We start from the raw sequence: 69,216 nt of genomic DNA, 5'->3' as shown, positions 1-69,216 counted from the left end.
GCGTTTTCTGAGGCCCGCATTTTAAGTCTTCTCCCATTGCACCGAGGGCTATATTTAGGCTTGCGGTAGAAGAGTGAACCCGGAGGGTCCAGTTGCATGTGGGGCTGCATAAAGGCTACCCGGGGAGTTCAGTTGTAGCAAAAGCCTTTTTTTCCAGGCACTTTTGGATGGGCGAATGTGGCTTGTAACGCGTTTTCTGGGGCCCGATTTTTCAGTCGTCTGCCCTGCGGGCCTGGGTTTATTTAGGTTTGCTGTGAACGAGCGAATACGGAGGGTCCAGTTGCATGTGGGGCTGCGTAAAGACTCCCATGGGGAGTTCAGTTGTACCCAAAGCCTTCCTTTGGGGGCACTTCTGGATGGGCGAATAGGGCTTGAAACGCTTTTTCTGTGGCCCGAGTTTTCAGTCTTCTCCCATGCCGGCTAGGCCTATCTTTAGTGTTGCTCGGAAAGAGCGAACCCGGAGGGTCCAGTTGCATGTGGGGCTGCATAAAGGCTCCCCTGGGGAGTTCACTTGTACCCAAAGCCTTCCTCTGGGGGCACTTTTGAATGGGCGAAAAGGGCTCGGAATGCGTTTTCTGAGGCCCGAGTTTTCAGTCGTCTCCAATGCCAGCTAGGGCTATATTTAGTGTTACTTGGAAACAGCAAACCCGGAGGGTCCAGTTGCATGTGGGGCTGCATAAAGGCTCCCCTGGGGAGTTCACTTGTACTCAAAGCCTTCCTCTGGGGCACTTTTGGATGGGCGAAAGGGGCTCGGAATGCGTTTTCGGGGGCCCAAGTTTTCAGTCGTCTCCCATGCCGGCTAGGGTTATATTTAGTGTTGCTCGGAAAGAGCGAACCCGGAGGGTCCAGTTGCATGTGGGGCTGCATAAAGGCTCCCCTGGGGAGTTCCCTTGTACCTAAAGCCTTCATTTGGGGGCACTTCTGGATGGGCTAATGGGAATTATAACGCGTTTCCTGGGGCCCTATTTTTCACTCGTCTGCCATGCGGGCCAGGGTTTTATTTAGGGTTGCTGTGAAAGAGCGAATACGGAGGGTCCAGTTTCATGTGGGGCTGCATAAAGGCTCCCCTGGGGAGTTCAGTTGTACCCAAAGCCTTCCTCTGGGGGCACTTTTGGATGGTCGAAGGGGAATCGCAATGCGTTTTCTCAGGCCCGATTTTTCAGTCTTCTCCCTTTGCGCCGAGTGCAATATTTAGTGTAGCGGTGAAAGAGGAAAAAAGGAGGGTCCAGTTGCATGTGGCGCTGCATAAAGGCTCCCCTGGGGAGTTCAGATGTACCCCAAGCCTTCCTTTGGGGGCACGTTTGTATGGGCGATAGGGGGTCGGAATGCGTTTTCTGAGGCCCGAGTTTTCAGTCGTCTCCAATGCCAGCTAGGGTTATATTTAGTGTTGCTCGGAAACAGCGAACCAGGAGGGTCCAGTTGCATGTGGGGCTGCGTAAAGGCACTCCTGGGGAGTTCGCTTGTACCCAAAGCCTTCCTTTGGCGGCACTTCTGGATGGGCAAAAGGCGCTTGGATGAGTTTTCTGGGGCCCGAGTTTTCAGTCTTCTCCCATGCCGGCTACGTTTATGTTTAGTGTTGCTCGTAAAGAGCGAACCCGGAGGGTCCAGTTGAATGTGGGGCTGCGTAAAGTCTTTCCTGGAGAGTTCAGTTGTACCCAAAGCCTTCCTTTGGGGGCACTTTTGGATGGGCAAAAGTGGCTCGGAAAGCGTCTTCTGGGGCCCGAGTTTTCAGTCTTCTCCCATGCCGGCTAGACATATCTTTAGTGTTGCTCGGAAAGAGCGAACCCGGAGGGTCCAGTTGCATGTGGGGCTGCATAAAGGCTCCCCTGGGGTGTTCAGTTGTACCCAAAGCCTTCCTCTGGGGGCACTTTTGGATAGTCCAAGGGGAATCGCAATGCGTTTTCTGAGGCCCGAATTTTAAGTCTTCTCCCATTGCACAAAGGGATATATTAAGGCTTGCGGTGAAAGAGTGAACCCGGAGGGTCCAGTTGCATGTGGGGCTGCCTAAAGGCTCCCCTGGGGAGTTCAGTTGTACCAAAAGCCTTTTTTTCCAGGCACTTTTGGATGGGCGAATGGGGCTTGTAACGCGTTTTCTGGGGCCCGATTATTCAGTCCACTGCTATGCGGGCCTGGGTTTATTTAGGGTTGCTGTGAAAGAGTGAACACAGAGGGTCCAGTTGCATGTGGGGCTGCATAACGGCTCCCCTGGGGAGTTCAGTTATACCCAAAGCCTTCCCTTGGGGGCACTTCTGGATGGGTGAATGGCGTTTGAAACGCATTTTCGGGGGCCCCATTTTTTAGTCGTCTGCCATGCGGGCCAGGGTTATATTTAGGGTTGCTGTGAAAGAGTGAATACAGAGGGTCCAGTTGCATGTGGGGCTGCATAAATGCTCCCCTGGGGAGTTCACTTGTACCCAAAGCCTTCCTTTGGGGGCACTTTTGGATGGCTGAATGGGGCTTGAAACGCTTTATCTGTGGCCTGAGTTTTCAGTCTTCTGCCATACTAGCTAGGGTTATATTTAAAGTTGCGCGTAAAGAACGAACACGGAGGGTCCAGTTGCATGTTTGGCTGCGTCAAGGCTCCCCTGGGGAGTTCACTTGTACCCAAAGCCTTCCTTTGGGGGCACTTTTGGATGGTCCAAGGGGAATCGCAATGAGTTTTCTGAGGCTTACTTTTTCAGTCTTCTCCCATTGCGCCGAGGGTTATATTTAGTCTTGCAATGAAAGAGTGAACCCGGAGGGTCCAGTTGCATGTGGCGCTGCATAAAGGCTCCCCTGGGGAGTTCACTTGTACTCAAAGCCTTCCTTTGGGGGCACTTCTGGATGGGTGAATGGCGCTTAAAACGCTTTCTCTGTGGCATGAGTTTTCAGTCTTCTCCCATGCCGGCTAGGGTTATGTTTAGTGTTGCTCGGAAAGAGCGAACCCGGAGGGTCCAGTTGCATGTGGGGCTGCATAAAGTCTTTCCTGGAGAGTTCAGTTGTACCCAAAGCCTTCCTTTGGGGGCACTTTTGGATGGGCAAAAGTGGCTCGGAAAGCGTTTTCTGGGGCCCGAGTTTTCAGTCGTCTCCCATTCCGGCTAGGCTTATCTTTAGTGTTGCTCGGAAAGAGCAAACCCGGAGGGTCCAGTTGCATGTGGGGCTGCATAAAGGCTCCCCTGGGGAGTTCAGTTGTACCCAAAGCCTTCCTCTGGGGGCACTTTTGGATGGTCCAAGGGGAATCGCAATGCGTTTTCTGAGGCCCGCATTTTACGTCTTCTCTCATTGCACCGAGGGCTATATTTCGGCTTGCGGTGAAAGAGTGAACCCGGAGGGTCCAGTTGCATGTGGGGCTGCATAAAGGCTCCCCTGGGGTGTTCAGTTGTACCCAAAGCCTTTTTTTTCAGGCACTTTTGGATGGGCGAATGGGGCTTGTAACGCGTTTTCTGGGGCCCGATTTTTCAGTCGTATGCCATGCGGGCCAGGGTCATATTTAGTGTTGCTGGGAAGGACTGAATACGGAGGGTCCAGTTGCATGTGGGGCTGCATAAAGGCTCCCCTGGGGAGTCCAGTTGTACCCAAAGCCTTCCTTTGGGGGCACTTTTGGATGGTCCAAGGGGAATCGCAATGCGTTTTCTGAGGCGCGCTTTTTCAGTCTTCTCCCATTTGCCGAGGGTTATATTTAGGCTTGCGGTGAAAGAGTGAACCCGGAGGGTCCAGTTGCATGTGGGTCTGCGTCAAGGCTCCCCTGGGGTGTTCAGTTGTACCCAAAGCCTTCCTCTGGGGGCACTTCTGGATGGGCGAATGGCGCTTGTAACACGTTTCCTGAGGCCTGATTTTTCAGTCGTCTGCCATGCGGGCCAGGTTTATATTTAGGGTTGCTGTGAAAGAGCGAATACGGAGGGTCCAGTTGCATGTGGGGTTGCGTAAAGGCTCCCCTGGGGAGTTCACTTGTACCCAAAGCCTTCCTTTGGGGGCACTTCTGGATGGGTGAAAGGGGCTTGAAACGCTTTTTCTGTGGCCCGAGTTTTTAGTCGTCTCCCATGCCGGCTAGGGTTATATTTAGTGTTGCTCGGAAAGAGCGAACCCGGAGGGTCCAGTTGCATGTGGGGCTGCATAAAGTCTCCCTTGGCGAGTTCAGTTGTACCCAAAGCCTTCCTTTGGGGGCACTTCTGGATGGGTGAATGGGGCTTGAAACGCTTTTTCTGTGGCCCGAGTTTTCAGTCTTCTGCCATGCTGGCTATAGTTATATTTAGTGTTGCTCGGAAACAACGAACCAGGAGGGTCCAGTTGCATGTGGGGCTGCATAAAGGCACCCCTGGGGAGTTCAATTGTACTCAAAGCCGTCCTCTGGGGGCACTTTTGGATGGGCGAGAGGGGCTCGGACACGCGTTTTCTGGGGCCCAAATTTTCAGTCGTCTCCCATGCCGGCTAGGGCTATATTTAGTGTTGCTTGGAAAGAGCGAACCCGGAGGGTCCAGTTGCATGTGGGGTTGCATAAAGGCTCCCCTGGGGAGTTCACTTGTACCCAAAGCCTTCCTGTGGGGGCACTTTTGGATGGTCCAAGGGGAATCGAAATGCGTTTTCTGAGGCCCGCTTTTTCAGGCTTCTCCCATTGTGCCGAGGGCTATATTTATTCTTGCGGTGAAAGAGTGAACCCGGAGAGTCCAGTTGCATGTGGGGCTGCATAAAGGCTCCCCTGGGGAGTTCAGTTGTACTCAAAGCCTTCCTCTGGGGGCACTTTTGGATGGGCGAAAGGGGCTTGGAAAGCCTTTTCTGGGGCCCGAGTTTTCAGTCTCCCATGACGGCTAGGGTTATATTTAGTGTTGCTCGGAAAGAGCGAAACCGGAGGGTCCAGTTGCATGTGGGGCTGCATAAAGGCTCCCCTGGGGAGTTCACTTGTACCCGAAGCCTTCCTTTGGGGGCATTTTGGATGAGAGAATGGGGCTTGTAACGAGTTTTCGGGGCCCCATTTTTCAGTCGTCTGCCATGCGGGCCAGGGATATATTTAGGGTTGCCCTGAAAGAGTGAATACGCAGGGTCCAGTTGCATGTGGGGCTGCATAAAGGCTCCCCTGGGGAGTTCAGTTGTACCCAAAGCCTTCCTCTGGGGGCACTTTTGGATGGATAAAAGTGGCTTGGAATGCTTTTTCTGGGGACCTAGTTTCCAGTCGTCTCCCATGCCAGCTTGGGCTATATTTAGTGTTGCTCGGAAACAGCGAACCTGGAGGGTCCAATTGCATGTGGGGCTGCATAAAGGCTCTCCTGGGGAATTCAGATATACCCAAAGCCTTCCTTTGGGGGCACTTTTGGATGGTCCAAGGGGAATCGCAATGCGTTTTCAGAGGCTCAATTTTTCAGTCTTCTCCCATTGCGCCGAGGGGTATATTTAGTCTTGCGGTGAAAGAGTGAACACGGAGGGTCCAGTTCCATGTGGGGCTGCATAAATGCTCCCCTTGGGAGTTCACTTGTACCCAAAGCCTTTTTTTCCAGGCACTTTTGGATGGGCGAATGGGGCTTGTAACGCGTTTTCTGGGGCCCGATTTTTCAGTCGTCTGCCATGCGGGCCAGGGTTATATTTAGGGTTGCTATGAAAGAGCGAATACGGAGGGTCCAGTTGCATGTGGGGCTGCATAAATGCTCCCCTGGGGAGTTCACTTGTACCCAAAGCCTTCCTCTGGGGGCACTTTTGGATGGTCCAAGGGGAATAGCAATGCGTTTTCTGAGGCCCGCATTTTAAGTCTTCTCCCATTGCGCCGAGGGCTATATTTACGCTTGCGGTGAAAGAGTGAACCCGGAGGGTCCAGTTGCATGTGGGGCTGCATAAAGGCTCCCCTGGGGAGTTCACTTGTACCCAAAGCCTTCCTTTGGGGGCACTTCTGGATGGGCGAATGGGGCTTTTAACGCATTTCCTTGGGCCCGATTTTTCAGTCGTCTGCCTATCTGGCCAGGGTTATATTTAGGGTTGCTGTGAAAGAGCGAATACGGAGGGTCCAGTTGCATGTGGGGCTGCATAAAGGCTCCCCTGGGGACTTCAGTTGTGCCCAAAGCCTTCCCTTGGGGACTATTTTGGATGGGCGACATGGTCTTGTAAACCTTTTCTGTAGCCCGAGTTTTCAGTCTTCTGCCATGCTGGCTAGGGTTATATTTAGGGTTGCTCGTAAACAGCGAACACGGAGGGTCCAGTTGCATGTGGGGCTGCATAAAGGCTCCCCTGGGGAGTTCAGTTGTACCCAAAGCCTTCCTTTGGGGGCACTTCTGGATGGGCGAAAGGGGCTCAGAAAGCTTTTTCTGGCGCCCGAGTTTTCTGTCGTCTCCCATGCCTGCTAGGGATATGTTTAGTGTTGCTCGGAAAGAGCGAACCCGGAGGGTCCAGTTGCATGTGGGGCTGCATAAAGGCTCCCCTGGGGAGTTCACTTGTACCCAAAGCCTTCCTCTGGGGGCACTTTTGGATGGTCGAATGGGGCTTGTAGCACGTTTTCTGTGGCCCGATTTTTCAGTCGTCTTCCATGCGGGCCAGGGTTATATTTAGGGTTGCTGTGAAAGAGAGAAAAAGAAGGGTCCAGTTGCATGTGGGGCTGCGTAAAGGCTCCCCTGGGGAGTTCACTTGTACCCAAAGCCTTCCTTTGGGGGCACTTCTGGATGGGCGAAAGGGGCTTGAAACGCATTTTCTGGAGCCCGAGTTTTCAGTCTTCTGCCATGGTGGCTAGGGGTATATTTAGGGTTGCTCGTAAACAGTGAACAAGGAGGGTCCAGTTGCATGTGGGGCTGCGTAAAGACTCCCCTGGGGAGGTCATTTGTACCGAAAGCCTTCCTCTGGGGGCACTTTTGGATGGTCGAATTAGGCTTTTAACGCATTTTCTGTGGCCCGAGTTTTAAGTTGACTGCCAGGCTGGCCAGGGCTATATTTAGGGTCGCGGTGAAAGAGTGAACCCGGAGGGTCCAGTTGCATGTGGGGCTGCGTTAAGGCTCCCCTGGGGACTTCAGATGTACCCAAAGACTTCCTTTGGGGACACTTTTGGATGGTCGAATGGGGTTGGAACACATTTTCTGTGGCCCGAGCTTTCAGTCGACTGCCAGGCGTGCTAGGGCTATATTTAGGCTTGCGGTGAAAGAGTGAACCCGGAGGGTCCAGTTGCATGTGGGGCTGCATAAAGGCTCCCCTGGGGAGTTCACTTGTACCCAAAGCCTTCCTTTGGGGGCACTTCTGGATGGGTGAATGGGGCTTGAAACGCATTTTCTGGAGCCCGAGTTTTCAGTCTTCTGCCATGGTGGCTAGGGGTATATTTAGGGTTGCTCATAAACAGTGAACAAGGAGGGTCCAGTTGCATGTGGGGCTGCGTAAAGACTCCCCTGGGGAGTTCAGATATACCCAAAGCCTTCCTTTGGGGGCACTTCTGGATGGGTGAATTAGGCTTTTAAAAGTTTTTCTGTGGCCCGAGTTTTCAGTTTTCTGCCATGATGGCTAGTGTTATATTTAGGGTTGCTTGTAAACAGCGAACACGGGTGTCCAGTTGCGTATGAGTCTGCATAAAGGCTCCCTTGGGGACTTCAGATGTACCCAAAGCCTTCCTTTGGGGGCAATTCTGGATGGGCGAATGGGGCTTGTAGCACGTTTTCTGTGGCCCGAGTTTTCAGCCTTCTGCCATGCTGGCTAGGGTTATATTTAGGGTTGCTGTAAAGAGCGAACACGGAGGGTCCAGTTGCATGTGGGTCTGCGTAAAGGCTTCCCTGGGGAGTTCACTTGTACCCAAAGCCTTCCTCTAGGGGCACTTTTGGATGGTCGAATGGGGCTTGTAGCACGTTTTCTGTGGCCCGATTTTTCAGTCGTCTTCCATACGGGCCAGTGTTATATTTAGGGTTGCTGTGAAATAGAGAAAAAGAAGGGTCCAGTTGCATGTGGGGCTGCGTAAAGGCTACCCTGGGGAGTTCACTTGTACCCAAAGCCTTCCTTTGGGGGCACTTCTGGATGGGTGAATGGGGCGTGAAACGCATTTTCTGGAGCCCGAGTTTTCAGTCTTCTGCCATGGTGGCTAGGGGTATATTTAGGGTTGCTCGTAAACAGTGAACAAGGAGGGTCCAGTTGCATGTGGGGCTGCGTTAAGGCTCCCCTGGGGAGGTCATTTGTACCAAAAGCCTTCCTCTGGTGGTACTTTTGGATGGTCGAATTAGGCTTTTAACGCATTTTCTGTGGCCCGAGTTTTCAGTCGACTTCCAGGCGGGCCAGGGCTATATTTAGGGTCGCGGTGAAAGAGCGAACCCGGAGGGTCCAGTTGCATGTGGGGCTGCGTTAAGGCTCCCCTGGGGACTTCAGATGTACCCAAAGCCTTCCTTTGGGGGCACTTTTGGATGGGCGAATGGGGCTCGTAACACATTTTCTGTGGCCCGACCTTTCAGTCGACTGCCAGGCGGGCCAGGGCTATATTTAGGGTTGCTGTGAAAGAGCGAATACGGAGGGTCCAGTTGCATGTGGGGCTGCGTTAAGGCTCCCCTGGGGAGTTCAGTTGTACCCAAAGCCTTCCTCTGGGGGCACTTTTGGATGGGCGAATTAGGCTTTTAACACATTTTCTGTGGCCCGAGCTTTCAGTCGACTGCCAGGCGTGCTAGGGCTATATTTAGGGTTGCTGTGAAAGAGTGAACCCGGAGGGTCCAGTTGCATGAGGGGCTGCATAAAGGCTCCCCTGGGGAGTTCACTTGTACCCAAAGCCTTCCTTTGGGGGCACTTCTGGATGGGCGAAAGGGGCTTGAAACGCATTTTCTGGAGCCCGAGTTTTCAGTATTCTGCCAAGGTGGCTAGGGGTATATTTAGGGTTGCTCGTAAACAGTGAACAAGGAGGGTCCACTTGCATGTGGGGCTGCGTAAAGGCTCCCCTGGGGAGTTCACTTCTACCCAAAGCCTTCCTCTGGGGGCATTTTTGGATGGGCGAATTAGGCTTTTAACGCATTTTCTGGAGCCCGAGTTTTCAGTCGACTGCCAGGCGGGCCAGGGCTATATTTAGGGTTGCTGTGAAAGAGTGAACCCGGAGGGTCCAGTTGCATGTGGGGCTGCATAAAGGCTCCCCTGGGGAGTTCACTTGTACCCAAAGCCTTCCTTTGGGGGCACTTCTGGATGGTCGAATGGGGCTTGTAGCACGTTTTCTGTGGCCCGAGTTTTCAGCCTTCTTCCATGCTGGCTAGGGTTATATTTAGGGTTGCTGTAAAGAGCGAACACGGAGGGTCCAGTTGCATGTGGGGCTGCGTAAAGGCTTCCCTGGGGAGTTCAGATGTACCCAAACCCTTCCTTTGGAGGCACTTTTGGATGGGCGAATGGGGCTCGTAACACATTTTCTGTGGCCCGAACTTTCACTCGACTGCCAGGCGTGCTAGGGCTACATTTAGGCTTGCGGTGAAAGAGTGAACCCGGAGGGTCCAGTTGCATGTGGGGCTGAATAAAGGCTCCCCTGGGGAGTTCACTTGTACCCAAAGCCTTCCTCTAGGGGCACTTCTGGATGGGTGAATGGGGATTGAAACGCTTTTTCTGTGGCCCGAGTTTTTAGTCTTCTGCCATGGTGGCTAGGGGTATATTTAGGGTTGCTCGTAAACAGTGAACAAGGAGGGTCCAGTTGCATGTGGGGCTGCGTAAAGGCTCCCCTGGGGAGTTCACATGTACCCAAAGCCTTCCTCTGGGGGCACTTTTGGATGGGCGAATTAGGCTTTTAAGGCATTTTCTGGGGCCCGAGTTTTCAGTCGACTGCCAGGCGGACCAGGGCTATATTTAGGGTTGCTGTGAAAGAGCGAATACGGAGGGTCCAGTTGCATGTGGGGCTGCGTTAAGGCTCCTCTAGGGAGTTCACTTGTACCCAAAGCCTTCATCTGGGGGCACTTTTGGATGGGCGAATTAGGCTTTTAACGCATTTTCTGGGGCCCGAGTTTTCAGTCGACTGCCAGGCGGGCCAGGGCTATATTTAGGGTTGCTGTGAAAGAGTGAACCCGGAGGGTCCAGTTGCATGTGGGGCTGCATAAAGGCTCCCCTGGGGAGTTCACTTGTACCCAAAGCCTTCCTTTGGGGGCACTTCTGGATGGGTGAATGGGGCTTGAAACGCTTTTTCTGTGGCCAGAGTTTTCAGTTTTCTACCATGCTGGCTGGGGTTATATTTAGGGTTGTTTGTAAAGAGCGAACACGGGGGGTCCAGTTGCGTATGGGCCTGCATAAAGGCTCCCCTGGGGAGTTCACTTGTACCCAAAGCCTTCCTTTGGGGGCACTTCTGGATGGGTGAATGGGGCGTGAAACGCATTTTCTGGAGCCCGAGTTTTCAGTCTTCTGCCATGGTGGCAAGGGGTATATTTAGGGTTGCTCGTAAACAGTGAACAAGGAGGGTCTAGTTGCATGTGGGGCTGCGTAAAGACTCCCCTGGGGAGTTCAGATGTACCCAAAGCCTTCCTTTGGGGGCACTTTTGGATGGGCGAATGGGGCTCGTAACACATTTTCTGTGGCCTGACCTTTCAGTTTTCTGCCATGATGGCTAGTATTATATTTAGGGTTACTTGTAAACAGCGAACATGGGGGGTCCAGTTGCATGTGGGGCTGCGTAAAGGCTCCCCTGGGGAGTTCAGATGTACCCAAAGCCTTCCTTTGGGGGCACTTTTAGATGGGCGAATGGGGCTCGTAACACATTTTCTGTGGCCCGAGCTTTCAGTCGACGGCCAGGCGTGCTAGGGCTATATTTAGGCTTGCGGTGAAAGAGTGAACCCGGAGGGTCCAGTTGCATGTGGGGCTGCATAAAGGCTCCCCTGGGGAGTTCAGTTGTACCCAAAGCCTTCCTTTGGGGGCACTTCTGGATTGGTGAATGGGGCGTGAAACGCATTTTCTGGATCCCGAATTTTCAGTCTTCTGCCATGGTGGCTAAGGGTATATTTAGGGTTGCTCGTAAACAGTGAACAAGGAGGGTCCAGTTGCATGTGGGGCTGCGTAAAGACTCCCCTGGGGAGCTCACTTGTACCCAAAGCCTTCCTCTGGGGGCACTTTTGGATGGGCGAATTAGGCTTTTAACGCATTTTCTGGGGCCCGAGTTTTCAGTCGACTTCCAGGCGGGCCAGGGCTATATTTAGGGTCGCGGTGAAAGAGTGAACCCGGAGGGTCCAGTTGCATGTGGGGCTGCGTTAAGGCTCCCCTGGGGAGGTCAGTTGTACCCAAAGCCTTCCTCTTGTGGTACTTTTGGATGGGCGAACTAGGCTTTTAACACATTTTCTGGGGCCCGATTTTTCAGTCGACTGCCAGGCGGGCCAGGGTTATATTTAGGGTTGCTGTGAAAGAGCGAATACGAAGGGTCCAGTTGCATGTGGGGCTGCGTAAAGGCTCCCCTGGGGAGTTCAGTTGTACCCAAAGCCTTCCTCTGGGGGCACTTTTGGATGGGCGAATTAGGCTTTTAACGCATTTTCTGTGGCCCGAGTTTTCAGTCGACTGCCAGGCGGGCCAGGGTTATATATAGGGTTGCTGTGAAAGAGCGAATACGGAGGGTCCAGTTGCATGTGGGGCTGCGTTAAGGCTCCCCTGGGGAGTTCAGTTGTACCCAAAGCCTTTGTTTGGGGGCACTTTTGGATGGTCGAATTGGGCTTGTTGCACGTTTTCTGTGGCCCGATTTTTCAGTCGTCTTCCATGCGGGCCAGGGTTATATTTAGGGTTGCTGTGAAAGAGCGAATACGAAGGGTCCAGTTGCATGTGGGGCTGCGTAAAGGCTCCCCTGGGGAGTTCACTTGTACCCAAAGCCTTCCTTTGGGGGCACTTCTGGATGGGTGAATGGGGCGTGAAACGCATTTTCTGGAGCCCGAGTTTTCAGTCTTCTGCCATGGTGGCTAGGGGTATATTTAGGGTTGCTCGTAAACAGTGAACAAGGAGGGTCCAGTTGCATGTGGGGCTGCGTAAAGACTCCCCTGGGGAGTTCAGATGTACCCAAAGCCTTCCTTTGGGGGCACTTTTGGATGGGCGAATGGGGCTCGTAACACATTTTCTGTTGCCCGAGCTTTCAGTCGACTGCCAGGCGTGCTAGGGCTATATTTAGGCTTGCAGTGAAAGAGTGAACCCGGAGGGTCCAGTTGCATGTGGGGCTGCATAAAGGCTCCCCTGGGGAGTTCACTTGTACCCAAAGCCTTCCTTTGGGGGCACTTCTGGATGGGTGAATGGGGCTTGAAACGCATTTTCTGGAGCCCGAGTTTTCAGTCTTCTGCCATGGTGGCTAGGGGTATATTTAGGGTTGCTCGTAAACAGTGAACAAGGAGGGTCCAGTTGCATGTGGGGCTGCGAAAAGACTCCCCTGGGGAGTTCAGATGTACCCAAAGCCTTCCTCTGGGGGCACTTTTGGATGGGTGAATTAGGCTTTTAACGCATTTTCTGGGGCCCGAGTTTTCAGTGGACCGCCAGGCGGGCCAGGGCTATATTTAGGGTTGCTGTGAAAGAGTGAACCCAGAGGGTCCAGTTGCATGTGGGGCTGCATAAAGGCTCCCCTGGGGAGTTCACTTGTACCCAAAGCCTTCCTCTGGGGGCACTTTTGGATGGGCGAATGGGGCTTGTAGCACGTTTTCTTTGGCCCGATTTTTCAGTCGTCTTCTATGCGGGCCAGGGTTATATTTAGGGTTGCTGTGAAAGAGCGAATACGGAGGGTCCAGTTGCATGTGGGGCTGTGTAAAGGCTCCCCTGGGGAGTTCACTTGTACCCAAAGCCTTCCTTTGGGGGCACTTCTGGATGGGTGAATGGGGCGTGAAACGCATTTTCTGGAGCCCGAGTTTTCAGTCTTCTGCCATGGGGGCTAGGGGTATATTTAGGGTTGCTCGTAAACAGTGAACAAGGAGGGGCCAGTTGCATGTGGGGCTGCATAAAGACTCCCCTGGGGAGTTCAGATGTACCCAAAGCCTTCCTTTGGGGGCACTTTTGGATGGGCGAATTAGGCTTTTAACATATTTTCTGGGGCCCGAGTTTTCAGTCGACTTCCAGGCGGGCCAGGGCTATATTTAGGGTTGCTGTGAAAGAGAGAAAAAGAAGGGTCCAGTTGCATGTGGGGCTGCGTTAAGGCTCCCCTGGGGAGTTCAGTTGTACCCAAAGCCTTCCTCTGGGTGCACTTTTGGATGGGAGAATTAGGCTTTTAACACATTTTCTGTGGCCCGAGCTTTCAGTCGACTACCAGGCGTGCTAGGGCTATATTTAGGATTGCGGTGAAAGAGTGAACCCGGAGGGTCCAGTTGTATGTGGGGCTGCATAAAGGCTCCCCTGGGGAGTTCACTTGTACCCAAAGCCTTCCTTTGGGGGCACTTCTGGATGGGCGAAAGGGGCTTGAAACGCATTTTCTGGAGCCCGAGTTTTCAGTCTTCTGCCATGGTGGCTAGGGGTATATTTAGGGTTGCTCGTAAACAGTGAACAAGGAGGGTCCAGTTGCATGTGGGGCTGCGTAAAAGCTCCCCTGGGGAGTTCACTTGTACCCAAAGCCTTCCTCTGGGGGAACTTTTGGATGGGCGAATTAGGCTTTTAACAGTTTTTCTGGGGTCGGAGTTTTCAGTCGACTGCCAGGCGGGCGAGGGATATATTTAGGGTTGCTGTGAAAGAGCGAATACGGAGGGTCCAGTTGCATGTGGGGCTGCGTAAAGGCTCCCCTGGCGAGTTCAGTTGTACCCAAAGCCTTCCTTTGGGGGCACTTCTGGATGGGTGAATGGGGCGTGAAACGCATTTTCTGGAGCCCGAGTTTTCAGTCGACTTCCAGGCGGGCCAGGGCTATATTTAGGGTCGCGGTGAAAGAGTGAACCCGGAGGGTCCAGTTGCATGTGGGGCTGCGTTAAGGCTCCCCTGGGGAGGTCAGTTGTACCCAAAGCCTTCCTCCTGTGGTACTTTTGGATGGGCGAACTAGGCTTTTAACGCATTTTCTGGGGCCCGAGTTTTCAGTCGACTGCCAGGCGGTCCAGGGATATATTTAGGGTTGCTGTGAAAGAGCGAATACGGAGGGTCCAGTTGTATGTGGGGCTGCATAAAGGCTCCCCTGGGGAGTTCACTTGTACCCAAAGCCTTCCTTAGGGGGCACTTTTGGATGGTCGAATTGGGCTTGTAGCACGTTTTCTGTGGCCCGATTTTTCAGTCGACTGCCAGGCGGGCCAGGGTTATATTTAGGGTTGCTGTGAAAGAGCGAATACGAAGGGTCCAGTTGCATGTGGGGCTGCGTAAAGGCTCCCCTGGGGAGTTCAGTTGTACCCAAAGCCTTCCTTTGGGGGCACTTCTGGATGGGTGAATGGGGCGTGAAACGCATTTTCTGGAGCCCGAGTTTTCAGTCTTCTGCCATGGTGGCTAGGGGTATATTTAGGGTTGCTCGTAAACAGTGAACAAGGAGGGTCCAGTTGCATGTGGGGCTGCGTAAAGACTCCCCTGGGGAGCTCACTTGTACCCAAAGCCTTCCTCTGGGGGCACTTTTGGATGGGCGAATTAGGCTTTTAACGCATTTTCTGGGGCCCGAGTTTTCAGTCGACTTCCAGGCGGGCCAGGGCTATATTTAGGGTCGCGGTGAAAGAGTGAACCCGGAGGGTCCAGTTGCATGTGGGGCTGCGTTAAGGCTCCCCTGGGGAGGTCAGTTGTACCCAAAGCCTTCCTCTGGGGGCACTTTTGGATGGGCGAATTAGGCTTTTAACACATTTTCTGTGGCCCGAGCTTTCAGTCGACTACCAGGCGTGCTAGGGCTATATTTAGGATTGCGGTGAAAGAGTGAACCCGGAGGGTCCAGTTGCATGTGGGGCTGCATAAAGGCTCCCCTGGGGAGTTCACTTGTACCCAAAGCCTTCCTTTGGGGGCACTTCTGGATGGGCGAAAGGGGCTTGAAACGCATTTTCTGGAGCCCGAGTTTTCAGTCTTCTGCCATGGTGGCTAGGGGTATATTTAGGGTTGCTCGTAAACAGTGAACAAGGAGGGTCCAGTTGCATGTGGGGCTGCGTAAAGGCTCCCCTGGGGAGTTCAGATGTACCCAAAGCCTTCCTCTGGGGGCACTTTTGGATGGGCGAATTAGGCTTTTAACAGTTTTTCTGGGGTCGGAGTTTTCAGTCGACTGCCAGGCGGGAAAGGGATATATTTAGGGTTGCTGTGAAAGAGCGAATACGGAGGGTCCAGTTGCATGTGGGGCTGCGTAAAGGCTCCCCTGGCGAGTTCAGTTGTACCCAAAGCCTTCCTTTGGGGGCACTTCTGGATGGGTGAATGGGGCGTGAAACGCATTTTCTGGAGCCCGAGTTTTCAGTCTTCTGCCATGGTGGCTAGGGGTATATTTAGGGTTGCTTGTAAACAGTGAACAAGGAGGGTCCAGTTGCATGTGGGGCTGCGTAAAGACTCCCCTGGGGAGTTCAGATGTACCCAAAGCCTTCCTTTGGGGGCACTTTTGGATGGGCGAATGGGGCTCGTAACACATTTTCTGTGGCCCGAGCTTTCAGTCGACTGCCAGGCGTGCTAGGGCTATATTTAGGCTTGCGGTGAAAGAGTGAACCCGGAGGGTCCAGTTGCATGTGGGGCTGCATAAAGGCTCCCCTGGGGAGTTCACTTGTACCCAAAGCCTTCATTTGGGGGCACTTCTGGATGGGTGAATGGGGCTTGAAACGCATTTTCTGGAGCCCGAGTTTTCAGTCTTCTGCCATGGTGCCTAGGGGTATATTTAGGGTTGCTCGTAAACAGTGAACAAGGAGGGTCCAGTGACATGTGGGGCTGCATAAAGGCTCCCCTGGGGAGTTCACTTGTACCCAAAGCCTTCCTCTGGGTGCACTTTTGGATGGGCGAAAATAGGCTTTTAACATTTTTTCTGTGTCCCGTGTTTTCAGTTTTCTGCCATGATGGCTAGTGTAATATTTAGGGTTACTTGTAAACAGCGAACACGGGGGGTACAGTTCCGTATGGGCCTGCATAAAGGCTCCCCTGGGGAGTTCAGTTGTACCCAAAGCCTTCCTTTGTGGGCACTTTTGGATGGTCGAATTGGGCTTGTAGCACGTTTTCTGTGGCCCGAGTTTTCAGTCGACTGCCAGGCGGGCCAGGGCTATATTTAGGGTTGCTGTGAAAGAGTGAACCCGGAGGGTCCAGTTGCATGTGGGGCTGCATAAAGGCTCCCCTGGGGAGTTCACTTGTACCCAAAGCCTTCCTTTGGGGGCACTTTTGGATAGGCGAAAGGGGCTTGAAACGGTTTTTCTGTGGCCTGAGTTTTCAGTCTTCTGCCATGCTGGCTAGGGTTATATTTAGTGTTGCTGTAAAGAGCGAACACGGAGGGTCCAGTTGCATGTGGGGCTGCGTAAAGGCTCCCCTGGGGAGTTCAGATGTACCCAAAGCCTTCCTTTGGGGGCACTTTTGGATGGGCGAATGGGGCTCGTAACACATTTTCTGTGGCCCGAGCTTTCAGTCGACTGCCAGGCGTGCTAGGGCTATATTTAGGCTTGCGGTGAAAGAGTGAACCCGGAGGGTCCAGTTGCATGTGGGGCTGCATAAAGGCTCCCCTGGGGAGTTCAGTTGTACCCAAAGCCTTCCTTTGGGGACACTTCTGGATGGGTGAATGGTGCGTGAAACGCATTTTCTGAAGCCCGAGTTTTCAGTCTTCTGCCATGGTGCCTAGGGGTATATTTAGGGTTGCTCGTAAACAGTGAACAAGGAGGGTCCAGTTGCATGTGGGGCTGCGTAAAGACTCCCCTGGGGAGTTCAGATGTACCCAAAGCCTTCCTTTGGGGGCACTTTTGGATGGGCGAATGGGGCTCGTAACACATTTTCTGTGTCCCGAGCTTTCAGTCAACTGCCAGGCGTGCTAGGGCTATATTTAGGCTTGCGGTGAAAGAGTGAACCCGGAGGGTCCAGTTGCATGTGGGGCTACATAAAGGCTCCCCTGGGGAGTTCAGTTGTACCCAAAGCCTTCCTTTGGGGGCACTTCTGGATGGGTGAATGGGGCTTGAAACGCATTTTCTGGAGCCCGAGTTTTCAGTCTTCTGCCATGGTGGCTAGGGCTATATTTAGGGTTGCTCGTAAACAGTGAACAAGGAGGGTCCAGTTGCATGTGGGGCTGCGTAAAGGCTCCCCTGGGGAGTTCAGTTGTACCCAAAGCCTTCCTCTGGGGGCACTTTTGGATGGGCGAATTAGGCTTTTAACGCATTTTCTGGGGCCCGAGTTTTCAGTCGACTGCCAGGCGTGCTAGGGCTATATTTAGGGTTGCTGTGAAAGAGCGAATACGGAGGGTCCAGTTGCATGTGGGGCTGCGTAAAGGCTTCCCTGGGGAGTTCAGTTGTACCCAAAGCCTTCCTCTGGGGGCATTTTTGGATGGGCGAATTAGGCTTTTAACGCCTTTTATGTGGCCCGAGTTTTCAGTCGACTGCCAGGCGGGCCAGGGCTATATTTAGGGTTGCTGTGAAAGAGTGAACCCGGAGGGTCCAGTTCCATGTGGGGCTGCATAAAGGCTCCCCTGGGGAGTTCAGTTGTACCCAAAGCCTTCCTTTGGGGGCACTTCTGGATGGGTGAATGGGGCTTGAAACTCTTTTTCTGTGGCCCGAGTTTTCAGTTTTCTGCCAAGCTGGCTATGGTTATATTTAGGGTTGCTTGTAAACAGCGAACACGGGGGGTCCAGTTGCGTATGGGCCTGCATAAAGGCTCCCCTGGGGAGTTCAGTTGTACCCAAAGCCTTCCTTTGGGGGCACTTTTGGATGGTCGAATTGGGCTTGTAGCACGTTTTCTGTGGCCCGATTTTTCAGTCGTCTTCCATGCGGGCCAGGGTTATATTTAGGGTTGCTGTGAAAGAGCGAATACGGAGGGTCCAGTTGCATGTGGGGCTGCGTAAAGGCTCCCCTGGGGAGTTCAGTTGTACCCAAAGCCTTCCTTTGGGGGCACTTCTGGATGGGCGAATGGGGCTTGAAACGCATTTTCTGGAGCCCGAGTTTTCAGTCTTCTGCCATGGTGGCTAGGGGTATATTTAGGGTTGCTCGTAAACAGTGAACAAGGAGGGTCAAGTTGCATGTGGGGCTGCGTAAAGACTCCCCTGGGGAGTTCAGATGTACCCAAAGCCTTCCTCTGGGGGCACTTTTGGATGGGCGAATGGGGCTCGTAACACATTTTCTGTGGCCCGAGCTTTCAGTCGACTGCCAGGCGTGCTAGGGCTATATTTAGGGTTGCTGTGAAAGAGTGAACCCGGAGGGTCCAGTTGCATGTGGGGCTGCATAAAGGCTCCCCTGGGGAGTTCAGTTGTACCCAAAGCCTTCCTTTGGGGGCACTTCTGGATGGGTGAATGGGGCTTGAAACGCATTTTCTGGAGCCCGAGTTTTCAGTCTTCTGCCATGGTGGCTAGGGGTATATTTAGGGTTGCTCGTAAACAGTGAACAAGGAGGGTCCAGTTGCATGTGGGGCTGCGTAAAGGCTCCCCTGGGGAGTTCAGTTGTACCCAAAGCCTTCCTCTGGGGGCACTTTTGGATGGGCGAATTAGGCTTTTAACGCATTTTCTTGGGCCCGAGTTTTAAATCGACTGCCAGGCGGGCCAGGGCTATATTTAGGGTTGCTGTGAAAGAGCGAATACGGAGGGTCCAGTTGCATGTGGGGCTGCGTTAAGGCTCCCCTGGGGAGTTCACTTGTACCCAAAGCCTTCCTCTGGGGGCACTTTTGGATGGGCGAATTAGGCTTTTAACGCATTTTCTGGGGCCCGAGTTTTCAGTCGACTGCCAGGCGGGCCAGGGCTATATTTAGGGTTCCTGTGAAAGAGCGAATACGGAGGGTCCAGTTGCATGTGGGGCTGCGTAAAGGCTCCCCTGGGGAGTTCAGTTGTACCCAAAGCCTTCCTTTGGGGGCACTTTTGGATGGGCGAATTAGGCTTTTAACGCATTTTATGTGGCCCGAGTTTTCAGTCGACTGCCAGGCGGGCCAGTTCTATATTTAGGGTTACTGTGAAAGAGTGAACCCGGAGGGTCCAGTTGCATGTGGGGCTGCATAAAGGCTCCCCTGGGGAGTTCACTTGTACCCAAAGCCTTCCTTTGGGGGCACTTCTGGATGGGTGAATGGGGCTTGAAACGCTTTTTCTGTGGCCAGAGTTTTCAGTTTTCTGCCATGCTGGCTAGGGTTATATTTAGGGTTGCTTGTAAACAGCGAACATGGGGGGTCCAGTTGCGTATGGGCCTGCATAAAGGCTCCCCTGGGGAGTTCACTTGTACCCAAAGCCTTCCTCTGGGGGCACTTTTGGATGGTCGAATTGGGCTTGTAGCACGTTTTCTGTAGCCCGATTTTTCAGTCGTCTTCCATGCGGGCCAGGGTTACATTTAGGGTTGCTGTGAAAGAGCGAATACGGAGGGTCCAGTTCCATGTGGGGCTGCATAAAGGCTCCCCTGGCGAGTTCAGTTGTACCCAAAGCCTTCCTTTGGGGGCACTTCTGGATATGCGAATGGGGCTTGAAACGCATTTTCTGGAGCCCGAGTTTTCAGTCTTCTGCCATGGTGGCTAGGGGTATATTTAGGGTTGCTCGTAAACAGTGAACAAGGAGGGTCCAGTTGCATGTGGGGCTGCGTAAAGACTCCCCTGGGGAGTTCAGATGTACCCAAAGCCTTCCTTTGGGGGCACTTTTGGATGGGCGAATGGGGCTCGTAACACATTTTCTGTGGCCCGAGTTTTCAGTCGACTGCCAGGCGTGCTAGGGCTATATTTAGGCTTGCGGTGAAAGAGTGAACCCGGAGGGTCCAGTTGCATGTGGGGCTGCATAAAGGCTCCCCTGGGGAGTTCACTTGTACCCAAAGCCTTCCTTTGGGGGCACTTCTGGATGGGTGAATGGGGCTTGAAACGCATTTTCTGGAGCCCGAGTTTTCAGTCTTCTGCCATGGTGGCTAGGGGTATATTTAGGGTTGCTCGTAAACAGTGAACAAGGAGGGTCCAGTTGCATGTGGGGCTGCGTAAAGGCTCCCCTGGGGAGTTCACTTGTACCCAAAGCCTTCCTCTGGGGGCACTTTTGGATGGGCGAATTAGGCTTTTAACGCATTTTCTGGGGCCCGAGTTTTCAGTCGACTGCCAGGCGGGCCAGGGCTATATTTAGGGTTGCTGTGAAAGAGCGAATACGGAGGGTCCAGTTGCATGTGGGGCTGCGTTAAGGCTCCCCTGGGGAGTTCAGTTGTACCCAAAGCCTTCCTCTGGGGGCACTTTTGGATGGGCGAATTAGGCTTTTAATGCATTTTCTGGGGCCCGAGTTTTCAGTCGACTGCCAGGCGGGCCAGGGCTATATATAGGGTTGCTGTGAAAGAGTGAACCCGGAGGGTCCAGTTGCATGTGGGGCTGCATAAAGGCTCCCCTGGGGAGTTCACTTGTACCCAAAGCCTTCCTTTGGGGGTTTTCTGGATGGGTGAATGGGGCTTGAAACGCTTTTTCTGTGTCCCGAGTTTACAGTTTTCTGCCATTTTGGCTAGGGGTATATTTAGGATTGCTCGTAAACAGTGAACAAGGAGGGTCCAGTTGCATGTGGGGCTGCGTAAAGGCTCCCCTGGGGAGTTCAGTTGTACCCAAAGCCTTCCTTAGGGGGCACTTTTGGATGGTCGAATTGGGCTTGTAGCACGTTTTCTGTAGCCCGATTTTTCAGTCGTTTTCCATGCGGACCATGGTTATATTTAGGGTTGCAGTGAAAGAGCGAATACTAAGGGTTCATTTGCATGTGGGGCTGCGTAAAGGCTCCCCTGGGGAGTTCACTTGTACCCAAAGCCTTCCTTTGGGGGCACTTCTGGATGGGTGAATGGGGCGTGAAACGCATTTTCTGGAGCCCGAGTTTTCAGTCTTCTGCCATGGTGGCTAGGGGTATATTTAGGGTTGCTCGTAAACAGTGAACAAGGAGGGTCCAGTTGCATGTGGGGCTGCGTAAAGGCTCCCCTGGGGAGTTCAGTTGTACCCAAAGCCTTCCTCTGGGGGCACTTTTGGATGGGCGAATTACGCTTTTAACGCATTTTCTGTGGCCCGATTTTTCAGTCGTCTTCCATGCGGGCCAGGGTTACATTTAGGGTTGCTGTGAAAGAGCGAATACGGAGGGTCCAGTTCCATGTGGGGCTGCATAAAGGCTCCCCTGGCGAGTTCAGTTGTACCCAAAGCCTTCCTTTGGGGGCACTTCTGGATGGGCGAATGGGGCTTGAAACGCATTTTCTGGAGCCCGAGTTTTCAGTCTTCTGCCATGGTGGCTAGGGGTATATTTAGGGTTGCTCGTAAACAGTGAACAAGGAGGGTCCAGTTGCATGTGGGGCTGCGTAAAGACTCCCCTGGGGAGTTCAGATGTACCCAAAGCCTTCCTTTGGGGGCACTTTTGGATGGGCGAATGGGGCTCGTAACACATTTTCTGTGGCCCGAGTTTTCAGTCGACTGCCAGGCGTGCTAGGGCTATATTTAGGCTTGCGGTGAAAGAGTGAACCCGGAGGGTCCAGTTGCATGTGGGGCTGCATAAAGGCTCCCCTGGGGAGTTCAGTTGTACCCAAAGCCTTCCTTTGGGGGCACTTCTGGATGGGTGAATGGGGCTTGAAACGCATTTTCTGGAGCCCGAGTTTTCAGTCTTCTGCCATGGTGGCTAGGGGTATATTTAGGGTTGCTCGTAAACAGTGAACAAGGAGGGTCCAGTTGCATGTGGGGCTGCGTAAAGGCTCCCCTGGGGAGTTCACTTGTACCCAAAGCCTTCCTCTGGGGGCACTTTTGGATGGGCGAATTAGGCTTTTAACGCATTTTCTGGGGCCCGAGTTTTCAGTCGACTGCCAGGCGGGCCATGGTTATATTTAGAGTTGCAGTGAAAGAGCGAATACTAAGGGTTCATTTGCATGTGGGGCTGCGTAAAGGCTCCCCTGGGGAGTTCACTTGTACCCAAAGCCTTCCTTTGGGGGCACTTCTGGATGGGTGAATGGGGCGTGAAACGCATTTTCTGGAGCCCGAGTTTTCAGTCTTCTGCCATGGTGGCTAGGGGTATATTTAGGGTTGCTCGTAAACAGTGAACAAGGAGGGTCCAGTTGCATGTGGGGCTGCGTAAAGGCTCCCCTGGGGAGTTCAGTTGTACCCAAAGCCTTCCTCTGGGGGCACTTTTGGATGGGCGAATTACGCTTTTAACGCATTTTCTGGGGCCCGAGTTTTCAGTCGACTGCCAGGCGGGCCAGGGCTATATTTAGGGTTGCTGTGAAAGAGCGAATACGGAGGGTCCAGTTGCATGTGGGGCTGCGTAAAGGCTTCCCTGGGGAGTTCAGTTGTACCCAAAGCCTTCCTCTGGGGGATTTTTGGATGGGCGAATTAGGCTTTTAATACCTTTTATGTGGCCCGAATTTTCAGTCGACTGCCAGGCGGGCCAGGGCTATATTTAGGGTTGCTGTGAAAGAGTGAACCCGGAGGGTCCAGTTGCATGTTGGGCTGCATAAAGGCTCCCCTGGGGAGTTCAGTTGTACCCAAAGCCTTCCTTTGGGGGCACTTCTGGATGGGTGAATGGGGCTTGAAACTCTTTTTCTGTGGCCCGAGTTTTCAGTTTTCTGCCAGGCTGGCTAGGGTTATATTTAGGGTTGCTTGTAAACAGCGAACACGGCGGGTCCAGTTGCGTATGGGCCTGCATAAAGGCTCCCCTGGGGAGTTCAGTTGTACCCAAAGCCTTCCTTTGGGGGCACTTTTGGATGGTCGAATTGGGCTTGTAGCACGTTTTCTGTGGCCCGATTTTTCAGTCGTCTTCCATGCGGGCCAGGGTTATATTTAGGGTTGCTGTGAAAGAGCGAATACGGAGGGTCCAGTTGCATGTGGGGCTGCGTAAAGGCTCCCCTGGCGAGTTCAGTTGTACCCAAAGCCTTCCTTTGGGGGCACTTCTGGATGGGTGAATGGGGCGTGAAACGCATTTTCTGGAGCCCGAGTTTTCAGTCTTCTGCCATGGTGGCTAGGGGTATATTTAGGGTTGCTCGTAAACAGTGAACAAGGAGGGTCCAGTTGCATGTGGGGCTGCGTAAAGACTCCCCTGGGGAGTTCAGATGTACCCAAAGCCTTCCTTTGGGGGCACTTTTGGATGGGCGAATGGGGCTCGTAACACATTTTCTGTGGCCCGAGCTTTCAGTCGACTGCCAGGCGTGCTAGGGCTATATTTAGGGTTGCTGTGAAAGAGTGAACCCGGAGGGTCCAGTTGCATGTGGGGCTGCATAAAGGCTCCCCTGGGGAGTTCAGTTGTACCCAAAGCCTTCCTTTGGGGGCACTTCTGGATGGGTGAATGGGGCTTGAAACGCATTATCTGGAGCCCGAGTTTTCAGTCTTCTGCCATGGTGGCTAGGGGTATATTTAGGGTTGCTCGTAAACAGTGAACAAGGAGGGTCCAGTTGCATGTGGGGCTGCGTTAAGGCTCCCCTGGGGAGTTCACTTGTACCCAAAGCCTTCCTCTGGGGGCACTTTTGGATGGGCGAATTAGGCTTTTAACGCATTTTCTGGGGCCCGAGTTTTCAGTCGACTGCCAGGCGGGCCAGGGCTATATTTAGGGTTGCTGTGAAAGAGCGAATACGGAGGGTCCAGTTGCATGTGGGGCTGCGTAAAGACTCCCCTGGGGAGTTCAGTTGTACCCAAAGCCTTCCTCTGGGGGCATATTTGGATGGGCGAATTAGGCTTTTAACGCATTTTCTGGGGCCCGAGTTTTCAGTCGACTGCCAGGCGGGCCAGGGTTATATTTAGGGTTGCTGTGAAAGAGTGAACCCGGAGGGTCCAGTTGCATGTGGGGCTGCATAAAGGCTCCCCTGGGGAGTTCACTTGTACCCAAAGCCTTCCTTTGGGGTTTTTCTGGATGGGTGAATGGGGCTTGAAACGCTTTTTCTGTGTCCCGAGTTTACAGTTTTCTGCCATTTTGGCTAGGGGTATATTTAGGGTTGCTCGTAAACAGTGAACAAGGAGGGTCCAGTTGCATGTGGGGCTGCGTAAAGGCTCCCCTGGGGAGTTCACTTGTACCCAAAGCCTTCGTTTGGGGGCACTTTTGGATGGTCGAATTGGGCTTGTAGCACGTTTTCTGTGGCCCGATTTTTCAGTCGTCTTCCATGCGGGCCATGGTTATATTTAGGGTTGCTGTGAAAGAGCGAATACGGAGGGTCCAGTTGCATGTGGGGCTGCGTAAAGGCTCCCCTGGGGAGTTCAGTTGTACCCAAAGCCTTCCTTTGGGGGCACTTCTGGATGGGTGAATGGGGCGTGAAACGCATTTTCTGGAGCCCGAGTTTTCAGTCTTCTGCCATGGTGGCTAGGGGTATATTTAGGGTTGCTCGTAAACAGTGAACAAGGAGGGTCCAGTTGCATGTGGGGCTGCGTAAAGACTCCCCTGGGGAGTTCAGTTGTACCCAAAGCCTTCCTCTGGGGGCATATTTGGATGGGCGAATGGGGCTCGTAACACATTTTCTGTGGCCCGAGCTTTCAGTCGACTGCCAGGCGTGCTAGGGCTATATTTAGGCTTGCGGTGAAAGAGTGAACCCGGAGGGTCCAGTTGCATGTGGGGCTGCATAAAGGCTCCCCTGGGGAGTTCAGTTGTACCCAAAGCCTTCCTTTGGGGGCACTTCTGGATGGGTGAATGGGGCTTGAAACGCATTTTCTGGAGCCCGAGTTTTCAGTCTTCTGCCATGGTGGCTAGGGGTATATTTAGGGTTGCTCGTAAACAGTGAACAAGGAGGGTCCAGTTGCATGTGGGGCTGCGTAAAGGCTCCCCTGGGGAGTTCAGTTGTACCCAAAGCCTTCCTCTGGGGGCACTTTTGGATGGGCGAATTAGGCTTTTAACGCATTTTCTGTGGCCCGAGTTTTCAGTCGACTGCCAGGCGGGCCAGGGTTATATATAGGGTTGCTGTGAAAGAGCGAATACGGAGGGTCCAGTTGCATGTGGGGCTGCGTTAAGGCTCCCCTGGGGAGTTCAGTTGTACCCAAAGCCTTTGTTTGGGGGCACTTTTGGATGGTCGAATTGGGCTTGTTGCACGTTTTCTGTGGCCCGATTTTTCAGTCGTCTTCCATGCGGGCCAGGGTTATATTTAGGGTTGCTGTGAAAGAGCGAATACGAAGGGTCCAGTTGCATGTGGGGCTGCGTAAAGGCTCCCCTGGGGAGTTCACTTGTACCCAAAGCCTTCCTTTGGGGGCACTTCTGGATGGGTGAATGGGGCGTGAAACGCATTTTCTGGAGCCCGAGTTTTCAGTCTTCTGCCATGGTGGCTAGGGGTATATTTAGGGTTGCTCGTAAACAGTGAACAAGGAGGGTCCAGTTGCATGTGGGGCTGCGTAAAGACTCCCCTGGGGAGTTCAGATGTACCCAAAGCCTTCCTTTGGGGGCACTTTTGGATGGGCGAATGGGGCTCGTAACACATTTTCTGTGGCCCGAGCTTTCAGTCGACTGCCAGGCGTGCTAGGGCTATATTTAGGCTTGCGGTGAAAGAGTGAACCCGGAGGGTCCAGTTGCATGTGGGGCTGCATAAAGGCTCCCCTGGGGAGTTCAGTTGTACCCAAAGACTTCCTCTGGGGGCACTTTTGGATGGGCGAATTAGGCTTTTAACGCATTTTCTGGGGCCCGAGTTTTCAGTCAACTTCCAGGCGGGCGAGTGTTATATTTAGGGTTGCTGTGAAAGAGTGAACCCGGAGGGTCCAGTTGCATGTGGGGCTGCATAAAGGCTCCCCTGGGGAGTTCAGTTGTACCCAAAGCCTTCCTCTGGGGGCATATTTGGATGGGCGAATTAGGCTTTTAACGCATTTTATGTGGCCCGAGTTTTCAGTCGACTGCCAGGCGGGCCAGGGCTATATTTAGGGTTGCTGTGAAAGAGTGAACCCGGAGGGTCCAGTTGCATGTGGGGCTGCATAAAGGCTCCCCTGGGGAGTTCACTTGTACCCAAAGCCTTCCTTTGGGGGTTTTCTGGATGGGTGAATGGGGCTTGAAACGCTTTTTCTGTGTCCCGAGTTTACAGTTTTCTGCCATTTTGGCTAGGGGTATATTTAGGGTTGCTCGTAAACAGTGAACAAGGAGGGTCGAGTTCCATGTGGGGCTGCGTAAAGTCTCCCCTGGGGAGTTCAGTTGTACCCAAAGCCTTCCTTTGGGGGCACTTCTGGATGGGTGAATGGGGCTTGAAACGCTTTTTCTGTGGCCAGAGTTTTCAGTTTTCTGCCATGCTGGCTAGGGTTATATTTAGGGTTGCTTGTAAACAGCGAACATGGGGGGTCCAGTTGCGTATGGGCCTGCATAAAGGCTCCCCTGGGGAGTTCACTTGTACCCAAAGCCTTCCTCTGGGGGCACTTTTGGATGGTCGAATTGGGCTTGTAGCACGTTTTCTGTGGCCCGATTTTTCAGTCGTCTTCCATGCGGGCCAGGGTTACATTTAGGGTTGCTGTGAAAGAGCGAATACGGAGGGTCCAGTTCCATGTGGGGCTGCATAAAGGCTCCCCTGGCGAGTTCAGTTGTACCCAAAGCCTTCCTTTGGGGGCACTTCTGGATGGGCGAATGGGGCTTGAAACGCATTTTCTGGAGCCCGAGTTTTCAGTCTTCTGCCATGGTGGCTAGGGGTATATTTAGGGTTGCTCGTAAACAGTGAACAAGGAGGGTCCAGTTGCATGTGGGGCTGCGTAAAGACTCCCCTGGGGAGTTCAGATGTACCCAAAGCCTTCCTTTGGGGGCACTTTTGGATGGGCGAATGGGGCTCGTAACACATTTTCTGTGGCCCGAGTTTTCAGTCGACTGCCAGGCGTGCTAGGGCTATATTTAGGCTTGCGGTGAAAGAGTGAACCCGGAGGGTCCAGTTGCATGTGGGGCTGCATAAAGGCTCCCCTGGGGAGTTCACTTGTACCCAAAGCCTTCCTTTGGGGGCACTTCTGGATGGGTGAATGGGGCTTGAAACGCATTTTCTGGAGCCCGAGTTTTCAGTCTTCTGCCATGGTGGCTAGGGGTATATTTAGGGTTGCTCGTAAACAGTGAACAAGGAGGGTCCAGTTGCATGTGGGGCTGCGTAAAGGCTCCCCTGGGGAGTTCACTTGTACCCAAAGCCTTCCTCTGGGGGCACTTTTGGATGGGCGAATTAGGCTTTTAACGCATTTTCTGGGGCCCGAGTTTTCAGTCGACTGCCAGGCGGGCCAGGGCTATATTTAGGGTTGCTGTGAAAGAGCGAATACGGAGGGTCCAGTTGCATGTGGGGCTGCGTTAAGGCTCCCCTGGGGAGTTCAGTTGTACCCAAAGCCTTCCTCTGGGGGCACTTTTGGATGGGCGAATTAGGCTTTTAATGCATTTTCTGGGGCCCGAGTTTTCAGTCGACTGCCAGGCGGGCCAAAGCTATATATAGGGTTGCTGTGAAAGAGTGAACCCGGAGGGTCCAGTTGCATGTGGGGCTGCATAAAGGCTCCCCTGGGGAGTTCACTTGTACCCAAAGCCTTCCTTTGGGGGTTTTCTGGATGGGTGAATGGGGCTTGAAACGCTTTTTCTGTGTCCCGAGTTTACAGTTTTCTGCCATTTTGGCTAGGGGTATATTTAGGGTTGCTCGTAAACAGTGAACAAGGAGGGTCCAGTTGCATGTGGGGCTGCGTAAAGGCTCCCCTGGGGAGTTCAGTTGTACCCAAAGCCTTCCTTAGGGGGCACTTTTGGATGGTCGAATTGGGCTTGTAGCACGTTTTCTGTAGCCCGATTTTTCAGTCGTTTTCCATGCGGACCATGGTTATATTTAGGGTTGCAGTGAAAGAGCGAATACTAAGGGTTCATTTGCATGTGGGGCTGCGTAAAGGCTCCCCTGGGGAGTTCACTTGTACCCAAAGCCTTCCTTTGGGGGCACTTCTGGATGGGTGAATGGGGCGTGAAACGCATTTTCTGGAGCCCGAGTTTTCAGTCTTCTGCCATGGTGGCTAGGGGTATATTTAGGGTTGCTCGTAAACAGTGAACAAGGAGGGTCCAGTTGCATGTGGGGCTGCGTAAAGGCTCCCCTGGGGAGTTCAGTTGTACCCAAAGCCTTCCTCTGGGGGCACTTTTGGATGGGCGAATTACGCTTTTAACGCATTTTCTGGGGCCCGAGTTTTCAGTCGACTGCCAGGCGGGCCAGGGCTATATTTAGGGTTGCTGTGAAAGAGCGAATACGGAGGGTCCAGTTGCATGTGGGGCTGCGTAAAGGCTTCCCTGGGGAGTTCAGTTGTACCCAAAGCCTTCCTCTGGGGGATTTTTGGATGGGCGAATTAGGCTTTTAATACCTTTTATGTGGCCCGAATTTTCAGTCGACTGCCAGGCGGGCCAGGGCTATATTTAGGGTTGCTGTGAAAGAGTGAACCCGGAGGGTCCAGTTGCATGTTGGGCTGCATAAAGGCTCCCCTGGGGAGTTCAGTTGTACCCAAAGCCTTCCTTTGGGGGCACTTCTGGATGGGTGAATGGGGCTTGAAACTCTTTTTCTGTGGCCCGAGTTTTCAGTTTTCTGCCAGGCTGGCTAGGGTTATATTTAGGGTTGCTTGTAAACAGCGAACACGGCGGGTCCAGTTGCGTATGGGCCTGCATAAAGGCTCCCCTGGGGAGTTCAGTTGTACCCAAAGCCTTCCTTTGGGGGCACTTTTGGATGGTCGAATTGGGCTTGTAGCACGTTTTCTGTGGCCCGATTTTTCAGTCGTCTTCCATGCGGGCCAGGGTTATATTTAGGGTTGCTGTGAAAGAGCGAATACGGAGGGTCCAGTTGCATGTGGGGCTGCGTAAAGGCTCCCCTGGCGAGTTCAGTTGTACCCAAAGCCTTCCTTTGGGGGCACTTCTGGATGGGTGAATGGGGCGTGAAACGCATTTTCTGGAGCCCGAGTTTTCAGTCTTCTGCCATGGTGGCTAGGGGTATATTTAGGGTTGCTCGTAAACAGTGAACAAGGAGGGTCCAGTTGCATGTGGGGCTGCGTAAAGACTCCCCTGGGGAGTTCAGATGTACCCAAAGCCTTCCTTTGGGGGCACTTTTGGATGGGCGAATGGGGCTCGTAACACATTTTCTGTGGCCCGAGCTTTCAGTCGACTGCCAGGCGTGCTAGGGCTATATTTAGGGTTGCTGTGAAAGAGTGAACCCGGAGGGTCCAGTTGCATGTGGGGCTGCATAAAGGCTCCCCTGGGGAGTTCAGTTGTACCCAAAGCCTTCCTTTGGGGGCACTTCTGGATGGGTGAATGGGGCTTGAAACGCATTATCTGGAGCCCGAGTTTTCAGTCTTCTGCCATGGTGGCTAGGGGTATATTTAGGGTTGCTCGTAAACAGTGAACAAGGAGGGTCCAGTTGCATGTGGGGCTGCGTTAAGGCTCCCCTGGGGAGTTCACTTGTACCCAAAGCCTTCCTCTGGGGGCACTTTTGGATGGGCGAATTAGGCTTTTAACGCATTTTCTGGGGCCCGAGTTTTCAGTCGACTGCCAGGCGGGCCAGGGCTATATTTAGGGTTGCTGTGAAAGAGCGAATACGGAGGGTCCAGTTGCATGTGGGGCTGCGTAAAGACTCCCCTGGGGAGTTCAGTTGTACCCAAAGCCTTCCTCTGGGGGCATATTTGGATGGGCGAATTAGGCTTTTAACGCATTTTATGTGGCCCGAGTTTTCAGTCGACTGCCAGGCGGGCCAGGGTTATATTTAGGGTTGCTGTGAAAGAGTGAACCCGGAGGGTCCAGTTGCATGTGGGGCTGCATAAAGGCTCCCCTGGGGAGTTCACTTGTACCCAAAGCCTTCCTTTGGGGTTTTTCTGGATGGGTGAATGGGGCTTGAAACGCTTTTTCTGTGTCCCGAGTTTACAGTTTTCTGCCATTTTGGCTAGGGGTATATTTAGGGTTGCTCGTAAACAGTGAACAAGGAGGGTCCAGTTGCATGTGGGGCTGCGTAAAGGCTCCCCTGGGGAGTTCACTTGTACCCAAAGCCTTCGTTTGGGGGCACTTTTGGATGGTCGAATTGGGCTTGTAGCACGTTTTCTGTGGCCCGATTTTTCAGTCGTCTTCCATGCGGGCCATGGTTATATTTAGGGTTGCTGTGAAAGAGCGAATACGGAGGGTCCAGTTGCATGTGGGGCTGCGTAAAGGCTCCCCTGGGGAGTTCAGTTGTACCCAAAGCCTTCCTTTGGGGGCACTTCTGGATGGGTGAATGGGGCGTGAAACGCATTTTCTGGAGCCCGAGTTTTCAGTCTTCTGCCATGGTGGCTAGGGGTATATTTAGGGTTGCTCGTAAACAGTGAACAAGGAGGGTCCAGTTGCATGTGGGGCTGCGTAAAGACTCCCCTGGGGAGTTCAGATGTACCCAAAGCCTTCCTTTGGGGGCACTTTTGGATGGGCGAATGGGGCTCGTAACACATTTTCTGTGGCCCGAGCTTTCAGTCGACTGCCAGGCGTGCTAGGGCTATATTTAGGCTTGCGGTGAAAGAGTGAACCCGGAGGGTCCAGTTGCATGTGGGGCTGCATAAAGGCTCCCCTGGGGAGTTCAGTTGTACCCAAAGCCTTCCTTTGGGGGCACTTCTGGATGGGTGAATGGGGCTTGAAACGCATTATCTGGAGCCCGAGTTTTCAGTCTTCTGCCATGGTGGCTAGGGGTATATTTAGGGTTGCTCGTAAACAGTGAACAAGGAGGGTCCAGTTGCATGTGGGGCTGCGTAAAGGCTCCCCTGGGGAGTTCACTTGTACCCAAAGCCTTCCTCTGGGGGCACTTTTGGATGGGCGAATTAGGCTTTTAACGCATTTTCTGGGGCCCGAGTTTTCAGTCGACTGCCAGGCGGGCCAGGGTTATATATAGGGTTGCTGTGAAAGAGCGAATACGGAGGGTCCAGTTGCATGTGGGGCTGCGTTAAGGCTCCCCTGGGGAGTTCAGTTGTACCCAAAGCCTTTGTTTGGGGGCACTTTTGGATGGTCGAATTGGGCTTGTTGCACGTTTTCTGTGGCCCGATTTTTCAGTCGTCTTCCATGCGGGCCAGGGTTATATTTAGGGTTGCTGTGAAAGAGCGAATACGAAGGGTCCAGTTGCATGTGGGGCTGCGTAAAGGCTCCCCTGGGGAGTTCACTTGTACCCAAAGCCTTCCTTTGGGGGCACTTCTGGATGGGTGAATGGGGCGTGAAACGCATTTTCTGGAGCCCGAGTTTTCAGTCTTCTGCCATGGTGGCTAGGGGTATATTTAGGGTTGCTCGTAAACAGTGAACAAGGAGGGTCCAGTTGCATGTGGGGCTGCGTAAAGACTCCCCTGGGGAGTTCAGATGTACCCAAAGCCTTCCTTTGGGGGCACTTTTGGATGGGCGAATGGGGCTCGTAACACATTTTCTGTGGCCCGAGCTTTCAGTCGACTGCCAGGCGTGCTAGGGCTATATTTAGGCTTGCGGTGAAAGAGTGAACCCGGAGGGTCCAGTTGCATGTGGGGCTGCATAAAGGCTCCCCTGGGGAGTTCAGTTGTACCCAAAGACTTCCTCTGGGGGCACTTTTGGATGGGCGAATTAGGCTTTTAACGCATTTTCTGGGGCCCGAGTTTTCAGTCAACTTCCAGGCGGGCGAGTGTTATATTTAGGGTTGCTGTGAAAGAGTGAACCCGGAGGGTCCAGTTGCATGTGGGGCTGCATAAAGGCTCCCCTGGGGAGTTCAGTTGTACCCAAAGCCTTCCTCTGGGGGCATATTTGGATGGGCGAATTAGGCTTTTAACGCATTTTATGTGGCCCGAGTTTTCAGTCGACTGCCAGGCGGGCCAGGGCTATATTTAGGGTTGCTGTGAAAGAGTGAACCCGGAGGGTCCAGTTGCATGTGGGGCTGCATAAAGGCTCCCCTGGGGAGTTCACTTGTACCCAAAGCCTTCCTTTGGGGGTTTTCTGGATGGGTGAATGGGGCTTGAAACGCTTTTTCTGTGTCCCGAGTTTACAGTTTTCTGCCATGTTGGCTAGGGGTATATTTAGGGTTGCTCGTAAACAGTGAACAAGGAGGGTCGAGTTCCATGTGGGGCTGCGTAAAGTCTCCCCTGGGGAGTTCAGTTGTACCCAAAGCCTTCGTTTGGGGGCACTTTTGGATGGTCGAATTGGGCTTGTAGCACGTTTTCTGTGGCCCGATTTTTCAGTCGTCTTCCATGCGGGCCATGGTTATATTTAGGGTTGCTGTGAAAGAGCGAATACGGAGGGTCCAGTTGCATGTGGGGCTGCGTAAAGGCTCCCCTGGGGAGTTCAGTTGTACCCAAAGCCTTCCTTTGGGGGCACTTCTGGATGGGTGAATGGGGCGTGAAACGCATTTTCTGGAGCCCGAGTTTTCAGTCTTCTGCCATGGTGGCTAGGGGTATATTTAGGGTTGCTCGTAAACAGTGAACAAGGAGGGTCCAGTTGCATGTGGGGCTGCGTAAAGACTCCCCTGGGGAGTTCAGATGTACCCAAAGCCTTCCTTTGGGGGCACTTTTGGATGGGCGAATGGGGCTCGTAACACATTTTCTGTGGCCCGAGCTTTCAGTCGACTGCCAGGCGTGCTAGGGCTATATTTAGGCTTGCGGTGAAAGAGTGAACCCGGAGGGTCCAGTTGCATGTGGGGCTGCATAAAGGCTCCCCTGGGGAGTTCAGTTGTACCCAAAGCCTTCCTTTGGGGGCACTTCTGGATGGGTGAATGGGGCTTGAAACGCATTTTCTGGAGCCCGAGTTTTCAGTCTTCTGCCATGGTGGCTAGGGGTATATTTAGGGTTGCTCGTAAACAGTGAACAAGGAGGGTCCAGTTGCATGTGGGGCTGCGTAAAGGCTCCCCTGGGGAGTTCAGTTGTACCCAAAGCCTTCCTCTGGGGGCACTTTTGGATGGGCGAATTAGGCTTTTAACGCATTTTCTGGGGCCCGAGTTTTCAGTCGACTGCCAGGCGGGCCAGGATTATATTTAGGGTTGCTGTGAAAGAGCGAATACGGAGGGTCCAGTTGCATGTGGGGCTGCGTTAAGGCTCCCCTGGGGAGTTCAGTTGTACCCAAAGCCTTTGTTTGGGGGCACTTTTGGATGGTCGAATTGGGCTTGTTGCACGTTTTCTGTGGCCCGATTTTTCAGTCGTCTTCCATGCGGGCCAGGGTTATATTTAGGGTTGCTGTGAAAGAGCGAATACGAAGGGTCCAGTTGCATGTGGGGCTGCGTAAAGGCTCCCCTGGGGAGTTCAGTTGTACCCAAAGCCTTCCTTTGGGGGCACTTCTGGATGGGTGAATGGGGCGTGAAACGCATTTTCTGGAGCCCGAGTTTTCAGTCTTCTGCCATGGTGGCTAGGGGTATATTTAGGGTTGCTCGTAAACAGTGAACAAGGAGGGTCCAGTTGCATGTGGGGCTGCGTAAAGACTCCCCTGGGGAGTTCAGATGTACCCAAAGCCTTCCTTTGGGGGCACTTTTGGATGGGCGAATGGGGCTCGTAACACATTTTCTGTGGCCCGAGCTTTCAGTCGACTGCCAGGCGTGCTAGGGCTATATTTAGGCTTGCGGTGAAAGAGTGAACCCGGAGGGTCCAGTTGCATGTGGGGCTGCATAAAGGCTCCCCTGGGGAGTTCAGTTGTACCCAAAGACTTCCTCTGGGGGCACTTTTGGATGGGCGAATTAGGCTTTTAACGCATTTTCTGGGGCCCGAGTTTTCAGTCAACTTCCAGGCGGGCGAGGGCTATATTTAGGGTTGCTGTGAAAGAGTGAACCCGAAGGGTCCAGTTGCATGTGGGGCTGCATAAAGGCTCCCCTGGGGAGTTCAGTTGTACCCAAAGCCTTCCTTTGGGGGCACTTCTGGATGGGTGAATGGGGCTTGAAACGCTTTTTCTGTGGCCCGAGTTTTCAGTTTTCTGCCATGGTGGCTAGGGTTATATTTAGGGTTGCTTGTAAACAGCGAACACGGGGGGTCCTGTTGCGTATGGGCCTGCATAAAGGCTCCCCTGGGGAGTTCACTTGTACCCAAAGCCTTCCTTTGGGGGCACTTTTGCATGGTCGAATGGGGCTTGTAGCACGTTTTCTGTGGCCCGATTTTTCAGTCGTCTTCCATGCGGGCCAGGGTTATATTTAGGGTTGCTGTGAAAGAGCGAATTCGGAGGGTCCAGTTGCATGTGGGCCTGCATAAAGGCTCCCCTGGGGAGTTCAGTTGTACCCAAAGCCTTCCTCTGGGGGCACTTTTGGATGGGCGAATTAGGCTTTGAACGCATTTTCTGGGGCCCGAGTTTTCAGTCGACTGCCAGGCGGGCCAGGGCTATATTTAGGGTTGCTGTGAAAGAGTGAACCCGGAGGGTCCAGTTGCATTTGGGGCTGCATAAAGGCTCCCCTGGGGAGTTCAGTTGTACCCAAAGCCTTCCTTTGGGGGTTTTCTGGATGGGTGAATGGGGCTTGAAACGCAATTCTGTGGCCCGAGTTTACAGTTTTCTTCCATGGTGGCTAGGGGTATATTTAGGGTTGCTCGTAAACAGTGAACAAGGAGGGTCCAGTTGCATGTGGGGCTGCGTAAAGGCTCCCCTGGGGAGTTCACTTGTACCCAAAGCCTTCCTCTGGGGGCACTTTTGGATTGGCGAATTAGGCTTTTAACGCATTTTCTGGGGCCCGAGTTTTCAGTCGACTGCCAGGCGGGCCAGGGCTATATTTAGGGTTGCTGTGAAAGAGTGAACCCGGAGGGTCCAGTTGCATGTGGGGCTGCATAAAGGCTCCCCTGGGGAGTTCAGTTGTACCCAAAGCCTTCCTTTGGGGGCACTTCTGGATGGGTGAATGGGGCTTGAAACGCATTTTCTGGAGCCCGAGTTTTCAGTTTTCTGCCATGCTGGCTAGGGTTATATTTAGGGTTGCTTGTAAACAGCGAACATGGGGGGTCCAGTTGCGTATGGGCCTGCATAAAGGCTCCCCTGGGGAGTTCAGTTGTACCCAAAGCCTTCCTCTGGGGGCACTTTTGGATGGGCGAATGGGGCTCCTAACATATTTTCTGGGGCCTGAGCTTTCAGTCGACTGCCAGGCGTGCTAGGGCTATATTTAGGCTTGCGGTGAAAGAGTGAACCCGGAGGGTCCAGTTGCATGTGGGGCTGCATAAAGGCTCCCCTGGGGAGTTCACTTGTACCCAAAGCCTTCCTTTGGGGGCACTTCTGGATGGGTCAATGGGGCTTGAAACGCTTTTTCTGTGGCCCGAGTTTTCAGTATTCTGCCATGCTGGCTAGTATTATATTTAGGGTTGCTTGTAAACAGCAAACACGGGGGGTCCAGTTGCGTATGGGCCTGCATAAAGGCTCCCCTGGGGAGTTCACTTGTACCCAAAGCCTCCCTCTGGGGGCACTTTTGGATCGGCGAATTAGGCTTTTGACGCATTTTCTGGGGCCCGAGTTTTAAGTCGACTGCCATGCGGGCCAGGGTTATATTTAGGGTTGCTGTGAAAGAGCGAATACGGAGGGTCCAGTTGCATGTGGGGCTGCGTAAAGGCTCCCCTGGGGAGTTCAGTTGTACCCAAAGCCTTCCTTTGGGGGCACTTCTGGATGGGTGAATGGGGCTTGAAACGCATTTTCTGGAGCCCGAGTTTTCAGTCTTCTGCCATGCTGGATAGGGGTATATTTAGGGTTGCTGTAAAGAGCGAATACGGAGAGTCCAGTTGCATGTGGGGCTGCATAAAGGCTCCCCTGGGGAGTTCACTTGTACCCAAAGACTTCCTTTGGGGGCACTTTTGGATGGGCGAATTAGGCTCGTAACACATTTTCTGTGGCCCGAGCTTTCAGTCGACTGCCAGGAGTGCTAGGGCTATATTTAGGCTTGCGGTGAAAGAGTGAACCCGGAGGGTCTAGTTGCATGTGGGGCTGCGTAAAGGCTCCCCTGGGGAGTTCACTTGTACCCAAAGCCTTCCTTTGGGGGCACTTCTGGATGGGTGAATGGGGCTTGAAACGCATTTTCTGGAGCCCGAGTTTTCAGTCTTCTGCCATGGTGGCTAGGGGTATATTTAGGGTTGCTTGTAAACAGTGAACAAGGAGGGTCCAGTTGCATGTGGGGCTGCGTAAAGGATCCCCTGGGGAGTTCAGTTGTACCCAAAGCCTTCCTCTGGGGGCACTTTTGGATGGGCGAATTAGGCTTTTGACGCATTTTCTGGGGCCCGAGTTTTCAGTCGACTGCCAGGCAGGCCAGGGTTATATTTAGGGTTGCTGTGAAAGAGCGAATACGGAGGGTCCAGTTGCATGTGGGGCTGCATAAAGGCTCCCCTGGGGAGTTCACTTGTACCCAAAGCCTTCCTCTGGGGGCACTTTTGGATGGTCGAATGGGGCTTGTAGCACGTTTTCTGGGGCCCGATTTTTCAGTCGTCTTCTATGCGGGCCAGGGTTATATTTAGGGTTGCTGTGAAAGAGCGAATACGGAGGGTCCAGTTGCATGTGGGGCTGCGTAAAGGCTCCCCTGGGGAGTTCAGTTGTACCCAAAGCCTTCCTCTGGGGGCACTTTTGGATGGGCGAATGGGGCTCCTAACACATTTTCTGTGGCCCGAGCTTTCAGTCGACTGCCAGGCGTGCTAGGGCTATGTTTAGGCTTGCGGTGAAAGAGTGAACCCGGAGGGTCCAGTTGCATGTGGGGCTGCATAAAGGCTCCCCTGGGGAGTTCACTTGTACCCAAAGCCTTCCTTTGGGGGCACTTCTGGATGGGTGAATGGGGCTTGAAACGCTTTTTCTGTGGCCCGAGTTTTCAATCTTCTGCCATGGTGGCTAGGGGTATATTTAGGGTTGCTCGTAAACAGTGAACAAGGAGGGTCCAGTTGCATGTGGGGCTGCGTAAAGGCTCCCCTGGGGAGTTCAGTTGTACCCAAAGCCTTCCTCTGGGGGCACCTTTGGATGGGCGAATTAGGCTTTTAACGCATTTTCTGGGGCCCGAATTTTCAGTCGACTACCAGGCGGGCCAGGGTTATATTTAGGGTTGCTGTGAAAGAGCGAATACACAGGGTCCAGTTGCATGTGGGGCTGCATAAAGGCTCCCCTGGGGAGTTCAGTTGTACCCAAAGCCTTCCTTTGGGGGCACTTCTGGATGGGTGAATGGGGCTTGAAACGCATTTTCTGGAGCCCGAGTTTTCAGTCTTCTGCCATGGTGGCTAGGGGTATATTTAGGGTTGCTCGTAAACAGTGAACAAGGAGGGTCCAGTTGCATGTGGGGCTGCGTAAAGGCTCCCCTGGGGAGTTCACTTGTACCCAAAGCCTCCCTCTGGGGGCACATTTGGATGGGCGAATTAGGCTTTTAACGCATTTTCTGGGGCCCGAGTTTTCAGTCGACTGCCAGGCGGGCCAGGGTTATATTTAGGGTTGCTGTGAAAGAGCGAATACGGAGGGTCCAGTTGCATGTGGGGCTGCGTTAAGGCTCCCCTGGGGAGTTCAGTTGTACCCAAAGCCTTCCTTTGGGGGCACTTCTGGATGGGTGAATGGGGCTTGAAACTCTTTTTCTGTGGCCCAAGTTTTCAGTCTTCTGCCATGGTGGCTAGGGGTATATTTAGGGTTGCTCGTAAACAGTGAACAAGGAGGGTCCAGTTGCATGTGGGGCTGCGTAAAGGCTCCCCTGGGGAGTTCAGTTGTACCCAAAGCCTTCCTCTGGGGGCACCTTTGGATGGGCGAATTAGGCTTTTAAAGCATTTTCTGGGGCCCGAATTTTCAGTCGACTGCCAGGCGGGCCAGGGTTATATTTAGGGTTGCTGTGAAAGATTGAACCCGGAGGGTCCAGTTGCATGTGGGGCTGCATAAAGGCTCCCCTGGGGAGTTCACTTGTACCCAAAGCCTTCCTTTGGGGGCACTTCTGGATGGGTGAATGGGGCTTGAAACGCTTTTTCTGTGGCCCGAGTTTTCAGTTTTCTGCCATGCTGGCTAGTGTTATATTTAGGGTTGCTTGTAAACAGCAAACACGGGGGGTCCAGTTGCGTATGGGCCTGCATAAAGGCTCCCCTGGGTAGTTCACTTGTACCCAAAGCCTTCCTCTGGGGGCACTTTTGAATGGTCAAATGGGGCTTGTAGCACGTTTTCTGGGGCCCGATTTTTCAGTCGTCTTCCATGCGGGCCAGGGTTATATTTAGGGTTGCTGTGAAAGAGCGAATACAGAGGGTCCAGTTGCATGTGGGGCTGCGTAAAGGCTCCCCTGGGGAGTTCAGTTGTACCCAAAGCCTTCCTTTGGGGGCACTTCTGGATGGGTGAATGGGGCTTGAAACGCATTTTCTGGAGCCCGAGTTTAAAGTCTTCTGCCATGCTGGAAAGGGGTATATTTAGGGTTGCTGTAAAGAGCGAATACGGAGAGTCCAGTTGCATGTGGGGCTGCATAAAGGCTCCCCTGGGGAGTTCACTTGTACCCAAAGACTTACTTTGGGGGCACTTTTGGATGGGCGAATTAGGCTCGTAACACATTTTCTGTGGCCCGAGCTTTCAGTCGACTGCCAGGAGTGCTAGGGCTATATTTAGGCTTGCGGTGAAAGAGTGAACCCGGAGGGTCTAGTTGCATGTGGGGCTGCGTAAAGGCTCCCCTGGGGAGTTCACTTGTACCCAAAGCCTTCCTTTGGGGGCACTTCTGGATGGGTGAATGGGGCTTGAAACGCATTTTCTGGAGCCCGAGTTTTCAGTCTTCTGCCATGGTGGCTAGGGGTATATTTAGGGTTGCTTGTAAACAGTGAACAAGGAGGGTCCAGTTGCATGTGGGGCTGCGTAAAGGCTCCCCTGGGGAGTTCAGTTGTACCCAAAGCCTTCCTCTGGGGGCACTTTTGGATGGGCGAATTAGGCTTTTGACGCATTTTCTGGGGCCCGAGTTTTCAGTCGACTGCCAGGCGGGCCAGGGTTATATTTAGGGTTGCTGTGAAAGAGCGAATACGGAGGGTCCAGTTGCATGTGGGGCTGCATAAAGGCTCCCCTGGGGAGTTCACTTGTACCCAAAGCCTTCCTCTGGGGGCACTTTTGGATGGTCGAATGGGGCTTGTAGCACGTTTTCTGGGGCCCGATTTTTCAGTCGTCTTCTATGCGGGCCAGGGTTATATTTAGGGTTGCTGTGAAAGAGCGAATACGGAGGGTCCAGTTGCATGTGGGGCTGCGTAAAGGCTCCCCTGGGGAGTTCAGTTGTACCCAAAGCCTTCCTCTGGGGGCACTTTTGGATGGGCGAATGGGGCTCCTAACACATTTTCTGTGGCCCGAGCTTTCAGTCGACTGCCAGGCGTGCTAGGGCTATGTTTAGGCTTGCGGTGAAAGAGTGAACCCGGAGGGTCCAGTTGCATGTGGGGCTGCATAAAGGCTCCCCTGGGGAGTTCACTTGTACCCAAAGCCTTCCTTTGGGGGCACTTCTGGATGGGTGAATGGGGCTTGAAACGCTTTTTCTGTGGCCCGAGTTTTCAATCATCTGCCATGGTGGCTAGGGGTATATTTAGGGTTGCTCGTAAACAGTGAACAAGGAGGGTCCAGTTGCATGTGGGGCTGCGTAAAGGCTCCCCTGGGGAGTTCAGTTGTACCCAAAGCCTTCCTCTGGGGGCACCTTTGGATGGGCGAATTAGGCTTTTAAAGCATTTTCTGGGGCCCGAATTTTCAGTCGACTGCCAGGCGGGCCAGGGTTATATTTAGGGTTGCTGTGAAAGAGCGAATACACAGGGTCCAGTTGCATGTGGGGCTGCATAAAGGCTCCCCTGGGGAGTTCAGTTGTACCCAAAGCCTTCCTTTGGGGGCACTTCTGGATGGGTGAATGGGGCTTGAAACGCATTTTCTGGAGCCCGAGTTTTCAGTCTTCTGCCATGGTGGCTAGGGGTATATTTAGGGTTGCTCGTAAACAGTGAACAAGGAGGGTCCAGTTGCATGTGGGGCTGCGTAAAGGCTCCCCTGGGGAGTTCACTTGTACCCAAAGCCTCCCTCTGGGGGCACATTTGGATGGGCGAATTAAGCTTTTAACGCATTTTCTGGGGCCCGAGTTTTCAGTCGACTGCCAGGCGGGCCAGGGCTATATTTAGGGTTGCTGTGAAAGAGCGAATACGGAGGGTCCAGTTGCATGTGGGGCTGCGTTAAGGCTCCCCTGGGGAGTTCACTTGTACCCAAAGCCTTCCTCTGGGGGCACTTTTGGATGGGCGAATTAGGCTTTTAATGCATTTTCTGGGGCCCGAGTTTTCAGTCGACTGCCAGGCCGGCCAGGGCTATATTTAGGGTTGCTGTGAAAGAGTGAACCCGGAGGGTCCAGTTGCATTTGGAGCTGCATAAAGGCTCCCCTGGGGAGTTCACTTGTACCCAAAGCCTTCCTTTGGGGGTTTTCTGGATGGGTGAATGGGGCTTGAAACGCTTTTTCTGTGTCCCGAGTTTACAGTTTTCTGCCATGTTGGCTAGGGGTATATTTAGGGTTGCTCGTAAACAGTGAACAAGGAGGGTCCAGTTGCATGTGGGGCTGCGTAAAGGCTCCCCTGGGGAGTTCACTTGTACCCAAAGCCTTCCTTTGGGGGCACTTTTGGATGGTCGAATTGGGCTTGTAGCACGTTTTCTGTGGCCCGATTTTTAAGTCGTCTTCCATGCGGGCCAGGGTTATATTTAGGGTTGCTGTGAAAGAGCGAATACGAAGGGTCCAGTTGTATGTGGGGCTGCATAAAGGCTCCCCTGGGGAGTTCACTTGTACCCAAAGCCTTCCTTTGGGGGCACTTCTGGATGGGTGAATGGGGCGTGAAACGCATTTTCTGGAGCCCGAGTTTTCAGTCTTCTGCCATGGTGGCTAGGGGTATATTTAGGGTTGCTCGTAAACAGTGAACAAGGAGGGTCCAGTTGCATGTGGGGCTGCGTAAAGACTCCCCTGGGGAGTTCAGATGTACCCAAAGCCTTCCTTTGGGGGCACTTTTGGATGGGCGAATGGGGCTCGTAACACATTTTCTGTGGCCCGAGCTTTCAGTCGACTGCCAGGCGTGCTAGGGCTATATTTAGGCTTGCGGTGAAAGAGTGAACCCGGAGGGTCCAGTTGCATGTGGGGCTGCATAAAGGCTCCCCTGGGGAGTTCACTTGTACCCAAAGCCTTCCTTTGGGGGCACTTCTGGATGGGTGAATGGGGCTTGAAACGCTTTTTCTGTGGCCCTAGTTTTCAGTTTTCTGCCATGCTGGCTAGGGCTATATTTAGGGTTGCTTGTAAACAGCGAACACGGGGGGTCCAGTTGCGTATGGGCCTGCATAAAGGCTCCCCTGGGGAGTTCAGTTGTACCCAAAGCCTTCCTTTGGGGGCACTTTTGGATGGTCGAATGGGGCTTGTAGCACGTTTTCTGTGGCCCGATTTTTCAGTCGTCTTCCATGCGGGCCAGGGTTATATTTAGGGTTGCTGTGAAAGAGCAAATTCGGAGGGTCCAGTTGCATGTGGGGCTGCGTAAAGGCTCCCCTGGGGAGTTCAGTTTTACCCAAAGCCTTCCTTTGGGGGCACTTCTGGATGGGTGAATGGGGCGTGAAACGCATTTTCTGGAGCCCGAGTTTTCAGTCTTCTGCCATGGTGGCTAGGGGTATATTTAGGGTTGCTCGTAAACAGTGAACAAGGAGGGTCCAGTTGCATGTGGGGCTGCGTTAAGGCTCCCCTGGGGAGTTCAGTTGTACCCAAAGCCTTCCTTTGGGGGCATTTCTGGATGGGCGAATTAGGCTTTTAATGCATTTTCTGCGGCCCGAGTTTTCAGTCGACTGCCAGGCGGGCCAGGGCTATATTTAGGGTTGCTGTGAAAGAGCGAATACGGAGGGTCCAGTTGCATGTGGGGCTGAATAAAGGCTCCCCTGGGGAGTTCACTTGTACCCAAAGCCTTCCTTTGGGGGCACTTCTGGATGGGCGAAAGGGGCTTGAAACGCTTTTTCTGTGGCCCGAGTTTTCAGTCTTCTGCCATGCTGGCTAGGGTTATATTTAGGGTTGCTGTAAAGAGTGAACACGGAGGGTCCAGTTGCATGTGGGGCTGCGTAAAGGCTCCCCTGGGGAGTTCAGTTTTACCCAAAGCCTTCCTTTGGGGGCACTTTTGGATGGGCGAATTAGGATTTAACGCATTTTCTGGGGCCCGAGTTTTCAGTCGACTGCCAGGCGGGCCAGGGTTATATTTAGGGTTGTTGTGAAAGAGCGAACACGGGGGGTCCAGTTGCGTATGGGCCTGCATAAATGCTCCCCTTGGGAGTTCACTTGTACCCAAAGCCTTCCTCTGGGGGCACTTTTGGATGGTCGAATGGGGCTTGTAGCACGTTTTCTGGGGCCCGATTTTTCAGTCGTCTGCCATGCGGGCCAGGGATATATTTAGGGTTGCTCTGAAAGAGTGAACCCGGAGGGTCCAGTTACATGTGGGGCTGCATAAAGGCTCCCCTGGGGAGTTCAGTTGTACCCAAAGCCTTCCTTTGGGGGCACTTCTGGATGGGCGAAAGGGGCTTGAAACGCTTTTTCTGTGGCCCGAGTTTTCAGTTTTCTGCCATGCTGGCTAGTGTTATATTTAGGGTTGCTTGTAAACAGCGAACACGGGGGGTCCAGTTGCGTATGGGCCTGCATAAAGGCTCCCCTGGGGAGTTCAGTTGTACCCAAAGCCTTCCTCTGGGGGCACTTCTGGATGGGCGAATGGGGCTTGTTGCACGTTTTCTGGGGCCCGATTTTTCAGTCGTCTGCCATGCGGGCCAGGGATATATTTAGGGTTGCTGTGAAAGAGCGAATACGGAGGGTCCAGTTGCATGTGGGGCTGCATAAAGGCTCCCCTGGGGAGTTCACTTGTACCCAAAGCCTTCCTTTGGGGGCACTTCTGGATGGGTGAAAGGGGCTTGAAACGCTTTTTCTGTGGCCCGAGTTTTCAATTTTCTGCCATGCTGGCTAGGGTTATATTTAGGGTTGCTGTAAAGAGCGAACACGGAGAGTCCAGTTGCATGTGGGGCTGCGTTAAGGCTCCCCTGGGGAGTTCAGTTGTACCCAAAGCCTTCCTCTGGGGGCACTTCTGTATGGGCGAATTAGGCTTTTAATGCATTTTCTGTGTCCCGAGTTTTCAGTCGACTGCCAGGCGGGCCAGTGCTATATTTAGGGTTGCTGTGAAAGAGCGAATACGGAGGGTCCAGTTGCATGTGGGGCTGCGTTAAGGCTCCCCTGGGGAGTTCACTTGTACCTAAAGCCTTCCTTTGGGGGCACTTCTGGATGGTCCAAGGGGAATCGCAATGCGTTTTCTGAGGCCCGCTTTTTCAGTCTTCTACCATTGTGCCGAGGGTTATATTTAGGGTTGCTGTGAAAGAGCGAATACGGAGGGTCCAGTTGCATGTTGGGCTGCGTAAAGGCTCCCCTGGGGAGTTCAGTTGTACCCAAAGCCTTCCTCTGGGGGCACTTTTGGATGTGCGAATTAGGCTTTTAATGCATTTTCTGGGGCCCGAGTTTTCAGTCGACTGCCAGGCGGGCAAGGGCTATATTTAGGGTTGCTGTGAAAGAGCGAATACGGAGGGTCCAGTTGCATGTGGGGCTGCGTTAAGGCTCCCCTGGGGAGTCCAGCTGTACCCAAAGCCTTCCTTTGGGGGCACTTTGGGATGGTCCAAGGTGAATCGCAATGCGTTTTCTGAGGCCCGCTTTTTCAGTCTTCTCCCATTGCGCCGAGGGTTATATTTAGGCTTGCGGTGAAACAGTGAACCAGGACGGTCCAGTTGCATGTGGGGCTGCATAAAGGCTCCCCTGGGGAGTTCACTTGTACCCAAAGCCTTCCTTTGGGGGCACTTCTGGATGGGTGAATGGGGCTTGAAACACTTTTTCTGTGGCACGAGTTTTCAGTCTTCTGCCATGCTGGCTAGGGTTATATTTAGGGTTGCTTGTAAACAGCGAACACGGGGGGTCCAGTTGCGTATGGGCCTGCATAAAGGCTCCCCTGGGGATTTCAGTTGTACCCAAAGCCTTCCTCTGGGGGCACTTTTGGATGGGCGAATTAGGCTTTTAATGCATTTTCTCTGGCCCGAGTTTTCAGTCGACTGCCAGGCGGGCCAGGGCTATATTTAGGGTTGCTGTGAAAGAGCGAATACGGAGGGTCCAGTTGCATGTGGGGCTGCGTTAAGGCTCCCCTGGGGAGTCCAGTTGTACCCAAAGCCTTCCTTTGGGGGCACTTCTGGATGGGTGAATGGGGCTTGAAACGCATTTTCTGGAGCCCGAGTTTTCAGTCTTCTGCCATGGTGGCTAGGGGTATATTTAGGGTTGCTCGTAAACAGTGAACAAGGAGGGTCCAGTTGCATGTGGGGCTGCATAAAGGCTCCCCTGGGGAGTTCACTTGTACCCAAAGCCTTCCTCTGGGGGCACTTCTGGATGGGCGAAAGGGGCTTGAAACGCTTTTTCTGTGGCCCGAGTTTTCAGTCTTCTGCCATGCTGGCTAGGGTTATATTTAGGGTTGCTGTAAAGAGCGAACACGGAGGGTCCAGTTGCATGTGGGGCTGCGTAAAGGCTCCCCTGGGGAGTTCAGTTGTACCCAAAGCCTTCCTTTGGGGGCACTTCTGGATGGGCGAATGGGGCTCGTAACACATTTTCTGTGACTCGAACTTTCAGTCGACTGCCAGGCGTGCTAGGGCTATATTTAGGGTTGCTGTGAAAGAGTGAACCCGAAGGGTCCAGTTGCATGTGGGGCTGCATAAAGGCTCCCCTGGGGAGTTCACTTGTACCCAAAGCCTTCCTTTGGGGGCACTTCTGGATGGGTGAATTGGGCTTGAAACGCTTTTTCTGGAGCCCGAGTTTTCAGTCTTCTGCCATGCTGGCTAGGGTTATATTTAGGGTTGCTTGTAAACAGCGAACGCGGGGGGCCCAGTTGCGTATGGGCCTGCATAAAGGCTCCCCTGGGGAGTTCAGATGTACCCAAAGCCTTCCTTTGGGGGCACTTTTGGATGGGCGAATGGGGCTCGTAACACATTTTCTGTGGCCCGAGCTTTCAGTCGACTGCCAGGCGTGCTAGGGCTATATATAAGGTTGCTGTGAAAGAGTGAATCCGGAGGGTCCAGTTGCATGTGGGGCTGCATAAATGCTCCCCTGGGGAGTTCACTTGTACCCAAAGCCTTCCTTTGGGGGCACTTCTGGATGGGTGAATGGGACTTGAAACGCATTTTCTGGAGCCCGAGTTTTCAGTCTTCTGCCATGGTGGCTAGGGGTATATTTAGGGTTGCTTGTAAACAGTGAACAAGGAGGGTCCAGTTGCATGTCGGGCTGCATAAAGGCTCCCCTAGGGAGTTCAGTTGTACCCAAAGCCTTCCTTTGGGGGCACTTCTGGATGGGCGAAAGGGGCTTGAAACGCTTTTTCTGTGGCCCGAGTTTTCAGTCTTCTGACATGCTGGCTAGGGGTATATTTAGGGTTGCTCGTAAACAGTGAACAAGGAGGGTCCAGTTGCATGTGGGGCTGCGTAAAGGCTCCCCTGGGGAGTTCAGTTGTACCCAAAGCCTTCCTCTGGGGCACTTTTGGATGGGCGAATTAGGCTTTTAATACATTTTCTGGGGCCCGAGTTTTCAGTCGACTGCCAGGCGGGCCAGGGTTATATTTAGGGTTGTTGTGAAAGAGCGAACACGGAGGGTCCAGTTGCATGTGGGACTGCATAAAGGCTCCCCTGGGGAGTTCACTTGTACCCAAAGCCTTCCTCTGGGGGCACTTCTGGATGGGTGAATGGGGCTTGAAACGCTTTTTCTGTGGCCCGAGTTTTCAGTTTTCTGCCATGCTGGCTAGGGGTATATTTAGGGTTGCTTGTAAATAGCAAACACGGGGGGTTCAGTTGCATATGGGCCTGCATAAATGCTCCCCTTGGGAGTTCACTTGTACCCAAAGCCTTCCTCTGGGGGCACTTTTGGATGGTCGAATGGGGCTTGTAGCATGTTTTCTGGGGCCCGATTTTTCAGTCGTCTGCCATGCGGGCCAGGGTAATATTTAGGGTTGCTGTGAAAGAGCGAATACGGAGGGTCCAGTTGCATGTGGGGCTGCATAAAGGCTCCCCTGGGGAGTTCAGTTGTACCCAAAGCCTTCCTTTGGGGGCACGTCTGGATGGGCGAAAGGGGCTTAAAACGCTTTTTCTGTGGCCCGAGTTTTCAGTTTTCTGCCATGCTGGCTAGTGTTATATTTAGGGTTGCATGTAAACAGAAAACATGGGGGGTCCAGTTGCGTATGGGCCTGCATAAAGGCTCCCCTGGGGAGTTCACTTGTACCCAAAGCCTTCCTCTGGGGCCACTTCTGGATGGGCGAATGGGGCTTGTTGCACGTTTTCTGGGGCCCGATTTTTCAGTCGTCTGCCATGCGGGCCAGGGTTATATTTAGGGTTGCTGTGAAAGAGCGAATACGGAGGGTCCAGTTGCATGTGGGGCTGCGTAAAGGCTCCCCTGGGAAGTTCAGATGTACCCAAAGCCTTCCTTTGGGGGCACTTCTGGATGGGCGAATGGGGCTCGTAACACATTTTCTGTGGCCCGAGCTTTCAGTCGACTGCCAGGCGTGCTATGGCTATATTTAGGCTTGCGGTGAAAGAGTGAACAAGGAGGGTCCAGTTGCATGTGGGGCTGCGTAAAGGCTCCCCTGGGGAGTCCAGTTGTACCCAAAGCCTTCCTCTGGGGGCACTTTTGGATGGGCGAATTAGGCTTTTAACGCATTTTCTGGGGCCCGAGTTTTCAGTCGACTGCCAGGCGGGCCAGGGCTATATTTAGGGTTGCTGTGAAAGAGCGAATACGGAGGGTCCAGTTGCATGTGGGGCTGCGTTAAGGCTCCCCTGGGGAGTCCAGTTGTACCCAAAGCCTTCCTTTGGGGGCACTTTGGGATGGTCCAAGGTGAATCGCAATGCGTTTTCTGAGGCCCGCTTTTTCAGTCTTCTCCCATTGCGCCGAGGGTTATATTTAGGCTTGCGGTGAAACAGTGAACCAGGACGGTCCAGTTGCATGTGGGGCTGCATAAAGGCTCCCCTGGGGAGTTCAGTTGTACCCAAAGCCTTCCTTTGGGGCCCTTCTGGATGGGCGAATTAGGCTTTTAACGCATTTTCTGGGGCCCGAGTTTTCAGTCTTCTGCCATGGTGGCTAGCGGTATATACAGGGTTGCTCGTAAACAGTGAACAAGGAAGGTCCAGTTGCATGTGGGGCTGCATAAAGGCTCCCCTGGAGAGTTCACTTGTACCCAAAGTTTTCCTTTGGGGGCACTTCTGGATGGGTGAATGGGGCTTGAAACGCTTTTTCTGTGGCCCGAGTTTTCAGTCTTCTGCCATGCTGGCTAGGGTTATATTTAGGGTTGCTTGTAAACAGCGAACACGGGGGGTCCAGTTGCGTATGGGCCTGCATAAAGGCTCCCCTGGGGATTTCAGTTGTACCCAAAGCCTTCCTCTGGGGGCACTTTTGGATGGGCGAATTAGGATTTTAATGCATTTTCTGGGGCCCGAGTTTTCAGTCGACTGCCAGGCGGGCCAGGGCTATATTTAGGGTTGCTGTGAAAGAGCGAATACGGAGGGTCCAGTTGCATGTGGGGCTGCGTTAAGGCTCCCCTGGGGAGTCCAGTTGTACCCAAAGCCTTCCTTTGGGGGCACTTTGGGATGGTCCACGGGGAATCGCAATGCGTTTTCTGAGGCCCGTTTTTCAGTCTTCTCCCATTGTGCCGAGGGCTATATTTAGGCTTGCGGTGAAAGAGTGAACCCGGAGGGTCCAGTTGCATGTGGGGCTGCATAAAGGCTCCCCTGGGGAGTTCACTTGTACCCAAAGCCTTCCTCTGGGGGCACTTTTGGAAGGGTGAAAGGGCTTGAAACGCTTTTTCTGTGGCCCGAGTTTTCAGTCTTCTGCCATGCTGGCTAGGGTTATATTTAGGGTTGCTGTAAAGAGCGAACACGGAGGGTCCAGTTGCATGTGGGGCTGCGTAAAGGCTCCCCTGGGGAGTTCAGTTGTACCCAAAGCCTTCCTTTGGGGGCACTTTTGGATGGGAGAATGGGGCTCGTAACACATTTTCTGTGGCTCGAACTTTCAGTCGACTGCCAGGCGTGCTAGGGCTATTTTTAGGCTTGCGGTGAAAGAGTGAACCCGGAGGGTCCAGTTGCATGTGGGGCTGCATAAAGGCTCCCCTGGGGAGTTCAGTTGTACCCAAAGCCTTCCTTTGGGGGCACTTCTGGATGGGTGAATGGGGCTTGAAACGCATTTTCTGGAGCCTGAGTTTTCAGTCTTCTGCCATGGTGGCTAGGGGTATATTTAGGGTTGCTTGTAAACAGTGAACAAGGAGGGTCCAGTTGCATGTCGGGCTGCATAAAGGCTCCCCTGGGGAGTTCAGTTGTACCCAAAGCCTTCCTTTGGGGGCACTTCTGGATGGGCGAAAGGGGCTTGAAACGCTTTTTCTGTGGCCCGAGTTTTCAGTCTTCTGCCATGCTGGCTAGGGGTATATTTAGGGTTGCTCGTAAACAGTGAACAAGGAGGGTCCAGTTGCATGTGGGGCTGCGTAAAGGCTCCCCTGGGGAGTTCAGTTGTACCCAAAGCCTTCCTCTGGGGCACTTTTGGATGGGCGTATTAGGCTTTTAATACATTTTCTGGGGCCCGAGTTTTCAGTCGACTGCCAGGCGGGCCAGGGTTATATTTAGGGTTGTTGTGAAAGAGCGAACACGGAGGGTCCAGTTGCATGTGGGACTGCATAAAGGCTCCCCTGGGGAGTTCACTTGTACCCAAAGCCTTCCTCTGGGGGCACTTCTGGATGGGTGAATGGGGCTTGAAACGCTTTTTCTGTGACCCGAGTTTTCAGTTTTCTGCCATGCTGGCTAGGGGTATATTTAGGGTTGCTTGTAAACAGCAAACACGGGGGGTCCAGTTGCATATGGGCCTGCATAAATGCTCCCCTTGGGAGTTCACTTGTACCCAAAGCCTTCCTCTGGGGGCACTTTTGGATGGTCGAATGGGGCTTGTAGCATGTTTTCTGGGGCCCGATTTTTCAGTCGTCTGCCATGCGGGCCAGGGTAATATTTAGGGTTGCTGTGAAAGAGCGAATACGGAGGGTCCAGTTGCATGTGGGGCTGCATAAAGGCTCCCCTGGGGAGTTCAGTTGTACCCAAAGCCTTCCTTTGGGGGCACGTCTGGATGGGCGAAAGGGGCTTAAAACGCTTTTTCTGTGGCCCGAGTTTTCAGTTTTCTGCCATGCTGGCTAGTGTTATATTTAGGGTTGCATGTAAACAGAAAACATGGGGGGTCCAGTTGCGTATGGGCCTGCATAAAGGCTCCCCTGGGGAGTTCACTTGTACCCAAAGCCTTCCTCTGGGGGCACTTCTGGATGGGCGAATGGGGCTTGTTGCACGTTTTCTGGGGCCCGATTTTTCAGTCGTCTGCCATGCGGGCCAGGGTTATATTTAGGGTTGCTGTGAAAGAGCGAATACGGAGGGTCCAGTTGCATGTGGGGCTGCGTAAAGGCTCCCCTGGGAAGTTCAGATGTACCCAAAGCCTTCCTTTGGGGGCACTTCTGGATGGGCGAATGGGGCTCGTAACACATTTTCTGTGGCCCGAGCTTTCAGTCGACTGCCAGGCGTGCTATGGCTATATTTAGGCTTGCGGTGAAAGAGTGAACAAGGAGGGTCCAGTTGCATGTGGGGCTGCATAAAGGCTCCCCTGGGGAGTTCAGTTGTACCCAAAGCCTTCCTTTGGGGGCACTTCTGGATGGGTGAATGGGGCTTGAAATGCTTTTCCTGTGGCTCGAGTTTTCAGTCTTCTGCCATGCTGGCTAGGGTTATATTTAGGGTTGCTTGTAAACAGCGAACACGGGGGGTCCAGTTGCGTATGGGCCTGCATAAAGGCTCCCCTGGGGATTTCAGTTGTACCCAAAGCCTTCCTCTGGGGGCACTTTTGGATGGGCGAATTAGGCTTTTAATGCATTTTCTGGGGCCCGAGTTTTCAGTCGACTGCCAGGCGGGCCAGGGCTATATTTAGGGTAGCTGTGAAAGAGCGAATACGGAGGGTCCAGTTGCATGTGGGGCTGCATAAAGGCTCCCCTGGGGAGTCCAGTTGTACCCAAAGCCTTCCTTTGGGGGCACTTTGGGATGGTCCAAGGGGAATCGCAATGCGTTTTCTGAGGCCCGCTTTTTCAGTCTTCTCCCATTGTGCCGAGGGCTATATTTAGGCTTGCGGTGAAAGAGTGAACCCAGAGCGTCCAGTTGCATGTGGGGCTGCGTAAAGGCTCCCCTGGGGAGTTCACTTGTACCCAAAGCCTTCCTCTGGGGGCACTTTTGGATGGGCGAAAGGGCTTGAAACGCTTTTTCTGTGGCCCGAGTTTTCAGTCTTCTGCCATGCTGGCTAGGGTTATATTTAGGGTTGCTGTAAAGAGCGAACACGGAGGGTCCAGTTGCATGTGGGGCTGCATAAAGGCTCCCCTGGGGAGTTCAGTTGTACCCAAAGCCTTCCTCTGGGGGCACTTTTGGATGGGCGAATGGGGCTCGTAACACATTTTCTGTGGCTCGAACTTTCAGTCGACTGCCAGGCGTGCTAGGGCTATATTTAGGGTTGCTGTGAAAGAGTGAACCCGGAGGGTCCAGTTGCATGTGGGGCTGCATAAAGGCTCCCCTGGGGAGTTCAGTTGTACCCAAAGCCTTCCTCTGGGGGCACTTCTGGATGGGTGAATGGGGCTTGAAACGCATTTTCTGGAGCCTGAGTTTTCAGTCTTCTGCCATGGTGGCTAGTGGTATATTTAGGGTTGCTCGTAAACAGTGAACAAGGAGGGTCCAGTTGCATGTGGGGCTGCATAAAGGCTCCCCTGGGGAGTTCAGTTGTACCCAAAGCCTTCCTTTGGGGGCACTTCTGGATGGGCGAAAGGGGCTTGAAACGCTTGTACTGGAGCCCGAGTTTTCAGTCTTCTGCCATGCTGGCTAGGGGTATATAAAGGGTTGCTGTAAAGAGCGAACACGGAGGGTCCAGTTGCATATGGGGCTGCGTAAAGGCTCCCCTGGGGAGTTCAGATGTACCCAAAGCCTTCCTCTGGGGGCACTTTTGGATGGGCGAATTAGGCTTTTAACGCATTTTCTGGGGCCCGAGTTTTCATTCGACTGCCAGGCGGGCCAGGGCTATATTAAGGGTTGCTTGTGAACAGCGAACACGGGGGGTCCAGTTGCGTATGGGCCTGCATAAAGGCTCCCCTGGGGAGTTCACTTGTACCCAAAGCCTTCCTTTGGGGGCACTTTTGGATGGGCGAATGGGGCTTGTATCACGTTATCTGGGGCCCGATTTTTCAGTCGTCTGCCATGCGGGCCAGGGTTATATTTAGGGTTGCTGTGAAAGAGCGAATACTGAGGGTCCAGTTGCATGTGGGTCTGCATAAAGGCTCCCCTGGGGAGTTCACTTGTACCCAAAGCCTTCCTTTGGGGGCACTTTTGGATGGTCCAAGGGAATCGCAATGCGTTTTCTGAGGCCCGCTTTTTCAGTCTTCTCCCATTGTGCCGAGGGCTATATTTAGGCTTGCGGTGAAAGAGTGAACCCGGAGGGTCGAGTTGCATGTGGGGCTGCATAAAGGCTCCCCTGGGGAGTTCACTTGTACCCAAAGCCTTCCTTTGGGGGCACTTCTGGATGGGTGAATGGGGCTTGAAATGCATTTTCTGGAGCCCGAGTTTTCAGTCTTCTGCAATGCTGGCAAGGGTTATATTTAGGGTTGCTGTAAAGAGCGAACACGGAGGGTCCAGTTGCATGTGGGGCTGCGTAAAGGCTCCCCTGGGGAGTTCACTTGTACCCAAAGCCTTCCTCTGGGGGCACTTTTGGATGGGCGAATGGGGCTCGTAACACATTTTCTGTGGCTCGAACTTTCAGTCGACTGCCAGGCGTGCTAGGGCTATATTTAGGGTTGCTGTGAAAGAGTGAACCCGGAGGGTCCAGTTGCATGTGGGGCTGCGTTAAGGCTCCCCTGGGGAGTTCAGTTGTACCCAAGGCCTTCCTCTGGGGGCACTTTTGGATGGGCGAATTAGGCTTTTAATGCATTTTCTGTGGCCCGAGTTTTCAGTCGACTGCCAGGCGGGCCAGGGCTATATTTAGGGTTGCTCGTAAACAGTGAAAATTGAGGGTCCAGTTGCATGTGGGGCTGCATAAAGGCTCCCCTGGGGAGTTCACTTGTACCCAAAGCCTTCCTTTGGGGGCACTTCTGGATGGGCGAATGGGGCTTGAAACGCTTTTTCTGTGGCCCGAGTTTTCAGTTTTCTGCCATGGTGGCTAGGGGTATATTTAGGGTTGCTCGTAAACAGTGAACAAGGAGGGTCCAGTTGCATGTGGGGCTGCATAAAGGCTCCCCTGGGGAGTTCAGTTGTACCCAAAGCCTTCCTTTGGGGGCACTTCTGGATGGGCGAATGGGGCTTGAAACGCATTTTCTGGAGCCCGAGTTTTCAGTCTTCTGCCATGGTGGCTAGGGCTATATTCAGGGTTGCTCGTAAACAGTGAACAAGGAGGGTCCAGTTGCATGTGGGGCTGCGTAAAGGCTCCCCTGGGGAGTTCAGATGTACCCAAAGCCTTCCTCTGGGGGCACTTTTGGATGGGCGAATTAGGCTTTTAATGCATTTTCTGGGGCCCGAGTTTTCAGTCGACTGCCAGGCGGGCCAGGGCTATATTTAGGGTTGCTGTGAAAGAGCGAATACGGAGGGTCCAGTTGCATGTGGGGCTGCGTTAAGGCTCCCCTGGGGAGTCCAGTTGTACCCAAAACCTTACTTTGGGGGCACTTTGGGATGGTCCAAGGGGAATCGCAATGCGTTTTCTGAGGCCCGCTTTTTCAGTCTTCTCCCATTGTGCCGAGGGCTATATTTAGGCTTGCGGTGAAAGAGTGAACCCGGAGGGTCCAGGTGCATGTGGGGCTGCATAAAGGCTCCCCTGGGGAGTTCACTTGTACCCAAAGCCTTCCTCTGGGGGCACTTCTGGATGGGCGAAAGGGGCTTGAAACGCATTTTCTGTAGCCCGAGTTTTCAGTCTTCTGCCATGCTGGTTAGGGTTATATTTAGGGTTGCTGTAAAGAGCGAACCCGGAGGGTCCAGTTGCATGTGGGGCTGCATAAAGGCTCCCCTGGGGAGTTCACTTGTACCCAAAACCTTCCTTTGGGGGCACTTTTGGATGGTCCAAGGGGAATCGCATTGCGTTTTCTGAGGCCCGCTTTTTCAGTCTTCTCCCATTGCGCCGAGGACTATATTTAGGCTTGCGGTGAAAGAGTGAACCCGGAGGGTCCAGTTGCATGTGGGGCTGCATAAAGGCTCCCCTGGGGAGTTCAGTTGTACCCAAAGCCTTCCTTTGGGGGCACTTCTGGATGGGCGAATTAGGCTTTTAACGCATTTTCTGGGGCCCGAGTTTTCAGTCGTCTGCCATGCGGGCCAGGGTTTTATTTAGGGTTGCTGTGAAAGAGCGAATACGGAGGGTCCAGTTGCATGTGGGGCCGCATAAAGGCTCCCCTGGGGAGTTCAGTTGTACCCAAAGCCTTCCTCTGGGGGCACTTTTGAAAGGTCGAATGAGGCTTCTAGCACGTTTTCTGGGGCCCGATTTTTCAGTAGTCTGCCAGGCGGGCCAGGGCTATATTTAGGGTTGCTGTGAAAGAGCGAATACGGAGGGTCCAGTTGCATATGGGGCTGCATAAATGCTCCCCTGGGGAGTTCACTTGTACCCAAAGCCTTCCTTTGGGGGCACTTCTGGATGGGCGAAACGGGCTTGAAACGCTTTTTCTGGAGCCCGAGTTTTCAGTCTTCTGCCATGCTGGCTAGGGTTATATTTAGGGTTGCTGTAAAGAGCGAACACGGAGGGTCCAGTTGCATGTGGGGCTGCGTAAAGGCTCCCCTGGGGAGTTCAGATGTACCCAAAGCCTTCCTTTGGGGGCACTTCTGGATGGGTGAATGGGGCTTGAAACGCATTTTCTGGAGCCCGAGTTTTCAGTCTTCTGCCATGGTGGCTAGGGGTATATTTAGGGTTGCTCGTAAACAGTGAACAAGGAGGGTCCAGTTCCATGTGGGGCTGCGTAAAGGCTCCCCTGGGGAGTTCAGTTGTACCCAAAGCCTTCCTTTGGGGGCACTTCTGGATGGGCGAATTAGGCTTTTAACGCATTTTCTGGGGCCCGAGTTTTCAGTCGTCTGCCATGCGGGCCAGGGTTATATTTAGGGTTGCTGTGAAAGAGCGAATACGGAGGGTCCAGTTGCATGTGGGGCCGCATAAAGGCTCCCCTGGGGAGTTCACTTGTACCCAAAGCCTTCCTTTGGGGGCACTTTTGGATGGTCCAAGGGAATCGCAATGCGTTTTCTGAGGCCCGCTTTTTCAGTCTTCTCCCATTGTGCCGAGGGCTATATTTAGGCTTGCGGTGAAAGAGTGAACCCGGAGGGTCGAGTTGCATGTGGGGCTGCATAAAGGCTCCCCTGGGGAGTTCACTTGTACCCAAAGCCTTCCTTTGGGGGCACTTCTGGATGGGTGAATGGGGCTTGAAATGCATTTTCTGGAGCCCGAGTTTTCAGTCTTCTGCAATGCTGGCAAGGGTTATATTTAGGGTTGCTGTAAAGAGCGAACACGGAGGGTCCAGTTGCATGTGGGGCTGCGTAAAGGCTCCCCTGGGGAGTTCAGTTGTACCCAAAGCCTTCCTCTGGGGGCACTTTTGGATGGGCGAATGGGGCTCGTAACACATTTTCTGTGGCTCGAACTTTCAGTCGACTGCCAGGCGTGCTAGGGCTATATTTAGGGTTGCTGTGAAAGAGTGAACCCGGAGGGTCCAGTTGCATGTGGGGCTGCGTTAAGGCTCCCCTGGGGAGTTCAGTTGTACCCAAAGCCTTCCTCTGGGGGCACTTTTGGATGGGCGAATTAGGCTTTTAATGCATTTTCTGGGGCCCGAGTTTTCAGTTGACTGCCAGGCGTGCTAGAGCTATATTTAGGGTTGCTCGTAAACAGTGAAAATTGAGGGTCCAGTTGCATGTGGGGCTGCATAAAGGCTCCCCTGGGGAGTTCACTTGTACCCAAAGCCTTCCTTTGGGGGCACTTCTGGATGGGTGAATGGGGCTTGAAACGCTTTTTCTGTGGCCCGAGTTTTCAGTTTTCTGCCATGCTGGCTAGTGTTATATTTAGGGTTGCTTGTAAACAGCGAACACGGGCGGTCCAGTTGCTTATGGGCCTGCATAAAGGCTCCCCTGGAGAGTTCACTTGTACCCAAAGCCTTCCTCTGGGGGCACTTTTGGAAGGTCGAATGAGGCTTCTAGCACGTTTTCTGGGGCCCGATTTTTCAGTCGTCTGCCAGGCAGGCCAGGGCTATATTTAGGGTTGCTGTGAAAGAGCGAATACGGAGGGTCCAGTTGCATGTGGGGCTGCATAAATGCTCCCCTGGGGAGTTCACTTGTACCCAAAGTCTTCCTTTGGGGGCACTTCTGAATGGGCGAAACGGGCTTGAAACGCTTTTTCTTTGGCCCGAGTTTTCACTCTTCTACCATGCTGGCTAGGGTTATATTTAGGGTTGCTGTAAAGAGCGAACACGGAGGGTCCAGTTGCATGTGGGGCTGCGTAAAGGCTCCCCTGGGGAGTTCAGATGTACCCAAAGCCTTCCTTTGGGGGCACTTTTGGATGGGTGAATGGGGCTTGAAACGCATTTTCTGGAGCCCGAGTTTTCAGTCTTCTGCCATGGTGGCTAGGGGTATATTTAGGGTTGCTCGTAAACAGTGAACAAGGAGGGTCCAGTTCCATGTGGGGCTGCGTAAAGGCTCCCCTGGGGAGTTCAGTTGTACCCAAAGCCTTCCTCTGGGGGCACTTTTGGATGGGCGAATTAGGCTTTTCATGCATTTTCCGGGGCCCGAGTTTTCAGTCGACTACCAGGCGGGCCAGGGCTATATTTAGGGTTGCTGTGAAAGAGCGAATACGGAGGGTCCAGTTGCATGTGGGGCTGCGTTAAGGCTCCCCTTGGGAGTCCAGTTTTACCCAAAGCCTTCCTTTGGGGGCACTTTGGGATGGTCCAAGGGGAATCGCAATGCGTTTTTTGAGGCCCGCTTTTTCAGTCTTCTCCCATTGTGCCGAGGGCTATATTTAGGCTTGCGGTGAAAGAGTGAACCCGGAGGGTCCAGTTGCATGTGGGGCTGAATAAAGGCTCCCCTGGGGAGTTCAGTTGTACCCAAAGCCTTCCTTTGGGGGCACTTCTGGATGGGTGAATGGGGCTTGAAACGCATTTTCTGGATCCCGAGTTTTCAGTCTTCTGCCATGGTGGCTAGGGGTATATATAGGGTTGCTCGTAAACAGTGAACAAGGAGGGTCCAGTTGCATGTGGGGCTGCATAAAGGCTCCCCTGGGGAGTTCACTTGTACCCAAAGCCTTCCTTTGGGGGCACTTCTGGATGGGTGAATGGGGCTTGAAACGCATTTTCTGGAGCCCGAGTTTTCAGTCTTCTGCCATGGTGGCTAGGGGTATATTTAGGGTTGCTCGTAAACAGTGAACAAGGAGGGTCCAGTTGCATGTGGGGCTGCATAAAGGCTCCCCTGGGGAGTTCAGTTGTACCCAAAGCCTTCCTTTGGGGGCACTTCTGGATGGGTGAATGGGGCTTGAAACGCATTTTCTGGAGCCCGAGTTTTCAGTCTTCTGCCATGGTGGCTAGGGCTATATTCAGGGTTGCTCGTAAACAGTGAACAAGGAGGGTCCAGTTGCATGTGGGGCTGCGTAAAGGCTCCTCTGGGGAGTTCAGATGTACCCAAAGCCTTCCTCTGGGGGCACTTTTGGATGGGCGAATTAGGCTTTTAATGCATTTTCTGGGGCCCGAGTTTTCAGTCGACTGCCAGGCGGGCCAGGGCTATATTTAGGGTTGCTGTGAAAGAGCGAATACTGAGGGTCCAGTTGCATGTGGGGCTGCGTTAAGGCTCCCCTGGGGAGTCCAGTTGTACCCAAAACCTTACTTTGGGGGCACTTTGGGATGGTCCAAGGGGAATCGCAATGCGTTTTCTGAGGCCCGCTTTTTCAGTCTTCTCCCATTGTGCCGAGGGCTATATTTAGGCTTGCGGTGAAAGAGTGAACCCGGAGGGTCCAGGTGCATGTGGGGCTGCATAAAGGCTCCCCTGGGGAGTTCACTTGTTCCCAAAGCCTTCCTCTGGGGGCACTTCTGGATGGGCGAAAGGGGCTTGAAACGCATTTTCTGTGGCCCGAGTTTTCAGTCGTCTGCCATGCTGGTTAGGGTTATATTTAGGGTTGCTGTAAAGAGCGAACACGGAGGGTCCAGTTGCATGTGGGGCTGCATAAAGGCTCCCCTGGGGAGTTCACTTGTACCCAAAACCTTCCTTTGGGGGCACTTTTGGATGGTCCAAGGGGAATCGCATTGCGTTTTCTGAGGCCCGCTTTTTCAGTCTTCTCCCATTGCGCCGAGGACTATATTTAGGCTTGCGGTGAAAGAGTGAACCCGGAGGGTCCAGTTGCATGTGGGGCTGCATAAAGGCTCCCCTGGGGAGTTCAGTTGTACCCAAAGCCTTCCTTTGGGGGCACTTCTGGATGGGCGAATTAGGCTTTTAAAGCATTTTCTGGGGCCCGAGTTTTCAGTCGTCTGCCATGCGGGCCAGGGTTATATTTAGGGTTGCTGTGAAAGAGCGAATACGGAGGGTCCAGTTGCATGTGGGGCCGCATAAAGGCTCCCCTGGGGAGTTCAGTTGTACCCAAAGCCTTCCTCTGGGGGCACTTTTGAAAGGTCGAATGAGGCTTCTAGCACGTTTTCTGGGGCCCGATTTTTCAGTAGTCTGCCAGGCGGGCCAGGGCTATATTTAGGGTTGCTGTGAAAGAGCGAATACGGAGGGTCCAGTTGCATATGGGGCTGCATAAATGCTCCCCTGGGGAGTTCACTTGTACCCAAAGCCTTCCTTTGGGGGCACTTCTGGATGGGCGAAACGGGCTTGAAACGCTTTTTCTGGAGCCCGAGTTTTCAGTCTTCTGCCATGCTGGCTAGGGTTATATTTAGGGTTGCTGTAAAGAGCGAACACGGAGGGTCCAGTTGCATGTGGGGCTGCGTAAAGGCTGCCCTGGGGAGTTCAGATGTACCCAAAGCCTTCCTTTGGGGGCACTTCTGGATGGGTGAATGGGGCTTGAAACGCATTTTCTGGAGCCCGAGTTTTCAGTCTTCTGCCATGGTGGCTAGGGGTATATTTAGGGTTGCTCGTAAACAGTGAACAAGGAGGGTCCAGTTCCATGTGGGGCTGCATAAAGGCTCCCCTGGGGAGTCCAGTTGTACCCAAAGCCTTCCTTTGGGGGCACTTCTGGATGGGCGAATTAGGCTTTTAACGCATTTTCTGGGGCCCGAGTTTTCAGTCGTCTGCTATGCGGGCCAGGGTTATATTTAGGGTTGCTGTGAAAGAGCGAATACGGAGGGTCCAGTTGCATGTGGGGCCGCATAAAGGCTCCCCTGGGGAGTTCACTTGTACCCAAAGCCTTCCTTTGGGGGCACTTTTGGATGGGCGAATGGGGCTTGTAACACATTTTCTGGGGCCCGAGCTTTCAGTCGAGTGCCAGGCGTGCTAGTGCTATATTTAGGCTTGCGGTGAAAGAGTGAACCCGGAGGGTCCAGTTGCATGTGGGGCTGCATAAAGGCTCCCCTGGGGAGTTCAGTTGTACCCAAAGCCTTCCTTTGGGGGCACTTCTGGATGAGTGAATGGGGCTTGAAACGCATTTTCTGGAGCCCGAGTTTTCAGTCTTCTGCCATGGTGGCTAGGGGTATATTTAGGGTTGCTCGTAAACAGTGAACAAGGAGGGTCCAGTTGCATGTGGGGCTGCATAAAGGCTCCCCTGGGGAGTTCACTTGTACCCAAAGCCTTCCTCTGGGGGCACTTTTGGATGGGCGAATTAGGCTTTTCATGCATTTTCCGGGGCCCGAGTTTTCAGTCGACTGCCAGGCGGGACAGGGTTATATTTAGGGTTGTTGTGAAAGAGCGAACACGGAGGGTCCAGTTGCATGTGGGGCTGCATAAAGGCTCCCCTGGGGAGTTCACTTGTACCCAAAGCCTTCCTTTGGGGGCACTTCTGGATGGGTGAATGGGGCTTGAAACGCTTTTTCTGTGGCCCGAGTTTTCAGTTTTCTGCCATGGTGGCTAGGGGTATATTTAGGGTTGCTTGTAAAAAGCAAACACGGGGGGTCCAGTTGCGTATGGGCCTGCATAAAGGCTCCCCTGGGGAGTTCAGTTGTACCCAAAGCCTTCCTCTGGGGGCACTTCTGGATGGGCGAATGGGGCTTGTTGCACGTTTTCTGGGGCCCGATTTTTCAGTCGTCTGCCATGCGGGCAAGGGTTATATTTAGGGTAGCTGTGAAAGAGCGAATACGGAGGGTCCAGTTGCATGTGGGGCTGCATAAGGCTCCCCTGGGGAGTTCAGTTGTACCCAAAGCCTTCCTTTGGGGGCACTTTGGGATGGGTGAATGGGGCTTGAAACGCTTTTTCTGGAGCCCGAGTTTTCAGTCTTCTGCCATGGTGGCTAGGGGTATATTTAGGGTTGCTCGTAAACAGTGAACAAGGAGGGTCCAGTTGCATGTGGGGCTGCGTAAAGGCTCCCCTGGGGAGTTCACTTGTACCCAAAGCCTTCCTCTGGGGGCACTTTTGGATGGGCGAATTAGGCTTTTCATGCATTTTCCGGGGCCCGAGTTTTCAGTCGACTGCCAGGCGGGCCAGGGCTATATTTAGGGTAGCTGTGAAAGAGCGAATACGGAGGGTCCAGTTGCATGTGGGGCTGCATAAAGGCTCCCCTGGGGAGTCCAGTTGTACCCAAAGCCTTCCTTTGGGGGCACTTTGGGATGGTCCAAGGGGAATCGCAATGCGTTTTCTGAGGCCCGCTTTTTCAGTCTTCTCCCATTGTGCCGAGGGCTATATTTAGGCTTGCGGTGAAAGAGTGAACCCAGAGCGTCCAGTTGCATGTGGGGCTGCATAAAGGCTCCCCTGGGGAGTTCACTTGTACCCAAAGCCTTCCTTTGGGGGCACTTTTGGATGGGTGAAAGGGCTTGAAACGCTTTTTCTGTGGCCCGAGTTTTCAGTCTTCTGCCATGCTGGCTAGGGTTATATTTAGGGTTGCTGTAAAGAGCGAACACGGAGGGTCCAGTTGCATGTGGGGCTGCATAAAGGCTCCCCTGGGGAGTTCAGTTGTACCCAAAGCCTTCCTCTGGGGGCACTTTTGGATGGGCGAATGGGGCTCGTAACACATTTTCTGTGGCTCGAACTTTCAGTCGACTGCCAGGCGTGCTAGGGCTATATTTAGGGTTGCTGTGAAAGAGTGAACCCGGAGGGTCCAGTTGCATGTGGGGCTGCATAAAGGCTCCCCTGGGGAGTTCACTTGTACCCAAAGCCTTCCTCTGGGGGCACTTCTGGATGGGTGAATGGGGCTTGAAACGCATTTTCTGGAGCCTGAGTTTTCAGTCTTCTGCCATGGTGGCTAGGGGTATATTTAGGGTTGCTCGTAAACAGTGAACAAGGAGGGTCCAGTTGCATGTGGGGCTGCATAAAGGCTCCCCTGGGGAGTTCAGTTGTACCCAAAGCCTTCCTTTGGGGGCACTTCTGGATGGGCGAAAGGGGCTTGAAACGCTTGTACTGGAGCCCGAGTTTTCAGTCTTCTGCCATGCTGGCTAGGGGTATATAAAGGGTTGCTGTAAAGAGCGAATACGGAGGGTCCAGTTGCATATGGGGCTGCGTAAAGGCTCCCCTGGGGAGTTCAGATGTACCCAAAGCCTTCCTCTGGGGGCACTTTTGGATGGGCGAATTAGGCTTTTAACGCATTTTCTGGGGCCCGAGTTTTCATTCGACTGCCAGGCGGGCCAGGGCTATATTAAGGGTTGCTTGTGAACAGCGAACACGGGGGGTCCAGTTGCGTATGGGCCTGCATAAAGGCTCCCCTGGGGAGTTCACTTGTACCCAAAGCCTTCCTTTGGGGGCACTTTTGGATGGGCGAATGGGGCTTGTATCACGTTATCTGGGGCCCGATTTTTCAGTCGTCTGCCATGCGGGCCAGGGTTATATTTAGGGTTGCTGTGAAAGAGTGAACCCGGAGGGTCCAGTTGCATGTGGGTCTGCATAAAGGCTCCCCTGGGGAGTTCACTTGTACCCAAAGCCTTCCTTTGGGGGCACTTTTGGATGGTCCAAGGGAATCGCAATGCGTTTTCTGAGGCCCGCTTTTTCAGTCTTCTCCCATTGTGCCGAGGGCTATATTTAGGCTTGCGGTGAAAGAGTGAACCCGGAGGGTCGAGTTGCATGTGGGGCTGCATAAAGGCTCCCCTGGGGAGTTCACTTGTACCCAAAGCCTTCCTTTGGGGGCACTTCTGGATGGGTGAATGGGGCTTGAAATGCATTTTCTGGAGCCCGAGTTTTCAGTCTTCTGCAATGCTGGCAAGGGTTATATTTAGGGTTGCTGTAAAGAGCGAACACGGAGGGTCCAGTTGCATGTGGGGCTGCGTAAAGGCTCCCCTGGGGAGTTCACTTGTACCCAAAGCCTTCCTCTGGGGGCACTTTTGGATGGGCGAATGGGGCTCGTAACACATTTTCTGTGGCTCGAACTTTCAGTCGACTGCCAGGCGTGCTAGGGCTATATTTAGGGTTGCTGTGAAAGAGTGAACCCGGAGGGTCCAGTTGCATGTGGGGCTGCGTTAAGGCTCCCCTGGGGAGTTCAGTTGTACCCAAGGCCTTCCTCTGGGGGCACTTTTGGATGGGCGAATTAGGCTTTTAATGCATTTTCTGTGGCCCGAGTTTTCAGTCGACTGCCAGGCGGGCCAGGGCTATATTTAGGGTTGCTCGTAAACAGTGAAAATTGAGGGTCCAGTTGCATGTGGGGCTGCATAAAGGCTCCCCTGGGGAGTTCACTTGTACCCAAAGCCTTCCTTTGGGGGCACTTCTGGATGGGCGAATGGGGCTTGAAACGCTTTTTCTGTGGCCCGAGTTTTCAGTTTTCTGCCATGGTGGCTAGGGGTATATTTAGGGTTGCTCGTAAACAGTGAACAAGGAGGGTCCAGTTGCATGTGGGGCTGCATAAAGGCTCCCCTGGGGAGTTCAGTTGTACCCAAAGCCTTCCTTTGGGGGCACTTCTGGATGGGCGAATGGGGCTTGAAACGCATTTTCTGGAGCCCGAGTTTTCAGTCTTCTGCCATGGTGGCTAGGGCTATATTCAGGGTTGCTCGTAAACAGTGAACAAGGAGGGTCCAGTTGCATGTGGGGCTGCGTAAAGGCTCCCCTGGGGAGTTCAGATGTACCCAAAGCCTTCCTCTGGGGGCTCTTTTGGATGGGCGAATTAGGCTTTTAATGCATTTTCTGGGGCCCGAGTTTTCAGTCGACTGCCAGGCGGGCCAGGGCTATATTTAGGGTTGCTGTGAAAGAGCGAATACGGAGGGTCCAGTTGCATGTGGGGCTGCGTTAAGGCTCCCCTGGGGAGTCCAGTTGTACCCAAAACCTTACTTTGGGGGCACTTTGGGATGGTCCAAGGGGAATCGCAATGCGTTTTCTGAGGCCCGCTTTTTCAGTCTTCTCCCATTGTGCCGAGGGCTATATTTAGGCTTGCGGTGAAAGAGTGAACCCGGAGGGTCCAGGTGCATGTGGGGCTGCATAAAGGCTCCCCTGGGGAGTTCACTTGTACCCAAAGCCTTCCTCTGGGGGCACTTCTGGATGGGCGAAAGGGGCTTGAAACGCATTTTCTGTAGCCCGAGTTTTCAGTCTTCTGCCATGCTGGTTAGGGTTATATTTAGGGTTGCTGTAAAGAGCGAACACGGAGGGTCCAGTTGCATGTGGGGCTGCATAAAGGCTCCCCTGGGGAGTTCACTTGTACCCAAAACCTTCCTTTGGGGGCACTTTTGGATGGTCCAAGGGGAATCGCATTGCGTTTTCTGAGGCCCGCTTTTTCAGTCTTCTCCCATTGCGCCGAGGACTATATTTAGGCTTGCGGTGAAAGAGTGAACCCGGAGGGTCCAGTTGCATGTGGGGCTGCATAAAGGCTCCCCTGGGGAGTTCAGTTGTACCCAAAGCCTTCCTTTGGGGGCACTTCTGGATGGGCGAATTAGGCTTTTAACGCATTTTCTGGGGCCCGAGTTTTCAGTCGTCTGCCATGCGGGCCAGGGTTTTATTTAGGGTTGCTGTGAAAGAGCGAATACGGAGGGTCCAGTTGCATGTGGGGCCGCATAAAGGCTCCCCTGGGGAGTTCAGTTGTACCCAAAGCCTTCCTCTGGGGGCACTTTTGAAAGGTCGAATGAGGCTTCTAGCACGTTTTCTGGGGCCCGATTTTTCAGTAGTCTGCCAGGCGGGCCAGGGCTATATTTAGGGTTGCTGTGAAAGAGCGAATACGGAGGGTCCAGTTGCATATGGGGCTGCATAAATGCTCCCCTGGGGAGTTCACTTGTACCCAAAGCCTTCCTTTGGGGGCACTTCTGGATGGGCGAAACGGGCTTGAAACGCTTTTTCTGGAGCCCGAGTTTTCAGTCTTCTGCCATGCTGGCTAGGGTTATATTTAGGGTTGCTGTAAAGAGCGAACACGGAGGGTCCAGTTGCATGTGGGGCTGCGTAAAGGCTCCCCTGGGGAGTTCAGATGTACCCAAAGCCTTCCTTTGGGGGCACTTCTGGATGGGTGAATGGGGCTTGAAACGCATTTTCTGGAGCCCGAGTTTTCAGTCTTCTGCCATGGTGGCTAGGGGTATATTTAGGGTTGCTCGTAAACAGTGAACAAGGAGGGTCCAGTTCCATGTGGGGCTGCGTAAAGGCTCCCCTGGGGAGTTCAGTTGTACCCAAAGCCTTCCTTTGGGGGCACTTCTGGATGGGCGAATTAGGCTTTTAACGCATTTTCTGGGGCCCGAGTTTTCAGTCGTCTGCCATGCGGGCCAGGGTTATATTTAGGGTTGCTGTAAAGAGCGAACACGGAGGGTCCAGTTGCATGTGGGGCCGCATAAAGGCTCCCCTGGGGAGTTCACTTGTACCCAAAGCCTTCCTTTGGGGGCACTTTTGGATGGTCCAAGGGAATCGCAATGCGTTTTCTGAGGCCCGCTTTTTCAGTCTTCTCCCATTGTGCCGAGGGCTATATTTAGGCTTGCGGTGAAAGAGTGAACCCGGAGGGTCCAGTTGCATGTGGGGCTGCATAAAGGCTCCCCTGGGGAGTTCACTTGTACCCAAAGCCTTCCTTTGGGGGCACTTCTGGATGGGTGAATGGGGCTTGAAATGCATTTTCTGGAGCCCGAGTTTTCAGTCTTCTGCAATGCTGGCAAGGGTTATATTTAGGGTTGCTGTAAAGAGCGAACACGGAGGGTCCAGTTGCATGTGGGGCTGCGTAAAGGCTCCCCTGGGGAGTTCAGTTGTACCCAAAGCCTTCCTCTGGGGGCACTTTTGGATGGGCGAATGGGGCTCGTAACACATTTTCTGTGGCTCGAACTTTCAGTCGACTGCCAGGCGTGCTAGGGCTATATTTAGGGTTGCTCGTAAACAGTGAAAATTGAGGGTCCAGTTGCATGTGGGGCTGCATAAAGGCTCCCCTGGGGAGTTCACTTGTACCCAAAGCCTTCCTTTGGGGGCACTTCTGGATGGGTGAATGGGGCTTGAAACGCTTTTTCTGTGGCCCGAGTTTTCAGTTTTCTGCCATGCTGGCTAGTGTTATATTTAGGGTTGCTTGTAAACAGCGAACACGGGCGGTCCAGTTGCTTATGGGCCTGCATAAAGGCTCCCCTGGAGAGTTCACTTGTACCCAAAGCCTTCCTCTGGGGGCACTTTTGGAAGGTCGAATGAGGCTTCTAGCACGTTTTCTGGGGCCCGATTTTTCAGTCGTCTGCCAGGCAGGCCAGGGCTATATTTAGGGTTGCTGTGAAAGAGCGAATACGGAGGGTCCAGTTGCATGTGGGGCTGCATAAATGCTCCCCTGGGGAGTTCACTTGTACCCAAAGTCTTCCTTTGGGGGCACTTCTGAATGGGCGAAACGGGCTTGAAACGCTTTTTCTTTGGCCCGAGTTTTCACTCTTCTACCATGCTGGCTAGGGTTATATTTAGGGTTGCTGTAAAGAGCGAACACGGAGGGTCCAGTTGCATGTGGGGCTGCGTAAAGGCTCCCCTGGGGAGTTCAGTTGTACCCAAAGCCTTCCTTTGGGGGCACTTTTGGATGGGTGAATGGGGCTTGAAACGCATTTTCTGGAGCCCGAGTTTTCAGTCTTCTGCCATGGTGGCTAGGGGTATATTTAGGGTTGCTCGTAAACAGTGAACAAGGAGGGTCCAGTTGCATGTGGGGCTGCGTAAAGGCTCCCCTGGGGAGTTCAGTTGTACCCAAAGCCTTCCTCTGGGGGCACTTTTGGATGGGCGAATTAGGCTTTTCATGCATTTTCCGGGGCCCGAGTTTTCAGTCGACTACCAGGCGGGCCAGGGCTATATTTAGGGTTGCTGTGAAAGAGCGAATACGGAGGGTCCAGTTGCATGTGGGGCTGCATAAAGGCTCCCCTGGGGAGTCCAGTTGTACCCAAAGCCTTCCTTTGGGGGCACTTTGGGATGGTCCAAGGGGAATCGCAATGCGTTTTCTGAGGCCCGCTTTTTCAGTCTTCTCCCATTGTGCCGAGGGCTATATTTAGGCTTGCGGTGAAAGAGTGAACCCAGAGCGTCCAGTTGCATGTGGGGCTGCATAAAGGCTCCCCTGGGGAGTTCACTTGTACCCAAAGCCTTCCTTTGGGGGCACTTTTGGATGGGTGAAAGGGCTTGAAACGCTTTTTCTGTGGCCCGAGTTTTCAGTCTTCTGCCATGCTGGCTAGGGTTATATTTAGGGTTGCTGTAAAGAGCGAACACGGAGGGTCCAGTTGCATGTGGGGCTGCATAAAGGCTCCCCTGGGGAGTTCAGTTGTACCCAAAGCCTTCCTCTGGGGGCACTTTTGGATGGGCGAATGGGGCTCGTAACACATTTTCTGTGGCTCGAACTTTCAGTCGACTGCCAGGCGTGCTAGGGCTATATTTAGGGTTGCTGTGAAAGAGTGAACCCGGAGGGTCCAGTTGCATGTGGGGCTGCATAAAGGCTCCCCTGGGGAGTTCACTTGTACCCAAAGCCTTCCTCTGGGGGCACTTCTGGATGGGTGAATGGGGCTTGAAACGCATTTTCTGGAGCCTGAGTTTTCAGTCTTCTGCCATGGTGGCTAGGGGTATATTTAGGGTTGCTCGTAAACAGTGAACAAGGAGGGTCCAGTTGCATGTGGGGCTGCATAAAGGCTCCCCTGGGGAGTTCAGTTGTACCCAAAGCCTTCCTTTGGGGGCACTTCTGGATGGGCGAAAGGGGCTTGAAACGCTTGTACTGGAGCCCGAGTTTTCAGTCTTCTGCCATGCTGGCTAGGGGTATATAAAGGGTTGCTGTAAAGAGCGAATACGGAGGGTCCAGTTGCATATGGGGCTGCGTAAAGGCTCCCCTGGGGAGTTCAGATGTACCCAAAGCCTTCCTCTGGGGGCACTTTTGGATGGGCGAATTAGGCTTTTAACGCATTTTCTGGGGCCCGAGTTTTCATTCGACTGCCAGGCGGGCCAGGGCTATATTAAGGGTTGCTTGTGAACAGCGAACACGGGGGGTCCAGTTGCGTATGGGCCTGCATAAAGGCTCCCCTGGGGAGTTCACTTGTACCCAAAGCCTTCCTTTGGGGGCACTTTTGGATGGGCGAATGGGGCTTGTATCACGTTATCTGGGGCCCGATTTTTCAGTCGTCTGCCATGCGGGCCAGGGTTATATTTAGGGTTGCTGTGAAAGAGTGAACCCGGAGGGTCCAGTTGCATGTGGGTCTGCATAAAGGCTCCCCTGGGGAGTTCACTTGTACCCAAAGCCTTCCTTTGGGGGCACTTTTGGATGGTCCAAGGGAATCGCAATGCGTTTTCTGAGGCCCGCTTTTTCAGTCTTCTCCCATTGTGCCGAGGGCTATATTTAGGCTTGCGGTGAAAGAGTGAACCCGGAGGGTCGAGTTGCATGTGGGGCTGCATAAAGGCTCCCCTGGGGAGTTCACTTGTACCCAAAGCCTTCCTTTGGGGGCACTTCTGGATGGGTGAATGGGGCTTGAAATGCATTTTCTGGAGCCCGAGTTTTCAGTCTTCTGCAATGCTGGCAAGGGTTATATTTAGGGTTGCTGTAAAGAGCGAACACGGAGGGTCCAGTTGCATGTGGGGCTGCGTAAAGGCTCCCCTGGGGAGTTCACTTGTACCCAAAGCCTTCCTCTGGGGGCACTTTTGGATGGGCGAATGGGGCTCGTAACACATTTTCTGTGGCTCGAACTTTCAGTCGACTGCCAGGCGTGCTAGGGCTATATTTAGGGTTGCTGTGAAAGAGTGAACCCGGAGGGTCCAGTTGCATGTGGGGCTGCGTTAAGGCTCCCCTGGGGAGTTCAGTTGTACCCAAGGCCTTCCTCTGGGGGCACTTTTGGATGGGCGAATTAGGCTTTTAATGCATTTTCTGTGGCCCGAGTTTTCAGTCGACTGCCAGGCGGGCCAGGGCTATATTTAGGGTTGCTCGTAAACAGTGAAAATTGAGGGTCCAGTTGCATGTGGGGCTGCATAAAGGCTCCCCTGGGGAGTTCACTTGTACCCAAAGCCTTCCTTTGGGGGCACTTCTGGATGGGCGAATGGGGCTTGAAACGCTTTTTCTGTGGCCCGAGTTTTCAGTTTTCTGCCATGGTGGCTAGGGGTATATTTAGGGTTGCTCGTAAACAGTGAACAAGGAGGGTCCAGTTGCATGTGGGGCTGCATAAAGGCTCCCCTGGGGAGTTCAGTTGTACCCAAAGCCTTCCTTTGGGGGCACTTCTGGATGGGCGAATGGGGCTTGAAACGCATTTTCTGGAGCCCGAGTTTTCAGTCTTCTGCCATGGTGGCTAGGGCTATATTCAGGGTTGCTCGTAAACAGTGAACAAGGAGGGTCCAGTTGCATGTGGGGCTGCGTAAAGGCTCCCCTGGGGAGTTCAGATGTACCCAAAGCCTTCCTCTGGGGGCTCTTTTGGATGGGCGAATTAGGCTTTTAATGCATTTTCTGGGGCCCGAGTTTTCAGTCGACTGCCAGGCGGGCCAGGGCTATATTTAGGGTTGCTGTGAAAGAGCGAATACGGAGGGTCCAGTTGCATGTGGGGCTGCGTTAAGGCTCCCCTGGGGAGTCCAGTTGTACCCAAAACCTTACTTTGGGGGCACTTTGGGATGGTCCAAGGGGAATCGCAATGCGTTTTCTGAGGCCCGCTTTTTCAGTCTTCTCCCATTGTGCCGAGGGCTATATTTAGGCTTGCGGTGAAAGAGTGAACCCGGAGGGTCCAGGTGCATGTGGGGCTGCATAAAGGCTCCCCTGGGGAGTTCACTTGTACCCAAAGCCTTCCTCTGGGGGCACTTCTGGATGGGCGAAAGGGGCTTGAAACGCATTTTCTGTAGCCCGAGTTTTCAGTCTTCTGCCATGCTGGTTAGGGTTATATTTAGGGTTGCTGTAAAGAGCGAACACGGAGGGTCCAGTTGCATGTGGGGCTGCATAAAGGCTCCCCTGGGGAGTTCACTTGTACCCAAAACCTTCCTTTGGGGGCACTTTTGGATGGTCCAAGGGGAATCGCATTGCGTTTTCTGAGGCCCGCTTTTTCAGTCTTCTCCCATTGCGCCGAGGACTATATTTAGGCTTGCGGTGAAAGAGTGAACCCGGAGGGTCCAGTTGCATGTGGGGCTGCATAAAGGCTCCCCTGGGGAGTTCAGTTGTACCCAAAGCCTTCCTTTGGGGGCACTTCTGGATGGGCGAATTAGGCTTTTAACGCATTTTCTGGGGCCCGAGTTTTCAGTCGTCTGCCATGCGGGCCAGGGTTTTATTTAGGGTTGCTGTGAAAGAGCGAATACGGAGGGTCCAGTTGCATGTGGGGCCGCATAAAGGCTCCCCTGGGGAGTTCAGTTGTACCCAAAGCCTTCCTCTGGGGGCACTTTTGAAAGGTCGAATGAGGCTTCTAGCACGTTTTCTGGGGCCCGATTTTTCAGTAGTCTGCCAGGCGGGCCAGGGCTATATTTAGGGTTGCTGTGAAAGAGCGAATACGGAGGGTCCAGTTGCATATGGGGCTGCATAAATGCTCCCCTGGGGAGTTCACTTGTACCCAAAGCCTTCCTTTGGGGGCACTTCTGGATGGGCGAAACGGGCTTGAAACGCTTTTTCTGGAGCCCGAGTTTTCAGTCTTCTGCCATGCTGGCTAGGGTTATATTTAGGGTTGCTGTAAAGAGCGAACACGGAGGGTCCAGTTGCATGTGGGGCTGCGTAAAGGCTCCCCTGGGGAGTTCAGATGTACCCAAAGCCTTCCTTTGGGGGCACTTCTGGATGGGTGAATGGGGCTTGAAACGCATTTTCTGGAGCCCGAGTTTTCAGTCTTCTGCCATGGTAGCTAGGGGTATATTTAGGGTTGCTCGTAAACAGTGAACAAGGAGGGTCCAGTTCCATGTGGGGCTGCGTAAAGGCTCCCCTGGGGAGTTCAGTTGTACCCAAAGCCTTCCTTTGGGGGCACTTCTGGATGGGCGAATTAGGCTTTTAACGCATTTTCTGGGGCCCGAGTTTTCAGTCGTCTGCCATGCGGGCCAGGGTTATATTTAGGGTTGCTGTAAAGAGCGAACACGGAGGGTCCAGTTGCATGTGGGGCCGCATAAAGGCTCCCCTGGGG

This window comes from Anas platyrhynchos, chromosome 5 (genome assembly GCF_047663525.1).
Source record: "Anas platyrhynchos isolate ZD024472 breed Pekin duck chromosome 5, IASCAAS_PekinDuck_T2T, whole genome shotgun sequence".
Classification (NCBI taxonomy): domain Eukaryota; kingdom Metazoa; phylum Chordata; class Aves; order Anseriformes; family Anatidae; genus Anas; species Anas platyrhynchos.
The sequence above is the reverse complement of the archived record's forward strand: the minus strand, read 5'-3'. Positions refer to the sequence as shown.